At 47.4% G+C, this 71,186-nt stretch overlaps 1 protein-coding gene across 5 annotated transcripts; it reads left to right on the top strand.

Annotated features, from left to right (window-relative positions):
• The first annotated feature begins 11,889 nt into the window (after nucleotides 1–11,889).
• Nucleotides 11,890–64,269, top strand: SPATA19 (spermatogenesis associated 19). Of its 5 annotated transcripts, none has more exons than XM_079930039.1 (9): nucleotides 11,890–15,316; nucleotides 28,222–28,312; nucleotides 29,416–29,739; nucleotides 29,908–29,964; nucleotides 30,456–30,548; nucleotides 30,726–30,817; nucleotides 33,789–33,866; nucleotides 34,143–34,218; nucleotides 35,394–35,568. In XM_079930039.1, exons 3-8 carry the CDS (start codon nucleotides 29,662–29,664, stop codon nucleotides 34,207–34,209), a joined length of 465 nt encoding a protein of 154 aa, XP_079786165.1. In that variant the 5' UTR covers nucleotides 11,890–15,316; nucleotides 28,222–28,312; nucleotides 29,416–29,661; the 3' UTR covers nucleotides 34,210–34,218; nucleotides 35,394–35,568. The 5 variants fall into 5 exon arrangements, with proteins under 5 accessions (XP_079786165.1, XP_079786166.1, XP_079786167.1 ...); XM_079930038.1 differs by lacking the exons at nucleotides 11,890–15,316; nucleotides 28,222–28,312; nucleotides 35,394–35,568 and adding exons at nucleotides 17,908–20,135; nucleotides 28,355–28,464; nucleotides 64,125–64,269; XM_079930037.1 differs by lacking the exons at nucleotides 11,890–15,316; nucleotides 28,222–28,312 and adding exons at nucleotides 17,908–20,135; nucleotides 28,355–28,464.
• The last annotated feature ends 6,917 nt before the right edge of the window (nucleotides 64,270–71,186 follow it).

Here is a 71,186-nt window from a genome sequence, read left to right as displayed (position 1 = left end):
ATAGGAGCCTGTGGTGAGGTCTTGGTAAGACATGTTCATAATTTAAAGGAAGAAGAATTTCTGGTAATGACCAGGTCCATAGTGTGACTGTGGGAGTGGATGGCTCAGGCAGGGTGAGAGAAAAGTTCACTGAAGATGAGGAGCTCCAAGAGCTAGGAGGCCAGGCTGGTGGCTAGATCACCTAGGTAAGCCATCACTGAGAGGGATGGCGGAGCTGGAGGGAGAGGAAGACTGAGGCAGGGGCTGAAGCCATCAATGAATGAAAGGGAGTCTTGAGGATGGGAGACGTCAGCAATGAGGAGAGGGGAAAGGCGGTAGATTTGAAAGGCTCACACCTCGGAGGAACAGGCTGAAGGGGAGGAGAATGACCTGGAACCAGCAGATAGAGTCTCTGCTTTCCCACAGCCTAGGGAGCTGTGGTAGGGAGCCAGCCAATCAATCGGTCAATCAACCCATCCATATTACATTGTAATGGGCATTACACAGAGGGAGCAACTGGTTGGCTGCTTTAAACTGGGTGGTTAGGGAAGACTTCTCCAAAGTAACATTTAAGCCTTGTCTCATTGGTGATACCAATAGACCAGCCAGGTAAAGTTCTACAGAGATCATCCAGGTAGAGGGTGCAGTTAATGCAGAGACCCTAGAGCAGGACTGAGTTCGGTACGTCTGAAGAACAGAAAAAGCAGTGGGATGCTGGGTGTGTAGGGAAAGAGAAGAAGATAAGGCTGGAGTGGTAAGCCAGGGCTTTGTAAAGCAGCACAAGGAGTCAGACTTTATTTTAGTGTGATGCAAATTCATTGGAGACTTTTAGACTGGGAAAAGGCATGATCCCTCTAACTGCCAGTGGTAAGAGCAGGAGAGTAACAGCAGAAGCAGGAAGCTGGTGAGAGACCACTAATGTAGTCAACACTGAGAAGACGGCATGTTAGACCTGGGTGGTCCTGGTCCAGATGGAGAGAAGTAAGTTTGGGACGTGTTTGTAAGAAGAGTTGACAGGCTTGCTGAAAGAGGCGATGTGAGTGGTGAGGGAGGTAGAGGAATCAAGAATGACTCCTACATTTTTACCTGGGTGACTGAGAATGAGAAGACTGAAGGAAGAGGAGATATGAAAGGGGATGCAAGTCAAGAGTTTGTAACATCTGAAATGATTATTAGACAACGTTTTTGAGATGCCAAGTAGGTAACTGGATATATGAGTCTGGAATTCCAGAGGGAGACTGGGGCTGGAGATACGGATTGGGGGAGAGGTGGCATGTGAATCCTAGGAAGAGGGTCGAAAGAGAAGAGAAGGGGTGTGCAAGAGAGGTACTAAAAGCCACTGAGTGAAGAAAATTCAGATAAGTACAGAGAAGTGACTTTAGGTTTGGGCAGCATAGAGGTAGGTGGCTGATGATGTTGATGAGGGTAGCCTCAGTGGAATGGTGGGGACAGAGTGGCTGAGAAAGTTGGACAGTGACCACTGATGAATCCTGGCCTAGGAGGCAGGAAATTTCTGACAGCATGGCAGAATTTGATGACTGCTGAGTGGAAGTCTCCCAGGACACCAATTAAAGGTTTGGGAGCACAGTAGGTGGTGCTTTAGTGTCCCACCCAGATCCCCTACACTGGACAAGTGCATCCATCCCCAGCTTCTTAGAGTGTTCGTAGCTAATGGCTCACAGGTTCCCCATCGCCGGAGAAGTGCTATTGATTGACATGAGCCTCCTTGCCAAGAGGATGTGGCCTTTCAGGGGTCCTGGATTTACATACATGTCAGGGCAACACTCTGCCTTATGCAGGCATACAACTCATAGCTTGCCACTCAGTGTTAAAACCTCAGCTCTTTACTTACAGGTCTGGACCCTCCCCCCAACCCCCTCCCTCCACAGGCACCCCCATTTAGGTCAACTATGGCATCAGCCCAAGCTTAGGACTCTGGTTTCCAATTCCCTTTTTGGTTACTGACAATAACCCATGCTTTCTTATAAACTCGGCTATGCATTCAAGAGTATGCTTGTTTTATTTTATCCAGCATTCTAGGACCTTGAGGCAGGAAGCTTTTAGGTTATCTGGTTGGCCTTCTTACCAACACTGGAAGTCTCCAACCTTTATCTTTTACCTTTATCTTTGTTTAAAGTATGCTGTCTTTTTTTTTCCTAAATAGCATATTTATAAATATGTTTCTTTTTTTAAAAATAAATTTATTTATTTATTTTTGGCTGCTTTTGGTTCTTCGTTGCTGTGCGTGGCTTTCTCTAGTTGCAGTGAGCAGGGGCTACTCTTCGTTGTGGTGTGCAGGCTTCTCATTGCAGTCGCTTCTCTTGTAGAGCATGGGCTCTAGGCGCACGGGCTCAGTAGTTGTGGCTCGTGGGCTCTAGAGCGCAGGTTCAGTAGTTGTGGTACACAGGCTTAGCTGCTCCGCAGGATGTGGGATCTTCCCGGACCAGGGCTCGAACCCCTGTCCTCTGCATTGGCAGGTGGATTCTTAACCACTGCGCCAGCAGGGAAGCCCTATAAATATGTTTCTTAACTCAGTCTAACAGGGTCTGTTTTTCCAAGGAACATTCAGTTCATTCACATTGAGTAACAACTGTTACACTATATAGCATTCTAATTTATTTAATATTTTTTATTCTTTTTACTTTGTGGTTTCCTGATTTTCCTTTTCCTTATTTTTGCAGGTTTGCTATTTATTTTTCAGTTGCTATTTATTGCTATTTTACCCCTTTATTAAATTAACTATTGTTTCCCATTCCATTAATGATTATATTCCTTTTCCTAATTATTAAGTCTATATGTCCTTCCCCACCTGTTATCTGACTGCTTCCCACACCCCGCACATGATAAGGCTTGAGAACATTTTCACATCCCTACTTTCCTGTTTCCTGATCTGAAATGACATCTTTGAACATTTCTACCTCCCCACCTAACATCTAGGTTTTGCTGAGATAGCTTAGTACATTTATTCTAAGCTATTATTAGAACTTATCTTGCAATAGATAAATTTTAAGAATTTTTATTTCTTAAATTACACATTCTCAATGTTCATTTTCAATATATTTGACTACATACGTATATAAAATGATATCTATGAATGTATCTATGTACATATATAAGAATTTGTATGTGTTTAGTACCTACCATTGTTTCTTTTCCATCATCTTCTATCTTAAAGTCTTTGACTTGAAAACATTTTTTGAGAGTAAAGTCTTTCCTCAAGTTCTCTTCTCAGATAGATTCATAGGTGATACAGTCTCTGGACCATGACTATCTGCAAATATCATTTTTTGGCTCCTTGTGAAAGCAATATTGGAGCAGGGAGTTTCCAACCCTCTTTCAAGGCACCAAGATGAACCTCTCGGCTTCCTGATCATCTCTTATCTTTCTAGGCTTGGAACAAGAGAAGACGCAGCTCACGTGTTCAGCTCTCCCTCTGCTCCTTGGAGGACAGAGAGACTAGGCATAGTCCCATGGCTGTTATTACCCACCCCCTGGGGCTCAGAATCTCTGCATACCAAGCTCTCCCTGGGATCCACCAGGTTCCTCGCCCGACCCTGGCTTTTCCAACACGCCCCTAAGTCAATGTGTTGCAGAAGAAGAACAAATGGAGCCTCATGTTAAATCATGGAAGTGGCTGAGATTCCTTATGCAAACATGGCGAGAGGGGTGAGCAGGGGGCCAAAGACAGAATCCTGGGAAACATCAATGTTTAAGGGGCAGGCAGAGAAAAGGGGGCCTAAGAAGCAGACCTAGCAGGATAGGTCAGAAAGGGAAGGAGAACCAGGGGGTGGAGAGTCTCAATAAGGAGGAAGTGGTCAGTACAGTCAAGGATAACAGAAAGGTCATGTAAATATCACCTGCATGTCTTCATGAGCTGGGGTGAAAGTCATGTTAGCTCTTCACTGAAAGTGTACATTTCAATGACTCCATATCTTATTTGCCAAGTAGGCTGGAAGGATGCACGTTAGTGCTGAGCTCCACAGCCTGGAGAGAGCCACACACTGCATTCGGGAAGTGCCAGCTCCTTCTATTTTATGTGCTTGTCTTTGTTTCCTGTGAGGACACCTCAGTTCCTAGAATCTCAAAGGGACCAGGAACTGCCTCCATTTCCTCCCTCTCTGCCTCAGTGTAAATTACTGGGTGTGATTAGGTGAGGAGGTGCACCACCCAAGCCCAAATGTAAATGGATATGGCGAGACGGAGAGGGGCGTGATGAATGATGCCACGCTGCGTCAGTCAGAGTTCCACCAGGAAACAGGTGATGAGAGGAGAGCTTATTTATACAGGCACTATCTCACAGGTGTGGGAGGGCGTAGGAAGAGACGTGGGGCAGTGCAGGCGCCGAGGGCAATTAGTGGCTGACTGACACCATCCTAGGCCTGGAGGCAAGAGGAGAAGGCGAGGTCACCATAACTGGGAAGGAGAAGGAGTCACAGAGCAGGCCACCTTGAGAGGAGCAGTAACAAAGGACATAGCCAGCCCCAGATAACCACAGGTATGGGACCAAGGGAACAAATACATTGACCTTATTCTCCTTTCTCCCTCCAATCTCCTGACAAGGATTCCACATACTGAAGCCAACTAGTACAGGAGTACACTGATGTAACCCACAGTGGAAGACAGCAGGGAGAACAGAGTGGAGAATGGTCCTGAGGGGCAGTTGGAAGAGTCTGGCACAGACATCTGCCTGCAGAATCAGGACTTAGATTAATGCTCAACTAACATGTTCTGTCCCATAAAATGGGACCAAAAATGCATGTTGGATTTGGCAATTTAGAGCCCATTGGCAACCATGTTGAAAAGAGTTCTAGAGGAAAGGTGAAGAGATGAAGCCAAAATACAGCAGAAGGGGAGATGAGGAAATAGAGACAGTGAGCAATGAAGACTTTCAAGAAGCCTGAGATGATAAGGAGAGATCTAGGATGAACTAGATCTAGGAGACCGCAGGATGTAGTGGATGCCCTCAATTCTTTACCCCTTCTTGTATTCAAATCCTTTGCTGTGTAGCTTTTTAGCCTTCCCTCTTTGACTTTGGACCTGATCAGGTATCTTACTTTGTTTTTTTTTTTTTTTTTTTTTTTTTGCGGTACGCAGGCCTCTCACTGTTGTGGCCTCTCCCGTTGTGGAGCACAGGCTCCGGACACGCAGGTTCAGCGGCCACGGCTCACGGGCCCAGCCGCTCCGCGGCATGTGGGATCTTCCCAGACCAGGGCACGAACCCGTGTCCCCTGCTTCGGCAGGCAGACTCTCAACCACTGCGCCACCAGGGAAGCCCAGTTTTCTTACTTTGGCCACTGGGATTTCAGCAGCTGTTACACAGGCAAAAGTCTGAATGAGCCTGTGCTTTAAGGCTTGCTCTACTGTGCTTCTGCCATTTCTTTGAGAACACGTCCGTGGTAGCTGCTGGAAGACTACTGGGACACGGAGCAGGGCCACGTTGCTCTTACTGCTCCAGTGTGAGGCAGCCGATATAGGAAGCCAGGGTAGACCAGCTGATCCCCAGATGTGTGGGTGAGCCTAGCCAAGGTCAGGAGAAATACCTAGCTGACATCTAACTGATTCCAGAAGGATAGGGAATAAACACTCACTGTTATATGCCACAACATTTTATAGTTGATTTTTTAATGTAGCATTATTGAGCAATCAATAACTGATGCACAGGGAAAACTGATCTTCTTAATAAACTCCCCCCAAATTGGAGACATAAATGTAAAAACATGTACTCTCACAAGCACTAGATGAAAACATGGATGAATTCCTATATAATTCACTATGACTCAAAATCCAGATGCAATTAAAAAATTAATAAATTTGACCATGTGAAAGCTAGGAAAATTTTTACATGGCAAAAAGGCCATGCAAAGCATGGCCAAAATGAAAATGATAAACTGGGAGGAAATATTCGCAACATATAGCATAAACAGAGGACTAACATACCTAATGTATAAAGAACTTTTAAGAATAAAAGTAAAAACTAAGTGTTCAATAGATAAATGGGTAAAACACGTGAAGACTTCACAAAGAATGTAAATGGCTCTTGAACAAATGAATGCACGCTCAATTTTCCTCATAATTACAGAAAGGCAAATCAGACTACACAGAGATGCCATTTCTCATCTATCAGGTTGGCAAAAGTTCAAAAACTTGGTAAAGCACTCTGTTGGTGAGGCACTGGTGAAGTAGGTATGCTCACATCCTGCCAGTGGGAGTAAAAACGGTACAACCCCATGGAGGGAAATCTAGCAACATCTGACAAAACTACACGTACATCACACAGGGAAGCAGCAAGCCTACCTCTACAGATTTACCCCGAAGCCCCACCTCCAACAACAATGACGACAACAAACGTGCACAGGGTTATTAATGCGTTATCTCACTAGCAAAATATTGGAAGGCACGTTCACAAGAGGCAGATTCAATCAGGCACACAATGTAGTATTATAAACTACAAAAGGAATGAGAAAGATCTTTATGAAATCACATGGAATAACTTCTAGGCTATATTATTAAATTGAAAAAAGGTGCAAAAAATGCATATATATACATTTAGTATTATTTATCTGTTGCTTCATAACAAATTACTCCTAAACTTAATGGTTTTAAGCAACAGTAAATATTTATTATCTCAGTTCTTTTTTTTAATAACCTTACTGAGGTATAATTGATGTACAAAAAAGTGCACATACTTGTAATAGCAGCGGGGCGGCGCACAGCCGTTACCAGGCAACCATGACGAGGGACCACAGTGCTGGGTTTAGAGGCCCCCTGGGCCAGTGGCTGGCGGGATTGTGGTCCTGGCTGCGAGAGTGAGGTAAGAGGCGGGTCGTGGCCTTCTCCCTGGGGCCGGCGTGTGAGCTGGAGCCCGGGGAGAAGGCTGGGGCCTGTGCCCCGCAGAGCTCCGGAGCCCTTGCCATGGCCGCCCACAGGCTGGACCCAGGCCTTGAGGCAGCGGCGAACCTCTCCCCCATCCCCGCCTCCGCGACCTAGTGGCAGTGGAAGTCTGCATGGGTTGCAGTCCGCAGGACCTGCCCCCCACCCCCAACCCCCGTTTGGACGGCCTGCAGAACCTGAGGGCCAGTTGGGTCCTGGGTGCCTGGCTCCCTCAGTGATGACGTCTGGGCAGGGTCTGGGGACCTGGCCCTGAGTGCACCATCAGCTAGGATCTGCCTCTTCAGCCGGGCCTGGGCACTGGTGGGAGGACCCAGACTGAGTGCTGGACGAATGCTCCCGGACAGGGTAACTGGCTCGAGCAGGGACACCCGTCTCTTAGCCAGGACCTGGACCTCGGAGGGTGAAAGCTGTGTCTTGGGACCTTGCCCTTGCTTGTCAGAACCAAGAATAACATTTTGTTTTGGTGGAGATTTACGGAACGTCATTACTTGACCATGACCTGACCTCAGGAACAAAGGATCTCACACCAAGAAGCTTGCAACAACAAACCACGCCCGTCCCTCACGTTTCGTATAAAAGGGCTTTGCTGAAAGCTTTCTGGGAGTTCAGGGTTTTTAAGGCATGAGCCATCCATCTCCTTGCATGGCCCTGTAATAAACATTTTTCTACTCCAAACTCTGACGGTTTGGTATTGTTTGGCCTCACTGTGTGTCAGGCACATGGACTTGTGTTCAGTAATATACTTAATGTATACAATTTGAGAGTTTGGACATATGTATACACCTGTGACTCCATCACCTCCAAAAGTTTCCTTGTGTCCCTTTTTTGGGTGGTAAGAACACTTAACATGAAATCTACCCTATAACACACTGTTGGGCACACAACACAGCACTGCAACTCTGCCATCCAGCAGATCTCATCTTGCAGAACTGAAACTCCACACCAACCGAACAACGACTTCCCTTCCCCTGCCCTGGTGACCACCGTTCTGTTCTCTGCGCCTATGTGGATCAGGAATCTGGGAGCAGCTTCCCTGGGTGGTTCTGGGTTAGGGTCTCTCATGGAGTGGCTGCCGAACTCCACTGTAGCCTGGGGCTACAGGCATGAAGCCTTTCCTGGGGCTGGAATATCTGCTTTCAACGTGACTGGTAAGTTGATTCTGGCTGCTGGTGGAGGCCAGTGACTCTCCACGTGAAGTCCTCCAACGTCCCCCAAATCAAGCAGTTGGAAAGACCAAAGCAGAGGCTGCAATGTCTTTTTTTTTGTTTTGTTTTGTTTTTTTGTTTTTTGTGCAATGTCTTTTAAACTCACCTTGTGTACACAGAGTCCAGCCATGTTCAAAGTGGGAGGTGACTGGACGAGGGAATGAATACCAGCAGACAATGATTGGGGGGGGGTGCGTATCCTCAAGGTTGGTGTGTGTGCATGCGCTTTTCTTAGTAAGAAGGCAGAGAAAATAAGAGTAGGTTTTCTTCTGGGTTGGATGACAGCAGCCCAACTTTAAAAAGCCAGATATATTACAAAAGTGTATTTTAAAAGACTTTGGAGATCATGTAAGCAAAAATGAAGGAGAGAATTGAAATTCCGGAGAGAATGGAGCCCTTCTGAGGAAAGCTGACCATTGCCAGTGATTTTCTTCTCTGGAGGCATTTATTGATTCCAGGCCCAGCCTTACATTTAGTCTTGGCCCCCTCAGAGGAACTGTACTGGGAGAACAGAAATCAGGAAGCTTTAGGGATCACACAGAGCTGGTGTGACAGATTGGAAACTCAAGGGACTCCAAATGTATGGTAAATTCTTCCCAATGGATGTTTTCCTGAGACTGGGGCTGTGCATAGCTGGAGAGCTAGGCCACGGACTTGGAAAAGACAGAATAAACTATCCTCTAATTTCGTGGCACTAAGGAGACCAAGTCCTGCTAGAGAGAGGAGCGTCTTCAAATACTCAACCTGCCTTTTCCTCAAGATATTTGCCTGATTTTGAAACTGCATGGGGAGGTAGCCTAAAAAGCTAAACTTAAAATCTTAAAAGGGAACAACTAAATGTTTAGCAGAAAAATATATTTAAGAGCAGACTACACATGGCAGAAGACAGGGTTGGGGGACTGGAAGCTAGGATAATAATAAATATCCAAACCAAAGTGCAGAGACAAAAAAGAAAAGAAAAGAAAAAAAAAAGGAATGGAGCAAAAGAGACATGTGGGACACAAACTAGAAGGTCTAATATACATGTAAGTGGAGTCCCTGACAGAGAAGAAAGAAAAAGTGGGCAGAAGCGTGGAAGAGATCTTGTCTGAGAAATTTCCTAAACTGGTGAAAGCTATCCCACAGATTCGAGATGCTCAATGAATCACAAGGAAGATAAATACAAAGCAAAACACACCAGGCACATCATAGCCTGTTGAAAACCAAAGATAAAGAGAAAAATCTTAAAATGTTCAGAAAAAAAAATCATTAAATTCAAAGAAGCAACAATAAGATTTATGACAACCTTTTCCACACAGACAATGGAAGACAGAAGACAGTGGAGATATCTTTAAAGTGCTGAAAGGAACAGCCAACCTCTAAGTAAACAATGAAATAATTTAAATATGTGATCTAAAATAAAATAAGGAAAAGGATAGGAAAGAACAGATTATATAAATAGAAAAACATAAGATATTAATCTTAAAACTATCTAAAATGTATTAGTAATTACATTGACTTAAAAAGAACTAAATGATCCAATTAACAGATAAACACTGTCAGACTGGATAAAAACCCAGAACTGTATACCCTTTGTAGAAGCATATTATATAAGTAAACAAAAAGATGGGAAATAATAAAATTTAAAAATATAAAGAGTCCTAACAAAAAGAGAGCTGCTATAGCTACATTAAAGTCAACTTTAAGGTAAGAAATATTATTTTTGATCAATAGGGCTATTTAATGATGATAAAGTAGCAGTTTAACAGCAAGCCACATCAATGCTAAATTCGTATGTTCTTAATAGCATACTTTCGAAATTTATGAAATTGAAATTGACAGAATTAAAAGAAAAAATAGACAAATGCACAATCACAGTTCGAGATTTTAGCATATTTTTCTCAGTAACTTATAAAACAAGTAAAGAAAAAATTACTAAAGATATAGAAGGGAACAACATGATCAATTAACTTGAAGTGACTGACATATGTAGACCTTCAACATCTTCAATGTACTTGTTCTTTTATGTGCTACCAAAATAGACTATACATTGGGCCAGAACACCAACCTCAGTTCATTTCAAAAGACCAAAGTCAGAGTAGTTTTCTGAATACAGTGGAATTAAATTATAAATTAATAACTAGAATATCACCAAAAGCTTTTCAGTTAAGGAACACAATTCTACATAACGTAAAGGTCAAAGAAGAAACCTCAATGTAAGTCAGAAAATATTTTGGGTTGATTGTTATTGAAAATATCATTATTGTCAACTAAAGCAATGTTCTGAGGATAATTTTTAGTTCTAAATGCATATATTAGAAAACAAAAATAGCTGACAATCAGTGATAATACCATCTCAAAAAACTAAAACAATAACAATAAACTAAATCCAAAGAACACAGAAGGAAAAAAGTAATAAGGGTAGACATTATTGAGATTGAACACACACACACACACACACACACACGACAATCAACAAAGGATAGTTATCTGAAAAGATTAATAACATTGACAAACCTCTAGCAAAACTAATGAAGATAAAAACACAGAAATCATAAATTAGCATTCTTAGGAATAAACAAGTAGAATCACATCAAATTCTACAAATATTAGAAAGATATCAAAAGGGTATTGTGAACAACTTTATGCCAATAATTTTAACTACTTTGATAAAATGGATACATTCCTTGATAAACACAATATTAAAACTTACACAGCAGAAAAGCAAATCTGAATACTCCTATATATATATATTAAAGAAGTTAATTCTGTAATTTAAAACTATCCGATAAAGAAAACTCCAGGTCCAGATAGATGGATTCACAGATGAATTCCTCCACACACATAAGGAAGAAATAATATAAATCATACATTTATTCTTTCAGAGAAGAGAAATAGTGAACACTTCTAAATTTATTTTATGAGTTCAGCATAATACTGATACCAATAACTGACAAGGAAATACAAAAAAAAATCACAGGCTAATTATCTCTTATTATCATAGATGCAAAAGATCTAATGAGACTATATATACATATATATAAAATATGTATGTGTATATATTTATATAAGCACTAAACAAGTATCACAGAATTTCAAACTTGGTTTAACATCTGAAAATCAGTCAATGTAATTCACCATAATAACAGAATAAAAGAAAGCCCTTAAAATCATCTCAACAGATGCAGAAGAAAAGTGGTAAAATTCAACACCATTTCTGGATAAAAACTCTCAGCAAACTAGGAATAGAAGAAACTATACTTAAGGGAATCTGCTCAAAACCTAGTACCCATTCAGTGGTGAAATAGTGAACACCCCTCCCTCTAAGTTTAGAAACAAGGCAAAGATTGTTTATACCATTTCTATTCAACATTTCACTGAAGCTACTATCTACGGCACAAGGGCAAGAAAAAGAAACACTATAATAATTGGAAAGGAAGAAAAATGATCATTATTCACCTATGACCCATTCATAGGTGAATCATAGGTGAATTCACCCATGATTCACCTATGATTGCATATGTAGAAAATCCAAAAGAATCTATAAATAACCATTATTAATAAGTGAATTTCACAAGGTTACTGGATACATGGACAATATAAAAAATCTGTTTATTATTGACTAAGCAGCTGAAATAGAATGGAACTGAAATAAGAAAATAAGTTGAAAGTAGCACTAAAATATCAACTATCTAGGCATAAATCTAGTGAGATATGCAAACTCTCTACACTGAAAACTATAAAACATTGGTAGAATGAAAAAAATGGAAAGATATAGCATGTTGAAGAATGGGAATCTCTTCAAAAATATATCATTTCTCTCCAAGTTGAGCTACAGAATCAATAAAATACTAATCAGAATTCCAGAAGTTTTTTTTTATGGTAATTGCCAATTTCATTCTAAATATATACATGGAAATGCAAAAGACCTAGAATAGCCACGATGATCATGAAAAAGAATAAAAATACAGGAGGAGGGCTTCCCTGGTGGCGCAGTGGTTGAGAGTCCGCCTGCCGATTCAGGGGACACGGGTTCGTGCCCCGCTCCGGGAGGATCCCACATGCCGCAGAGCAGCTGGGCCCGGGAGCCATGGCCGCTGGGCCTGCGCGTCTGGAGCCTGTGCTCCACAATGGGAGAGGCCACAACAGTGAGAGGCCCACGTAACGCAAAAAAAAAAAAAAAAAAAAAAAAAAATGCAGAAGGATTCACATAACTAGATACCAAGACCAAAGATAAAATAAAAATTAAGGAATTGTGCTATTGGTGCCAAAAAAAAAGAGACAGATTAAAAGAATAGAAAGGGGAACACAGAAATAGCTCTACAATGCACTGCCATCTGTTTATGACAAAGGCATTACTCCAATTCAGTGGATAAGGATTATATGAATGGAAAAGATAAATGAACCTTTTTTTTCAAAGTTAAGAACTTTTGTTTATTAGAATATAACAAACACCCAAAGTGTGAGAAGACATTTGTAATATATACATACAACCAACAAAAGACTCACATCCGCAATACATAAAGAATTCCTAGAAATCACTACGGGAAACAGAAAATTCAGTAGTACACTGGGCAGAAGACTTGAAAAGGCAATTGAAAAAATGTATGCAAACGGAAAATATGCACATGAAAGGAGCTCAACTTGATTGGAGGAATGCAAATGAAAAACACAATGAACCATAACACCACCAGAATGGCTAAAATTTATAAAAAGATTAAAATGCTAAGTATTATAGAGTTCATATGAATGAACTGGAAATACTGCTGGAAAACTCTTTGCCCGCGCCTACTAAAATTGAACATACCCATACTCGTATACAGTAATCTCACTCTTAGATTACACTTAATAAATATGTACCCAAACATACATGCACCATGAGACAGACCAGCATGTTTCTAGCAGCACTATTCCTCATATCCATAAAATGTCAACTACTCAAGTGCCCTTCAACAGAAGACTGGATAATCATGGTATAGTTAACATAACAGAATAATATTCAGAATGTGAATGAATGGTCTACAACATCACACAGCAGTGAGAGAAACATCCAAACATAAAGTTTAGCAAAATAAGTCACACAAAAGAAAACGCAGAGTAAATACATAATTTACATAAAGTACACAAAAAAAGAAAAAACCCGCAAAACTAACCTATACTATTAGAAGTCAAGATAAAGGTTACCCTTAAAGGGTAGAAACAGCTGAAGGGAAATGTGAGCAGATTTTTGAGGTTTGGGTAACGTTATTTTCCTTGAGCTGGATGCTATTTACACAGATGTGTCAAGATTGTGAAAGTTCTTTGAAAGGCATACTTCTAGGATATTTGCTCTTCTATGTATATTATACTGCAAAATAAAATGTTTTACAAATAGGATGGGATGTCTCCAATTGCAGTTAGTTTCCAAGTTCAAAATTAAAATAAAATAAAATGATGTTAAAAGACATCACAAGTCATTGCAACCAAAAAACAAAACAAAAAAAAAGCCAGAGTTACTACTTGAATATCAGACAAAGTTTTATTTAGGGACGGAAAAAGAAAATGAGAGAGACAGAAATGAATACTCCTACAATGATGAAGTTTGAAATACACAATGACTATTGAACAATTTTGCACATATTTGCAAAAACGAACACAAACTGGCCATCCATGAGGATGGGAGTATAATGACCTCTGAAAATTTGCACCTTCAAAAAAGCAACAAAAAAATGGCAAAAATTTTCATAATCAACACTTTCAGAACTCTGGTAATTAATCAAAGGCTGGCTACAGTAATAAAAAATGATATGGTATTGCCGTAAGAATAGATACTCTAGTCCTATGAAATAGAATTGAGATTTCAAAAATAAACCCATACATCCATGGCCAATTGATTCTTGACAAGTATGGCAATACCAGTCAACGGGTATGAACAGTCTCTTTGAGAGACAGTGTTGGGATAACTGGATATCCACATGCAAAAGAATGACAGTGGGCCCCCTACATCAACCACATACAAAAATCATCTTAAAATGGATCAATAACCTAAATATAAAAGCTAAAACTACTGAACTTTTGGAAGAAACTCAGGAGTAAATCATCAAGACTTTAGGTTTGGCAATGAATTCCTAGATATGACACCCAAAGCATGAGTAACAAAAGAAAAAAATAGGAATTTGGACTTTAAAATTGAAAACCTCTGTGCTTTAAAGGACATGATCAAAAAAGTGAAAAGACAATCACAGAATGTGAGAATATTTTTTGCAAATAGCATATGTAAAAGGGGTTTGTACTCTGAATATTATAAAGACCTCTTACACTTCAACAACAAAGAGAGATGACCCAATTAAAACTTTAACTATAATAAGCACTTACCCAAAGATATACAAATGGCCAATAAATATATGAAAAGATGCTCAATATGGTTAGTCATTAGAGAAATGCAATTCAAAGCCACAATGACACACCACGTCAGTAAGACAGCTATAACAACAAAAATAAATAAAAATCTAAGGAAATAAGTATAGAATAAGGTGTCCGTGAGGATGTGGAGAAACTGGACCCTTCATGCAATGCGTGGGGGAATATAAAACACTGCAGCCACTGCAGAAAGCAGCCCCTCAAAACGTATAACGCAGAATCAGAAAACGACCTAGCAGTTCACTGCTCTGTGTACACCCCAAATAATTGTCAGCAGAGACGCAAACAGACGGACGAATTAGCGGGAAACGATTGATACTTCAGGAACTAGGGCTGTACAGCCACCTAGAAAAACCTAAATTTGGATAATTCATATGTTTAACCAAACTAATTCTGAGTCTAGGAACAACCTATGAGGTAAATAAAATCATAAAAGAACTAGCAGAAAGTGTGCTGTAATCTCAGATTTAAAAACATCCTCCTAAACATATTTCATAATTCAGCGTAAGAGAAAAGCTAAATGACACACACACAGAAAATCTTCAGCACCAAAAAAACCAAACCCCCGAAACCAGAGACACCGTGAAATGGTCACGGGGCTTCCGGCCCAGCGGACCAGACCCCGGAGCTGCCCGGACCCTGCGAGGCCTCCCAGGCACCTGGCCGAGTGGCCCGGGTCGGGAGGGAGGGCGGCGGTCTCGCCATCAACACCCCCCGCCCCGCCCCCGTCGGGAGGGACCGCACCCGAGGAGCGAGGGCTCCAACCGCAGACCCCACCTGAGGGCGGTGCACACTTCCCATCAGGCGGCCGTCCTGTCACGGAGTCGCATGATGGCCGGGCGTCCTGTCAGAGGCTCCTCAGGGTAATGGAGTAGCCTGAGGGGCCGGCAATGGGTCTGATCCAGGGGTCGCTAGGCGCTCAAGATCTGACGGCGCGGTCCCCTCACGAGAAAGGAGCGCAGCTCCAGGGGCGGGGTGGGGGGTTTGGCTGGTGTCCGGCTTCTGAGTTAAGTGGGGGTGGGGAGGTTACGCCTGGGCCCCAGGTTTACGTCTGGGCCCCAATTACGACTGGGGCGGTTTACGTCTGGGCCCCAGGTTTACGGCAGGGCCGGGTTTACGACTCAGGTGAGTTGCCTCTGGGCCCCAGGTTTACGTCTGGGCCTGGCTTACGACTGGGTCGGTTTACGTCTGGGCCCCAGGTTTACGGCAAGGCCGGGTTTACGACTCAGGTGGGTTGCCTCTGGGCTCCAGGTTTACGTCTGGGCCCAGCTTGCGACTGGGGAAGGTTTACGTCTGGGCCCCAGATTTACCTCAGGGTCGGGTTTACCACTCAGGGCGGTTGCATCTGGGCCCCAGGTTTATGTCTGGGCTCGGCTTGCGACTGGGGACAGTTTACGTCTGGGCCTCAGGTTTAGGGCAGGGACCCAGGTTTGCCTCTGGGCCGGGTTTACAACTCAGGAGTTTGCCTCTGCACCCCAGGTTTACGTCTGGGCCCAGCTTACGACTGGGGGCCGTTTACGTCTGGGCCCCAGGTTTAAGGCAGGGCCCCAGGTTTGTCTCTGGGCCGGGTTTACGACTCAGGTGGGTTGCTTCTGGGCCCCAGGTTTACGTCTGGTCCCGGCTTGCGACTGGGGAAGGTTTACGTCTGGGCACCAGGTTTACCGCAGGGCCGGGTTTACGACTCAGGGGTTTGCCTCTGCGCCCCAGGTTTATGTCTGGGCCCAGCTTACGACTAGGGGCGGTTTATGTCTGGGCGCCAGGTTTACGACAGGACCGGGTTTACGACTCATGGGGCGGTGGCCTCTGGGCCCCAGGTTTACGTCTGGGCCTGGCTTGCTACTGGGGACAGTTTACGTCTGGGCCTCAGGTTTAGGGCAGGGACCTAGGTTTGCCGCTGGGCTGGGTTTACGACTCAGGGGTTTGCCTCAGGGCCCCAGGTTTACATCTAGGCTCGGCTTACGACTGGGGGTGGTGTACGTCTGGGCCCCAGGTGTAGGGCAGGGCCCCAGGTTTGCTGCTGGGCCAGGTTTACAACTCAGGGGGGTTGTCTCTGGGCTCCAGTTTTACGTCTTGGCCCAGCTTATGACTGGGGGCGGTTTATGTCTGGGCCCCAGGTTTACGGCAGGGCCGTAGGGTTACTGCTGGACCAGATTTACGATTCGGGTGTGTTGCCTCTGGACCCCAGGTTTACGTCTGGGCCCGGCTTGCGACTGGGGACGGTTTATGTCTGGGCCCCAGGTTTAGGGCAGGGGCCCAGGTTTACTGCTGGGCCGGGTTTATGACTGGGGGGGGGTGCATCTGGGCCCCAGGTTTACGTCTTAGCCCGGCTTATGACTGAGGGTGGTTTACGTCTGGGCCCCAGGTTTACCGCAGGGCCGGGTTTACGACTCAGGGAGGTTGTATCTGGGCCCCAGGTTTACATCTGAGCCCGGCTTGCGACTGGGGACAGTTTATGTCTGGGCCCCAGGTTTAGGGCAGGGCCCCAAGTTTACTGCTAGGACAGGTTTCTGACTGAGGGATGGGGTGCATCTGGGCCCCAGGTTTATGTCTGGGCCCGGCTTATGGCTTGGGGCGATTTACGTTTGGGCCCCAGGTTTACAGCAGGGCCCCGGGTTTACGACTGGGGGGTTGGTGCATTTGGGCCCCAGGTTTATGTCTGGGCCTGGCTTACGACTGGGGGCGGTTTACATCTGGGCCCTAGGTTTACGGCAGGGCCCCAGGTTTACGACTGAGGGGTTGGTGCATTTGGGCCCCAGGTTTATGTCTGGGCCTGGCTTATGACTGGGGGCGGTTTACGTCTGGGCCCCAGGTTTACGACTGGGGGATTGGTGCATTTGGGCCCCAGGTTTATGTCTGGGCCTGCTTCATGACTTGGTGGGTTCATGTCTGGGCCTGGTTTACGACTGAGGGTGTTTACGTGTGGACCCCAGGTTTACGACATCAGTGGTGTTACGACTGGGCCGTTTAGTCTGCCCCTGGTTTCATGACTGCTACCAGCGGCCACCTCTCTACCACCTGGGTCTGGTGGCCCCACTCTTACGCCCAGGAAGGTACCCAGTGGAGAAAGAGTCTTTCAGCGACCACCAGCTCTAGGGTGCAGGAGCCTGGTCTTCCTGGCTGAGAGGGCTCCCTGCATCTGGTCACAGCTGTCCCTGAGGGCGAGGGAACCGGAAGCTGAAGGTAACCCTTTGCGGGGCCGTGGGCGGGCAGGCACCATGCTCGCCCCCTGCCCGGCTCCTTGGCACTGCTGTGTGTACGTGCAATTGACCCTGAGCGGCTTGGGTGCAAAGTGTACGGGTCCACTAATGTCACGGGTTTTCGTTAGACATGTTCTGTGGTAGCACTGCGTGATTCTAAGTCATCACGTCACACAAGACGATTTTGACATGGAACATAGGTATCAGTATGAAAGCTTCTAGGAAAAGACATGAGGTTGTCTTCACGACCTTGGGGTAGGGTTTATTTTCTTAAGCGTGAAACGGAAGCGTAATATGAAGGACAACGTTGGTAAATTAATAACAGGGTCTGGGCCATTAACAGTTTCTGCCTGAACTGGGCTGTTGCAGTTTTCCATGACCTTAGTCACAGGCCATGACGGTGCTCAGAGACACTCTGGTGGCTCTGCTGTGCTCCATCATCTCTTCCTCACCCTAGGCAGTAGGATAACTCCTTGCTTGGTCTCTTGATTCAGATGCACATGAGGAGCCCAAGGTGGCCGGGCAATAGAATTAGGTACCATTTCCATGGAGTCCTTCTGTTTCCTGGTGAAAGCTGCCCTCTCTTTGGAACTAAGGTCTCTGGACCAGAAGGGCATAAGATCATGGGGACAGGAAGAAAAAACTTTGCTGGTGGGTCACTAGGGGTAATAGTGAATGGTGCCACTGCCGTTTCCACCCCTTGATTCCTAGACCCCTGAACCCTGATTATGGGAGGAGTAACAATACACTGGATATTGGTGTAGCACGTGTACCGTTTCTTGGAGAACATTGTCCCAGCTCTGCAAGGTGTTGCCACATTGATGGTGCTGTAGTTGAGTCTCCAAAAGGCCGTTCCGCTGTTCTAGCAAGTCAGCTGCTACAGGATGGAAGGGAGTGTGGTGAGATGAGTGCTAGAATAGGCCATGGCTGCACTGCAACTGCCGTAAGGTCCCTCGATCAGAAGCAGTGCTGTGTAGAGCACCGTGAGAATAGATAAGGCATCCTGTAAGTTCACTGATGGTACTTTGGCAGAAGCATTGTGTGGAGGGACGGCAAATCCACGACCAGAGTGAGTGTCTATTCCAGTAAGAACGAAATATTGTTCCTTACATAATGGATGTAGGTCAGTGTAATCAACCTGCTGTCTGGTAGCTGGCTGGTCACCCCAGGGAATGGCACAATGGCAGGGACTCAGTATTGGTTTCTGCTGCTGGTAGACTGGGCACTCAGCAGTGGCTGTAGCCAGGTTGGCCTTGACGAGTTAAGTCCATGTTGCTGAGCCCATGTATCACCTCCATCCCTGCCACCACAGCCCCTTTGTTCATGAGTCCATTGGGCGATGACAGGGGTGGCTGAGAAAAGAGGCTGCCTGGGAGCCACAGGGTCATCTTGTCCTCTTGATTAATAAAATCCTCCTCCACTGAGGTCACCCTTTGGTGAGCAGTCACATAGGACACAAATGTCTTCATGTGTTTTGCCCATTCCGAGAGGTCTATCCGTATACCTCTTCCCCAGACCTCCTTGTCACCAGTTTTCCAATTATGTTCCTTCCAGGTCCCTGACCAGCCAAACCATTACCCCCAGCCCATGAATTAGGATACAACTGCAGGTCTGGCCACTTGTCCTTCCAAGCAAAGTGCACGACCAGGTGCACTGCTCCAAGTTCTCCTGCTGGGAGGATCTCCCTTTAGCGTGTTCTCCTGGAGAGGGCTGCAGTGCTGCAGCTGCCCACTTTCAGGTGGTGCCTGTGTATCCTGCAGAATCATCTGTGAATCAGACTCGTCTTCTCTCCCTCTGTTGACTGATCATAGGGAGCTCCCCAGGAGGCCATGGGTGCAGACTGGGAGAGAAGGCAACGTGGCAGGAGTGGGGACCACGGACATTTGGGCCACATACTCTTTTGTGCCTTCAGGGCCTGCCTGGGCCTAAGTTCAGTGATATCACCTCCATTTACTGACGGGGTGCTGCTGTGCATGCCCAACTTTATGGCCTGGTGGGTCAGACAACACCCAATTCCTGAGGAGCTCAGGTCACGTGGTAACTTGGTGGTCCATGGTTAAGCATTCAGTCTCTACTGGGGCCCAAGAGCAAATCAAAAGCTGTATATCAAAAGGAGAGTAGCTGTCCATAGACGATGGCAGAGCTTTGCTGCCAAATCCTAATGGTTCCCACTGTGACTTACCTGTAGGGGCTGCCAGAGGTTCCGGATAGCCTCCCTATGTGCCACTGGTAGTTCAAGCACCCTTGAACTACTGGGTCACAGGCCTAGTGGCAGAGCTACTTCTGTTTTTCACTAACAGGCATTGGGAAAAAAGTGCTTGCCAGATCGATTTCTACATATCTGGTACAGGGGAATGTGTTAATTTGCTCAAGCAGTGAAACTACATCTGGAACAGCAACTGAGTTGGAGTCCCCACCTGGTTAAGTTTACAGTAATCCACTGCCAATCTCCAAGGTCCATCTGTCTTCTGCACAGACCGAATAGGCAAGTTGAATGGGGATGTGGTGGGAATCACTGCTCCTGCACCTTTCAGGTCTTTCGGGGTGGCATTGATCTCTGCAGTTCCTCCAGGAATGTGACATTGCTTTTGGTTTACTGTTTTCCTAGGTAGAGGCAGTTCTAATGGCTTCCGCTTGGCCTTTCCTACCATAATAGCATTCACTCTGCAGGTTAGGGAAGCAGTGTGGGGATTGTTACAGTTGCTCATTATGTCTATTGTAATTTTGCATTGTGGAAGTAGAGAAATAACCACAGAATGGGTTCAGAGACTCACTGGACCCACTGTGAAATCGACATGAGCTAAAACTCCACTGACCACCTGACCTGCATAAGCCCTGACTCTGACTCAGGGACCACAGTAACTTTTTGGGTCTCCTAGAATTAGTATTAGTTCAGAGTCAGTGTCCAGTAATCCCTGAAAAGTTTAACTTCTTTCCATCCAGGCACAGCCACCCTGGTAAAAGGCTGTAAGTCCCTTCGAGGTGGGGGCAGGAGAAAGGTTAATAGTAGGCGTGTTTCGTAGTGTAGCAGGGTCCTTCCTTAAGGGGATCTGGCCTCTCCCTTATTCAAGGAGTTCTGGGTCTGTACACTGGCTCAAATCACAATTGGTCAAGGGACCATGGCTCTGTTTTTATGCTTCAAGTTGACTTCTGTTCACTTGACCTAAAATTCTCCCACTTAAATAGATCAAGCAAGAATTTAGTGGACCGCCCATCTATTTTACATCTGAGGATACCATGAGCAACTAGCCAATACCATAGGTCTCTGTTAGTCAGGCTTTTTATTACTGCTTTCACTCAGCTGCCCATTACAGTAATCATGCCCACCTTGCCTCTGATGATTAAGTGTTGCCACTTGGCCCCTGCTACTCAGGATCCAAGCACCCCATTGCATGTATATCCCCCCAATTCGGTGGCAGCAGTTGCCACTGTAATTTCTGACCTACAGAGAAGTGTGACCTCTGAGCTCTTTGAGGATGCTGGAGCTCCCCTCAGATTTATTCCTCACAGTCATGGTGAAAGGTGTGTCCTCTGGATACCCGAGGGTGGGTGAGCATGCCTTACGTGATAAGTACACTCGAGCATTCCAACCTCCCTAAACCTTTGGATACCTTTCTCTAAAGCACACCAAAGCAATTCTGGCATTTCAAATTCATTGAGTGTAGGTCACCTGCTGGTCCATGTTTCAACCAAACAAACTGTTAGAACGCTTTCTAACTCCTCAAGCTGTAATATTAAATGAGAATCTGCTCAGTGGACCCGCATCAATAAATTGGTCCAGATCTGACTTTAGGTTCCTTCCACCATTATCTTAGACCCTTAATATTCACCCACACACTTTCCCCAGATTTATTTATGTAGAAGTTGGAAAAAATCACTTTTTTTTTTTTTTTTTTTTTTGCGGTACACGGGCCTCTCACTGTTGTGGCCTCTCCTGTTGCTGAGCACAGGCTCTGGACACGCAGGCCCAGCAGCCATGACTCACGGGCCCAGCCGCTCCGCAGCATGTGGGACCTTCCCGGACTGGGGCGCAAACCTGCGTCTCCTGCATCGGCAGGCGGACTCTCAACCACTGCGCCACCAGGGAAGCCCCACATTGTTCCTTTGGAGTGTAGTGCAGCTCCTTGTGGGACACACTTTGTCCCTCACCTGTTAAGGACTGCTGAGTGCAATTACAAATGTAAAAGCCAATAGGGGTAGTGGGGATGGGTCCTGTGGAGAATCAACAGTGTCTTGCAAGGCAAGTATCTTGGGTTAGGCCATTACAGTTTCCTGAGGCAAAGCAGGATTAATCTCTTCAAACTGCTTCTGCTGGAAAAGAAGACTCAGCAGAATGTCAGGGTTCAGTATCCCCAGCTTCATCAGGATCTGCCCATATGTCCCTATTCCAGTCTTCAGGATCCCATTACTTCTCAGTCAACACCTTCACGGCACCAGCAGACACCTTGTGAGGCTGGAAACTCAACTTGGGTTGTAATTTTGCCACTTGCAGGGTGAGACTGCGGGTTTGGTTTAAGGTAATCTCAGCACTGTGACAGGAGATAAAGGTTTCCTTCAGGGAAGCTATTGAAACTTTCAGGTCATTTATGCAGTACTTAAACTGGGAATCTGAATCCCTAAGTTCATCCTTTTCTTTCCCCACTTTGTCTACTGTAATTAGGAGCAGCCAGTCAAACTCCTTATACTTGTTACACAGAAATGTTCTAAAGTATCGAATTCAGTCACCTAGAACCTTACCTCTTATAAGTATTGATTAGGAGGATCCAATAGTTATATTATGAATATCTCTATTACCACATCTTGTCATGGAAAATGCTCTCTGGAGAACCAATTCCAGAAACCCCAGAGCCAATTCAGAAAACATCCTTAGAATTCTGTTCTTCCAGAGCTATTCTTGATACTAAAGTTCATATTACTCTGGCTTCTCTAGTGAAACAGTCAATAGGCTACCTATGTCATCTTTGTACCTGTATCATCTATTTACCTGTCTCTCTACCTATGGGATTTATTTTAAGGAATTGACTCATGTGATTGTGGAGGCTGGCAAGTCCAGGGCAGGGCAGGCCCACAGATTGGAAACTCAGGCAGAATTTCTCCATTGCATTCTTGAAGCAGAATTTATTCCCAAAGCAAGCACAAGGGGGAAATAATGAAGATTGCATTAGACATCAGGGAAATAGAAAACCAAAAAATAACAGAGGAAAAAAAATAGGGAAAGACAATGTAAGCAAAAGGTGGTCTTCAAGAAGATTAACAACAATAGTAAACACAAATATTTAGCTAAGATGAGCAGGAAAAAAAGAGAAGACACAAATTGCCAAAATCAGAATTGAAAGAGGGAACATCGCCATTGACCCCACGGTATTAAAGAGGTTCTGTGGGAATACTATGAACAGCTTTGTGCCAACAAAGTAGACAGCTTAGAAAAAATGGATTTATAGCTTCAAAACAATGCCTATTGAAATTCCAACAGTATTTTAAAAAGAAGTAATTGGCAAGCTAATTTTAAATTCTACATGGAAATTCAAAGGACCTAGGATAGCCAGAAAAAAAGAAAGAGAACTTATACTACTTTGTCTGAAAATTTACTATAAAGCTATAATTATCTAGTCAGTGTGGTACTGGTGTAAGGCTAGGCATGTAGGTCAATGGAACAAAATTGAGTTACAGAAATAAACTCTTATGGTCAATTGGATTTCCAGCAAAGCTGCCAAGGCAGTTGAGTGGGAGGAAAGGATAGTCTTCAACAAATGATGCTGGTATAATTATATACTTATATGCAAAACGATATATTCAGATCCTTCCTCATGCTATACACACAAAAAATAGCTCAAAGTGGATCATAGGCCTAAATATAAGAGTTAAAATTATAAAACTTCTGGAAGAAAACATAGGGAAAAAGTCCTCATGACCTTGTAGTTCTTAGATATGACACCAGAAGCATACTCCGTCAAAAACGTAGAATTTGATGTTATCAAAAGTAAAAGCTTTTTCCTTTCAAAAAAAGAGAGAAACTATTAAGAAAATGAAAAGAATAGCTACAGATTGGGAGAAAACATTTGTAAATCATATATTTGATAAAAGACTTGCATTCAGAATATATAAAGAACTTAAAACTCAACAAAAAGAAGACAAACCTGATATAAAAAATGGAATAGATATTACACCAACTAAAGTATATGTAGGGACTTCCCTGGTCATCCAGTGGTTAAGACTCTGCACCCCCAGTGCAGGGGACACAGGTTCAATCCCTGGTCGGGGAACTAATATCCCACACGCCGTGTGGTGCGGCCAAAAGATTTAAAAAAAAAAAGTATGCAAATAATAAACACATGAAAAGATTATTGACATTATAAATGATTAGGAAAATACAAATTAAAACCAAATGATATACCTCTTTCCACAACAACTAGAATGGCTATGACTTAAAAAGACAGACAGGGATTTCCCTGGTGGTGCAGTGGGTTAAGAATCTGCCTGCCAATGTAGGGGACACGGGTTTGAGCCCTGGTCTGGGAAGATCCCACATGCCGCAGAGCAACGAAGCCTGTGCACTACAGCTACTGAGCCCAAGTGCCACAACTACTGAAGCCCGTGCTCCTAGAGCCCGTGCTCCGCAACAAGAGAAGCCACTGCAATGAGAAGCCCACGCACTGCAACGAAGAGTAGCCCCCACTCGCTGCAACTAGAGAAAGCCCGCACGCAGCTACAAAGACCAAATGCAGCCAAAGAATAAATAAATTTATAAAATAAAAAGACAATATGAGTGTTATAAAGATACAGAGAAATGCAAACCTTCATACATTGCTGGTGGGAATGTAAAATGTCACAGCCTCTTTTGAAGAAAGCTTGATGTTTCTTAAAAAGTTAAATATATACCAAATATTTAGATGTTTAATATTATCCATCTTTTGCAATCTCTTTCCAAAAATATAAGAGAAGGGAACATATTCCAATTCATTCTATGAGGCCAGTATTACCTTGATACCAAACTAGACAAGACCATTACAAGAAAATAAAACTGTAGGCCAATAGCTCTTATAAATCTAGATCTAAAATCCTCAACAAAATACTAGCAAACTGAATCCTGCAACATATAAAAAGAATTATATACAAGTGGAATTATTCCAAGAGTACAAGACTCATTTAACATCTGAAAATCAAAAATTAATATATGATATTAATAGAGTGAAAGACAAAAACCACATGATCATCTCAAATGCAGAAAAAGCATTTGGCAAGATCCAATGCTTTTTGATGAGAAAAACACTCAAAAGCTAGGAATAGGAAGGAAAAGTCTTCAACTTGATAAAAGGCATCTACAAAGACCCCTCATTTAATGCCATACTTAATGATAAAAGACAATGCTTTTCTCTTAAAATCAGGAGCGAGAAGAGAATATCTACTCTCTCCAGTTTTACTTAACAATGCATAGCTGGGGCAGTTGTGCAAGAAAAAGAAAAGGCATCCAGATTGGAAAGGAAGGAAAAGTATCTCTATTCATAGAAGACATGATCTTGTATGTAGAAAATTCTAAGAAAACCACTAAAGACTGTTACAAACAATGATTTAGGCAAAGTTATAAAGTACAAGGTTAATACTTAAAAATCCACTATATTTCTATATAGAAGAAATGCCAAATTCAAAAATGAAATTAAGAAAATTCCATTTACAATAGCATCAAAAAAATAAAATGCTTAGGGATAAACCTAATAAATGAAATACAAGACTTGTACATTGAAAACTACAAAACTTCGATGAAAGAAATTAAAGAATATATAAATAAATAGAAAAACACTCCATGTTCTTGGAGTGGAAGATTGTTGTGAAGATGACAGTACTCTCCAATCAATCCACAGATTCAATGCAATCCCTATCAAGATGCGAAGGCTTTTTTTTTCTTTTTGCAAAACTTGACAGTTCTGATCCTAAAATTCATGTGGAAATGCAAGGAACTCACAATAGCCAAAATAATCTTAAAAAAGAGAACAAAGTTGGAGACTCACACTTCTCAATGTCATAACATACTAGAAAGCTATAGTAATCAAGACAGTGTGGCATTGGCATAAGGATAGATACATATATCAATGGAAAGGAGTTGACCGTTCAGAAACAAACCCTTACATTTATAGTTAATTAATTTTTGACAAGGGTACCAACACAGTTCAATGGAGAAAGTACTTCTTTTTTTAACGAATGGTGCTAGGACAACTGGATTCCACATGCAAAAGAATGAGGTTGGACCCCCCCACCTCACATCGTATATAACTGAAAATAGACCATAGACATAAATGTAAAAGCTACAGGTGTTAAACTATTAGAAGAAACAAAGGAATAAATCTTCATTACCATGGGCTAGGCAACAGTTCCTTAGATATGGCACCAAAAGCACAAGCAACAAAAGTAAAAATAGATAAATTGGACTTCATCGTTTTGTGTGATAAATGATGACTTTATTGATCACTTTGTTCTTCAAATGATATCATCAAGAAAGTGAAAAGACAGCCCATAGAATAGGAGAAAATATTTGCTAAGCATGTATCTGATAAGACACTTGTACACAGAATACATAAGGAACTCTTACAACTCAACAATAAAAGACAAATAAGTCAATTGTAAAATGGCAAAGGATTTGAATATACATTTCTCCAAAGAAGATATACAAATGGCCAATAAACCCATGAAAAGATGCGTGGCATCATTAATCATTAGGGAAATACAAATCAAAACCACAATGGGATACTACTTCATAGTCACTAGAATGTCTCATATCAGAGTGACAGATGCTAACAATGTTGGCAAAGATGTGGAGAAATTGGAACTCTCATGTATTAATGGAGGGAATGTGAAATGATACTGCCATTTAGGAAAGATTTTGACAGTTCCTCAAAAATAGAGTTACCGGGGGCTTCCCTGGTGGCGCAAGTGGTTGGGAGCCCGCCTGCCGATTCAGGGGACACGGGTTCGTGCCCCGGTCCGGGAAGATCCCACATGCCATGGGGAGGCTGGGCCCGTGGGCCATGGCCGCTGAGCCTGCGCGTCCGGAGCCTGTGCTCCGCAGCGGGAGAGGCCACAACAGTGAGAGGCCCGCGTACCGCAAAAAAAAAAAAATAGAGTTACCATGTAGCTCCGATGCATAATGCCATTAATCACTTAAGTGAAAAGTAAACTATTCCTGATTAGCATTATAACTCCAATCATCTGTCTAAACTTTAAAATAGTGACAATAACAAGTGTTGGCAGAAACATGAAGTAACTATTACAGGCAGTAGTTTGTACAACTGCCTTGCAGTACTCTTTTGTTTTTTTAACATTTTGTGAGAATTTGTTTTTATTTTTATTCTTTTTTTTTTTTTGCGGTACGCAGGCCTCTCACTGTTGCGGCCTCTCCCGTTGCGGAGCACAGGCTCTGGATGCACAGGCTCAGCGGCCATGGCTCACGGGCCCAGCCGCTCCGTGGCATGTGGGATCCTCCCGGACTGGGGCACAAACCCATGTCCCCTACATCGGCAGGTGGACCACCAGGGAAGCCCCTATTTTTATTCTTTAAATATTTTGTTTATTTACTTATTTGGTTGCACCAGGTCTTAGTTGCAGCAGGTCGGCTCCTTAGTTGCAGCTCACTGGCTCCTTAGTTGCGGCAGATGGGCTCCTTAGTTGTGGCATGTGAACTCATAGTTGCGGCATGCATGTGGGATCTAGTTCCCTGACCAGGGATCGAACCTGGACCCTCTGTATTGGGAGTGCAGAGTCTTATCCATTGCGCCAGCAGGGAAGTCCCCAGTACTCTGTTATAGACTAGTACTAAATATATGTAAACCTATGACCTAGCAACTCTGCTCTTTGTTATGTATATGTACAGAAGATTTAGTGATTATGTCAAGGAAAAGATAGGTAAAAGAATGTTCGTAGCAGCAGTACTTTAAAAAGCGTCAAACTTCTAGATATAACACAGATGTCCATCAGTTGTAAATTTGATAGATAATTTGTGTTATGGTAATACAGTGGGATACTAGGCAAAAGACTTATGGTGATAGATGTCAAAATGTTGGTTCCCTTGTGGGTCTGGGGGCCTGTTGGGGTGCTGGAAATGTTCTATGTCTTGATCTGGGTGGTGGTTAAACATGTGTATGTATGTGCGTGTGTGTATATAAACACACGTATGTGTGTGTGCGCGTGTGTGCACACATGCTTAAAATTTTTTTCTGAGCTGTGAATGTATTTATATATTTTACTGTATGCATTTCATAACATAGTAATAAAATGTGAGAATAGATTTATGTATGTGTTTCATTTTGGAAACATAAACACAGATGCACAGCCTAGAAACTTATGAAAATCCTTCTGAAGAACAAAGTTGAAGAGACAGAGAAGGAGATGGAACTTCCCTAGACAGAGAAGGAGATGGAACTTCCCTGAGTTTGTCTTTTCATGTAGTTTTAATTTTTGAATAACATTGATGTTTTAAGTATTCAAACAATGAAATTACATCAGTAAGGATGGAAAGAGTTTTTAGGAGATAGTAGCAGAAACAGAGGTGTTGATGAGTAATTTCATCTTTTGGTTTGCAGCTTCCAGTCTCCCTTGGCATTGGTTTGGGGTCATATGACTAATACTGGCCAAAAAGCTTTAAGAAGAAGCCTTTGGGCTGGAACAGAAGAGGTGATTTTATTCCTCCATGTGTTCTCTTCCTTTGTTTGGCAGTCATAGAGGTCACATGCTGACAGCATGGAGCCAGAGGACGGATTCATCCCTGTATCTCTAAGTCACCAAGTGGAGCACAGCTACCCTGAACTTGTGTTTTGAGAGTGAGAGTGAGTCTCGGCTTTCATCTGGGGACTTGTTTGTTGCCTTGGCATAGCCTAGAGAAGATGTAAAGTTGAGATGATTTGTTGAGAGTGAGGAGATATAGTGGCTATTTTAGGGACGTTGGGGAGAGTGAGATAAAGGTTTTCTATACTCTTCAGAAGAATCGGAATAGAACATTTATAGACTGTTAGAGCTGGAAGAAAACTAGAAACATTATCCTTTTCTTTTCATTTTGAAGACAAAGAAACTAGGACTAGAGGGACTAATGATTTTGTCAACATCGCATAACCGGTTACTGGTGGAGACAGGATTACAACCCTCATTTCTGAGACCTTGAGAATAGTCTCAGGGTTAGGCTACAACTACTTTAGAGAGCAGCTAAACATTTGCTTTAGGATATTGTGAATTTCACTTCCCTGGTGAAGGTTCTAGATGGGAATAGCAGTTTTCTGAGCCCCTGTCAATTGTTTGCCCCCAACTATGAAGTCACAACAGAGCCCCTCTTCCATTTCCACTTAACTATCCTTCCACCTAGGCAGTCCACTGTGGGTGGCTTGGGAAAATCAGGAAATATCTTCACAAGAAATGGCACTTGCACTTTTTACCCTTTACCTCTTATTGTTTGGATTATTTTTTGTGATTTGAATCACTTGTGTCAACAAAATAGACACAAAAGTAAAGCGTCCTTGTTGAGAGTTGTGCTCCTCCATCTTTGATGTTTTCTGGGCGGACAGGCCCTTTCTCCCCATTTGTAAGAGGAAGAATGAGAAATGCTGTGGCGTGGTTTGAACGAATGTCTAGAGGGCCCAGGTTATTTTGTTACAAATGTATTCTTTTGACTATAAAATCTCTTTCTGCTTCAGCAGTGCTCAAGAGTGGTGACCAGCCATAAGCCTCCCTTACCCTCCATAATTTCTATCTTTGATTCAGTAACTTCCCTCTTGTATCTTTCTCAGGCTCATATCCTGACTGCCCACCTCCCACCTCCATTTCTGAGCTGTGGCCATCACTAATGTGGACACTTCCTCACCTTTCTTTTCTACACTCTGACCCTGGGGATTAAAGGAGGTCATTGTCACATCATCATTGGCCAGCCAATCAGGTGGGCACCTCCCTCCAAGGACCTCCTTGTGCCAGAGGAGTTCTCAGCCTGCTTCAGTGGAAGGAGGGAGCCACGAAGGAGGCCTGGTGTAAGTCCAAAGATGATAATTACAACATGGATTGTGTACATTCTCGCCCGGAAAGGTGCCGGGTTCCCCTTCCCACCGAAAGTCAGTTCGGTAAGTGGGGCTGGTGGTAGCCACGTGGAAAGTGTGTCAGGTATCGTTTCCCCTCTGAGCCCCTGCTGCACTTCTGGAGAGAAGATCTCACAGTGCTAACTGTGGATAATGGAGGGGGGGCTGGGTCTCTCTGTATTCTGAGGGCATCGACTTACCACTTTGTTGCAGGACGTGGAAGTTGTGGAGAGCGAGGCTGTGTCTGTAGTACAGCATTGGTTGAAAAAGGTGAGTGAGATTCCTCTGGGACTCAGGGTACCACAGATTGTAGAGAGCTGACCTCAGTGGGTGCAGGGAGCTGGACTCCCTCCCCCTACAACCAGGAAACCCAAGCTCATTGCCCACCAGCCTGCCTAGAGCCGTGTCTGATTCACCACATGTCCAGAAGGACCCGGGCTGTCCCCTCGCCAGAGATGGGCTGGCGTCACCACCAGCCCCGCCCTGCTTCTCAGGCACACAGGAGGGGAGGGGGTTTCAGATGCGTGGCCCCACTGCAGGGTGTCTCAGGAGGACCTTGGGCCCATGACTTACTGAGTCCCTGGAATTCCACAGGAAGGTAGCAGTAGATGAGCTAATAGCAGGAACTGTGCGATACGGCGTGTTTGTGTGGGCACACATGTGTGTGTTGTGATGGGGAAGAAGAAACAGGAAAAGGAAGAGGAGGGAGAATTGGGGCCAGATAGAGTGACACTTTCTGAGGGAAATTGCTTGTCTTTCAGACTGAAGAAGAGGCTTCCCAGGACATAAAGGAGAAGATGTCCACCAACTGCCCTCCCACGCATGGCCAAGATGTACATGTGACCAGAGACGAGGTAATGGAACCTTTGAGCCGCCCATCCTGGGGAGGGGGCAAGGGGAGGGAAAGGGGGAGGTGGGTCCTACCGCAAAGGGTCCTGGGCAAGTGGGCAGAGCTTGTCCAGGCTGGGCTCCACCCTGGCCGTGGGGTCCTTGCTGGGCAGTAACCACTGGACTCCACCCGGATTTCCTAGGTGAAGCACCACCTCTCAAAGTCTGGTTTGTTAACAAACCAGAGTCAGGAGGTCCTGGAGGAAAGAACAAGAATCCAGTTCATAAGATGGAGGTAAAGCATCTCATCTGCCCCAAGCTCGGCACGCTGTGGGGAGGGGGAAGCAGAGAAAGCACAAGCCCCCCTCTTTGGGATTACTGGCCAACACAAACCCTCGGCCCTCTTTCTCTAGAGACGTTGACTCCTTTGAGTTTTTCAGCCTTACTTTGGGGTCTCTTCTTTTTTTGTCTGCGTTGAATCTTCGTTGCGGTGCGCGGGCTTCTCATTTCTTATTGCGGTGGCTTCTCTTGTTGCGGAGCACGGGCTCTAGGCATGGAGGCTTCAGTAGTTGTGGCACCCAGGCTCAGTAGTTACGGCTCGCGGGCTCTAGAGCGCAGGCTCAGTAGTTGTGGCACATGGGTTCAGTTGCTCCGCGGCATGTGGGATCTTCCCAGACCAGGGCTCGAACCCGCGCTGCCAGGGAAGCCCTTACTTTGGGGTCTTAAGGGAATATTTTTGCTATCTTGAAAGCCCAGCTCATTGCTAAATTTTAAAATGACTAGAGGGGTTGGAAAACTGGGCTTGCTTACCATTTCTTAAATGCTTCTGAATAAATTTCAGATTTCTGTTGTTTTTGCACTTGATTTGTCCAGAAGTGGCTGCACTTTAAAGAGACCTACTAGAGAATGGACTTGAGGATGTGGGGAGGGGGAAGGGTAGGCTGTGACAAAGTGAGAGAGTAGCATGGACATATATACACTACCAAATGTAGAATAGATAGCTAGTGGGAAGCAGCCGCATAGCACAGGGAGATCAGCTTGGTGCTTTGTGACCACCTAGAAGGGTGGGATAGGGAGGGTGGGAGGGAGGGAGACGCAAGAGGGAAGAGATATGGGAACATATGTATATGTATAACTGATTCACTTTGTTATAAAGCAGAAACTAACACACCATTGTAAAGCAATTATACTCCAATAAAGATGTTAAAAAAAAAATAGGCTCATAAAGTGCAAAAGCCAAAGCCCTCGTTTGGGAGGAGGTGAGAGGAGGTTTCTCAGCCCTGAGGCTAGAATTCTGTGCTCCACAGTAGCTGCTTTGTCAGCCCCAGCCTGCACAGACCATCTACACCGCCACCACCTTTCCTGGCTCTGAAGAGCAAGACTCCAGGCAGGGGAGCTGGGCCTGGAACCTGGCTCACTGCCTCGGTACACGCTTCCCTGCCTCCTTCTGGGATGGTCTCTTTTCCCAGTAGAGTCATTGTGGGATTCCACTGGGCTTCCCCCCGCTGTGAAGGAGCCCTCTCTCATCTCTGGACTTGACTTCCTTTCTGTGCCCCCATCGCCAGCTTTGCTGTCTCCTATGAAGGAAGATATGTTTCTCAAGAAATTTGTTTTTGCTTCAGGATGTACAGTTTTCCCGTGTTTACCCCTTCCAGTGGCATTAGCATTTTAAAAGAGGATTCAAATGCTCAAGAATTGCATAAGAGGAATGGTCTAATTTGAGGCCTCCCTGGGAAAGGGTTTTTTTGGATGGAAGCCGGCCAAGGTCGCCCAAATCATGAACATTGGTGACTGTCCCCCGTCCACCACCCTGCATGTGGGAGGCTTGTCCTCCCCTGACCTGGCCACGCTACCTGCTCTAGCTGTTGCAGTTCCTTGGTTTGGACAATCTGAACATCATCCTCTGGTATTTTTTAGAGCTTGGCTGTGTAGCGTAAGTAGGTTACAGCTTTGGAGACACGGGACAGAAATCAGTCAATTTTCTGCATACAAGTTCTCCACTCTGGATATTCTGTGGAGATTTTAAACCAATAAACTCAGCCTGCTTCTCCCTCCGATCCACTGATTTTGGCATCCTCCTATTAGTTTCGTTAAGTACGTAGTCAGGGTTGCATACCCCTTTATTAAGCACCACTGAATGCTCATTTATATGGTAGATGTGTACTGGCCACCTGATGTTTGCTAGGGCCTCTGGAAGAGAGAACAACATAAACCAAGTTCCCCATTTGAAAGGATACAAGTGACCTGCGTGGAGAAGCATGTGAGCACTGAAGGACATGTTGGGGACACCAGTAGGAGGGCACAGTAGGGGGCCGGGCTGCACAGGTTCTCGGCTTTGCTGCCTAGGCTTCAGAAGTGTTCCTAGCAGGACGTTCACCTGGGCTGACCCGTGTCTGGGCAGGGACTGGACACACAGAAGCCCGAGCCAGGTAGGGCCTTCCACACGGGCAGGAGCCTGGCACCTTGGCCCACCCCGTCCAGCCTCTGTGTCCCCTTCTTCTCGGAGGCATCCCCCTGTCCCCTCAGGCCCTCTGTCCTTTCTTCTCTCTCTCTTTGGGCACTGACCAGCTCCATTTTATATGAGCCATATTCCGGAGCACGTTTGGGCTGCGGGTCCTCATAGGCGGTATCAAAGCTGAATTCACAGGGAAAACCCCAAAGCACCTAGAGCAAGGCATTACCCAGAAGGCACTGTCAAGCATGGGGTGGTCCGGTGGGCACAAGAATGGTGGTCCAGTGGGCAGGCTGCTTTTCCTGGAGTGGAGGGTTTGTGAGGGTTTGTTGGGGTGTGGAGTTGGGAAGGGCATGAAGTGGACTGTGGTGAGGAAGGCAAGTCCAGAACAGTGAAATGAAACAAAAACAGCAGCAAAGAGGAGCCTGCAGCTTCTTTGTGACAGAATGTTCTAGAAGGATCTCTAAATCATAGTGACTGTGGCACAATGCTGATGATAGAGAGCTGGTGACGAAGCTGGAGAGGAATTCAGACTCACTCTGTAACTCTAGCAAAGGCGCATAACCTCTCTGTCTCCTTGACTCTCCTTAGGACCATTTGCTACCTGCCCAGGATCATTGGGGGTCTCAGGGGTACTTGGTAGTAAAAAGAACGCTTTGTGTTACTGATACAAGGAGGGTGAAGGTGCAGCTCAAAAGCTCATGGTGACAGGGTCAGAGCTATGGTCCCCCGTGGTTCCAACCCTGGAGGTTCCACGGTGACTGGTTAGAAGAGAAGGAACCCGGGAACCCCAACGTCTGATGGTGTTTTGCAGCCGTACCCGTATCTTTCAAGTGCCAAGCGAGGTGAGAAATGATGCCATGCGAGAACGGATAGAGCAGGTGAGACGAAGGTAAGTGTTTGAGAGGAGTTGATTTGTGTCCTAACTGGGGGCAGGTGGGTGGAGCGCTGCTGGCCTCTCCGTGGGTCTCCCTTAGCTCCAGCCCTGGGCCCGGCCAAGCCAGGGGCCCTTCTGGGCTGAGCGCCTCTTCCCGGGACTCAGCTCCTGGGCCAAGGCTCGGGCTGCCGGCCCACCCGGCCCTGTGCGACGGTCTGGGTGTGTGCGTTCGGGGGGGCTCTGCCACCCTGTGGTCTCCCCACTGCCTCTCCTCTCCTCTGTCCCCTGCAGCATATGCCATCTTACGGATGAGGCATCTCAGGAGCTTCACAAGACAAATTCCTACTCAGACTGCTGAGAGCAGCAGGTGAGAGGGCTGACAGGTGAGGGGCCGGGCCGAGAGGACGGCCTCCCTGGGCAGGGAGCCGGCGCACTGGGTGGCGCTTGAGAATACCAGCAAGGGGCCTGCACCTGGGCCACTGGGGGTTGGGGAGCAGGCAGCTGCCTGAGGCTCCTGCCACGCCTCTTAGATTTCCAGAAGGACTTGGAGTCAAGGTCAGGTTTGCGTCTCTGAGTCTTCACTGTGGGGTCGCAGACCAGTGCTTCTCAGTTGTCCACGGGCCCCGGGGTCTCAGGGGCTGGGCGGTCGAGGCTGTGGTGGGACGTGCAGCTCTGGTCTGGGTGTAGCTGCTGCTGGTCTGCTGACCCCTCTCTGAGTCACAGGGTCACACAGCACTGGGGTGGGAGCGAGGGCGCACAGGTTTTGGCCCAGCCCCCGATCAGGGCTGTGACCTTGGCTCGTGTGGCCTCTCGGCCTGCACACGGCACCAGCGGTCATGGCAGCGGCTGTTCGTGCTGCTCTGGAAGGTGGCGTGGTGGCGTGCCAAGGCCAGGAGTTGCCTCTCCAGGAGGTACCTGTCCGGGAAAGGTTGCTGCACCCCTGCCACGCAGTAGAGACCATGCTGATCATCGTGGCGGCTGATGGGGGGGCCACCAGCATGCTTAGAGGAGGGCCGTGGAGGTGTATGCTAGCAGTTATTGAGCGCTTACTGTATGCCAGCTCTGCACAAGACACTTTGCCCAGGTTTCTCATCTGACCCAAATGACTGTAAGAGGAGGGTGTGGTGGTGCAGCTGTACTCACAGTACAGGTTAGGCCACCCTGGGGAGCAGGTGATGGCTTTCTTCCAGCTCCAGCGTGGGCGATTGCTTCATGCCCTGGTGCCTGTTTCCTGACTTCAGGACGTTGCCTTGTGGACCATGGGGTCCAGCACGTGGCAAGCGCCGTGTCAGTGGTTTGCTAACGTCAGCAGGGACGAGGAGTCGGGGGTGCCTGCGGGCACCTCTGTGTTTGAAGGTGCAGAGCCAGGCTCCCGCACCAGCTCTGCCTGACACACCACCCCTCCTCCTCGTGGGTCTTCCCACTCCTGCATCCTGCTCTGTGAATGTCGAGAGCAGCGGGCTTAAGGAGGCATTGCCAGCCCTGCCTGTCAGGCTTCGCACATTTCCGTGATGCGCCCCTGGGCATTTCCCTGCCTCCCAGGTTGATGCCCTTCAGGGTCAAGGAGCTGCCTGTGTCGGAAGGATGTCCAACCCCCCTTGACCTGAGGAGCGACCACACCTGGGCAGAGAGAATCCAGTGGGTGAGCCCTTCCTTGTGACAGTGGCAGCACTGGAGTCTTCTTGCTGAACTGCTGATAAAGAGATGCTCTATTTAACCACCATCCCAGCCTCTGGTGTGAGTGCTTTGCCATCATTCATTCATTGGACCCTGAGCACGTCACGGGCTTGCCTCTGGGGACACAGGCTCTCAGCCTTGCGGGGAGACAGCTGACAGGCCCCTACCATTGTGTGAAGCAGGCTAGCTGGGGCTCCTGGGGTGTTAGGGGCAGGGCTGTGCTGGGGAAGGAGGACTTCCTGGGGAAGGTGTGGCATGTCTATTTCACTCAAGTATTTTATGTTCATTTACTCCTCCTCTAGAGCACTTCCTTTCCTTATGTAGACCCATGTTTCTGACCTACATCCTTTTTCCTCCTGAAGAACTGTTAACATTTCTTGCAAGGCAGGTCTGCTGGCAACAGTTTCCTTTGTCTGAGAAAGTATTTCCATTTCATTCTGAAGGCCAGCTTTGAAGAATACAGAAGTCTAGGGTTTTTTTTTTCCCCCCCAACACTTTGAATATTTTGCTCCACTCTCTTCTTGCTGGCATGGTTTCTGAAGGGAAGTTGGATGTGTTTTTATCCTGCTCCTCTCTGGGTAAGGTCCCCCCACCCCAGCTTTCAAGATTTTTTGTGTGTGTGTTTGATTTTCTACAGTTTGAATATACGTTCAGGTGTAGATGTTTTGGTGTTTATCATGCTTGGTGTTCTGAGCTTCCTGGATTTGTTGTTTGGGGTCTGTCATTAATTTTGGAAAATTCTCAACTATTATTACCTCATATATTTTTTCTGTTCTTTTTGTTTCTTTCCTGGTGTTCCCATTACTCAAATGTTACACCTTCTGTAATTGTCCGCCAGTTCTTGCATATTCTCTTCCACTTCTTTTCATTTTTTTTTTTCTCTTTGCTTTTCCATTTGGAAAATTACTACTGACGTTTCTTAAACCTCACTGACTCTTTCCTTGTCCATGTCTAGTCTGCAGATCAGCCCATCAAAGGCATTCTTCATTTCTATTTCAGTGTTTCTTATTTCTGGCATTTCCTTCCGATTCTTTCTTGGGGTTCCCATCTCTCCACTTATGTTACCCATGTGTTCTTGCATGGTGTCCACCTTTTCCACTAGAGCCCTTAGCCTATTTATCAAGGTTGTTTTACATTCCCAGTCTGGTAATTCCAACCTCTCTGCCATGTCTGAGTCTGGTTCTGATGCTTGCTCTGTCTCTTCAGAATGTATATTTCACCTTTCATCATACCTTGTAGTTTTTTGCTGAAAGCCAGGTAAGATGAATGAGATAGAGGAACTGAGGTAGACAGGCCTTCAGTGTGAGGTTTTATACTTGTCTGGTTAGGGGTCAGGCTGTGTTTACTCCTTCCAGCAGCTGTGGTGTCAGAGGCTAAAATTTCCTTTCATGTCCTTGCTTTTTGTCTTTGGGTTTCCCTAGAGATTCTTCCTTAAATAGGGCCTGAAGCTTGCAGTTCTTTGAGGTGTAATCCCCTCTTACTTTACAGGAGCTCTATTGATGTGGTGAGGTGTGAGGGGCAGGGAGGGGAGCATCCTGTAATCCTCTAACTTGGTCTTGGTCTCAGTTAACCTGTGCGCCTGGCCTGTGACCTTCACATGTGTTTCTCCTCCAACTCCTACCTCAGGAGGGACGGGAAAGCGGGAGGGGGCTACAGTTGAATATTTTCCTTCCCTCGGCCAGGTAGGCTCTGGCAAAATAGTTTTCCTTGAGAGCAGGCCTTTGTTAAGGAAAACAGAATGCTTAAGACATATTTCAAAATGGCTATTTTCCCCTCCTCTTGCTGGGAGATGGGGGTGGGGGAGGTTTCTCTGATCTTCACTGTGAGAACCTGGTGGGGTTCCTTAGGTCCTTCCTAAGACTGGCCTCCTGGACTTGTTAACTCTCCAGCCTGTCCACACTGAGTTACCAGTAGTCCATCAGCTATAGTTTAAGCCTTGCTCCCTGGCCCTGGTTCCTGGAGGTTCTGCTCTGGTACATTGTGAGTCTCTGTATCCACCTGTCTGTCTCTCCTAGTTTCAGGTCAGCGGTTTGCCCCGTGACCTTAGTTCTCTGATGGATCTGGGAAGAGTTGTTGCTCTTTGGTTTATTCAGCTTTTTCTCTTATTGCGAGGACGGGTGAGGACTTCCAAGCTCTTTACACACAGACCAGAGACTGGAGGTACCGTCTCACATTTACTGAGTGTCTAGTAGAATAACAACCAGTGTTTGGTGACCTCTTAGCACGTACCAGAGACTATAAGCACTTAACCCAAGCAGCCCTCTGGTGTAGGTACTTTTATTATTAGCGAGGAGACCACGTGAGACCACGTAAGACCGCGAGGTGGTTACCTTGACCAGAGTCACTTTGCGATAGAGGAGTGATGGAGCCCAGCCTAGCCTTCTGGCTCCAGGCCCCCCTTCCCAGCCACTTTGTGTGTGGGCCCTGGGCTGGGCTGGGCTGGGGAGCATGCAGTGAACAAAACCCCTGTCCCTGTCCTGGTGGAACTTTTGGGTTGACAGGGGAGACAAGTTTTAGACTACATTAGTCACAATTTTCTCAACTACCATAAAGGAGTACTATGTATAATGGGAACTTGCCCTGATCAGAGAAGAGAACTGAGATTTACTTTTGCTTATTTTAAAATCATCACCTCATTTTGCAGGTGAAGAACTGGAAGTTCAGAGAGGTTAAGTGGCTTTCCTGATGCCACACAACCATTAGATGCATGGCCAGGATTGGAATGCAGGCCGTCTCAGGCCATACCACTGTGCAGTACGTACTGTGCAGTATGCTGGGGTGAGGGGTCGTTCCGGTGGACAGTAGTGGTGGTGGTGGTGACCTTCGCCAGCCCGACACTGTGGAGGGGACCGGGTAGAGGTAGGATGGTTCCTTAGCCCCTGCCCCGCTATATCTAGAGGTCAGGAATGCCTGCACTTCCTTCCCATCACTTCCTGTCCCCTCCCAGCTTCCCTCTGCCTGTTCATGTAGCAGAGGAGGGGAGTGAGAAGAGCGGCAGTAGAACTGGCCAGGCAGGAGCTCCAGGACAGGAGGAAAAGCAGCAAGGCTGCTCTGGCTGGACAGGAGCGGAGGGAGAGGGGCACAGAGGAGGGAGCTGAGAGGGGCCCGGGCCAGGCCACGCGGGTGGGGCCTTGCCCCAGCAGAGATGGGAAGCCCAGGAGTGTTACCTGTGGAACCGGGCTGAGGTGCAGGTTGGGGGCGAGGAGCCCGGGAGGGGTCCCCAGGGAGCGAGGGGATGGGCTTGAGACAGGACGGAGGTGACCTGGTGATGGTGGCACCTGCAGAGTAGGGAAGGAGGGATGTGGGGACAGCTGGCGACAGGGGTGCACTGTCCAGGAAGGGTCTCATGGGGTAGGCTCAGTTTGGGTCCTGATGTGGCCTTGCATGTGATGTCCAGGAGGTGGATGGACAGACAGGGCTGGGCTGGAGGGGTGGCCCCTGAGAGTGCCTGGGGCAGGACCAGGCTGACCTTTGCGGGCAGGGCTGCAGTCCAGACCTCGGCAGGAGGATGGAGGGAGGGAAGAGGTCCACGGGCCACTCTCTGCAGTCCCAGAAGCTCTGCCTTCCCGACCTCTCCTCACGCTCCTGGGGAGGCGCCAAGAGACGCTCAGCGGGCCAGGCCTCTCAGCCTCAGGCTCCTGGGTCACAGTTCAGTGAAGGGACAACACCTGCTCCACAGTCCAAACTGAGCGCCAGTTTTGCCGGAAACCACCAGATGGTGCCATTTCCATGCAAAAACAGGTTTCCGAAAGGTGAAGCCTGTGTGCGACTCAGGGTTTAGATCTTATTGCCACTTGGGAAGCATGAGCAGATGGGAGGCCTTTGAGCATCTTAGTTTAATGATGACTACAGTGCACGTCCACATCCATGAACTACGGTAGGGCTACTGACTCGAAGCGTCCTGAGCGTTTACGTGCAGCCGTGAGCGGCTCCCCAGGCGAACATTCTGTGGCGTCCTCAGGGGCTCAGGGTGGTGGAAGGCCGACAGGCACAGACATAACTCAGGGTTGTGTGAGCATAGACGGGAGAGCAGAGGAGGGAGTGGTCTCTGCTTGAGAGAAAGTGTGGACTTCCCTGAGAGGGGACATTTAGCAGAGGCTTCTCCAGGCTTCGGCAACGAGGAGGGGTCTTCTAGGCAGGGGACACCCCTGCGGGAAGGTGTGGAGGACAGTTAGGGACGTAGGCCTGGCCCTGAATGTTTGGAAGGCAGGGTGTGGTGGAGATCACAGCAGGAGAGGAGGCGGGTAGCCTACAGGTGTGTGCAAGAGAACCCCGTGGAACCTGCCAGGGTACCCGAGGAAAGGAGCCAGACGTGCATGCTGGCCGGGGGCGGGCGGCGGGCGGTGTGCCCTCGGCTCCAGCTTCAGGCACCTGGAGGAGCAGGGGCGCTGTAGCCCTCGGGAAGGAAGGGAGACCGCAGTCCTGGGCCCGGCTGGCCCGCCCTCTCGCTCAAGCACGTGGAGTGTGCGGAGCGAGGGACCTGCATTGGTGGTGTAGCCGCAGCTCCTCCAGACCCTGGGTGGAAATGAAATCATTAAGTGGCTCAGATGGAGTTTTGTTCTGTGCATGATTAACCCCAGGAGGGGAGTTTGGGAACAAATATGCCTCCTCTACCTGTATTACAGGGGGACTGAGCCACGGTAAATTAAAAGAAAATCACTGGCAAATTTGGGACCAGTCAGCTGTGACCAAGCCATTAGTGTAGTTAAATGAAGCTGAAAGAGCTAATAAAGGCTTTGTGGGTCATGGATCCTTCCGGGAGGGGAGGGTGGGGTGAGGGGGGGCAGGTGGGCGGGGAGTTGGTCCCCATGCTGCACATGGCGGCCTTCCCTGGGACTTGGCGGAGGTGCTGCTGGCGGTGGGATGTATGTCGTTTCCTAACGCTGAACTTAATTCTAGGAAGAGACAGGACCAAGACCCAGCCTTGGCCTCTGGTGTCTCAGAAGACAGACTGGGTCTCAGCAAAGTGGAGCCTTGGGACACGGACGTGGGAGCAGCACCTCCTGAGTCTGTCGCCCAGAGTGAGGTGCGAGGGGCCCAGCGTCATGGGGACCCCCAGGACGGAGGCCTATTCTGTGCCCTGGATGTCCACCGAGAGCTGGGGTGGCTCTGGTCCATGCCCAGAGGAGGGTGTTGGATGCCCAGGCAAACCAGGACCTGAATGTGGGGCGCCAGACAGGGAGGGGATGGACTCCCGCCTGTGCAGGCGAGTTCTGCAAGCTCCTAGACCACCCCAGGGTGCAGGCGCCCGTGGCTGGAGGGCAAAGCGGGAGCTGGGCTCAGTTCTGTCAAGGAGGGCGGGCCCCAGGCCTGCAGGTGCAGGGTCCCTAGTCAGTGGGCTTGGCTGGGGTGGGGAAGCCTGGGGGGTTCGAGGGGAAGATGGCAAAGGCTGTCTGTGCGGCTGAGCCGCCCTCCCTCTGCTTCGCGGTAGCACTGGGAGGGCAGCCGGCTCAGGTGCTCCCCCCGCCTGTGGAAGGGATGCCCTGCTGGGCCTCAGGCGAGAGTGTGGGCCTCCAGGTTTGCAGTGCCTTTTCCTAGTGCTCCCCTCGGAGCCTCCACCCTTGCGGGGCTGTCACTTGGGGCACCCTCCTAAGGCAGCTCTCTGTGGGTGGGCCTGGAGGCCCGCGAATGAAGGGCTTGGTCCCAGGAGGAGCTGTGTGGTGTGCGGGGGGACCCCCCCCCCCACCCCGAGCCAGGAGCTCCCGCCTTCCGGGGGCGGGGAGATGGCGACCTGTCACTCCCAGAGGGAGGCTCAGCCACTGCCCTCAGGAGTTGGTGCTGGACAGTGGCAGGCCCTGGGTGCATCTAAAGATGCTGGGGCGCCAGACAACGTCTGGTGAAAATAAAGCTGTTGGGAGCGCTTCTGGGAGCCGGTGTGTGAGGGGTGTGTTTTCAGACCCACGTATGGTCGAGTCAGGTTGGCCCCTCAGGTGGGTGAGGTTTGCTAGCTCCGCGGGCTCTGGAGACCTGCCTTGGGGACCAGCTGGACCCGGGGACGCCCCACACCCTGGGGAGGGACCTTCTCTGGGCCAGTGTGCCAACTGAGGAAAGGTACTTCCTCTGGCCTTGAGCTCCCTTGGGGTCTGGGGAGAGGCGCCAGGCTTGGCCTGCTCCAGGCGGGAGGGTGATGTGGTATCCTGTGTCCAGCAGAGGGTGCTGTTGCCCTGGTGTTGCCAGCTGCCGGTGCCTCTGATCACACTGTCCCCCACGGAGGGCACACCAGCTTCCAGCACCTCCGTCAGCACCTGCATTCAGCTCCTCCGCCCACTCGGGGCCCCTGGTTTGGGGAGCAGGTAGAGGACCTCAGTCCTTAGTTTTATGGGGGAGGAGGCCCCTTGCTCTGTTTGGCTGCACAGGCAGAGGCTGGAGGAGGGCGGTCACCTTCCTAGTCCACAAAGCCCAGTCCCTGCCTGCACGCCACTCGGGGCTTCCAGGGCCCCCTTCACGAGGGGAGGGATGGGGGCTACGCAGGGCATAGCAGCCAAGGAAGGAGCGTCACTGTGAACAGTGCTGGGCCTTTGGAGTCCCTTTTCAGGACCTAAGTCCTGTGTCCACTTTGTGCAAAGCTGGTGGGCGTCAGAATCCCACCAGAGTGCCAGGGCACTTGTTAACAGTGGACATTGCTGAGCACCACCCGACTCATTTTACTGGGTGGCCTGGGGACGGAGCCCAGGAACCTGCATTTTTATGAGGCCCATGCAGGTTGTTCTGAGACAGCTGTCCTCAGGCCCTTTGTTGGCAGAAGAGAATCTGGGGACTCCTGGGTCAGCCTGGGAGGGAACGTGCTTCTCTCGTTGCTGCCTCCTCTACCCGGTCTTCGGAAGCATCTTTGGCCAATTAGCTGGTGACCACCCAAGGGCATCCTGCTCTGCTTTGGTCCCAGAATTAACAAAAGGGAGAGAAACAGAGAGACAAGTCATGCAGAGCGTGGTTCCCCCGGGGCCCTCTTCAGCTCTAGTCCCTTCCACACCCTCACTTTCCTGCCTCTCTCACCTTTCATCCCCCGCCTCCATCCAGGGCCCCTTAGGTTTCTAGCACTTTCTGAGTACTTCCTGGAGGGGGTTGTCTCTACTTCCTGCAGGGGAGACGCTCAAGTGTCAGCCTGGGGTGTGTGCGTTTCTCTACGCGGCTCTCCTGCCATCAGGACCAGTGAGGCCTTGGGAAGCAAAGGGTGCACCCAGGTGCTTTCCTTGGGGCTGGCACTGTTTCGGCTGCCTTTTATGGGGCCATTGCCAGCTCTTGGGGAGGGGGGCGGGCAACAGCACTGAGTCCCTGCTCTGCCTTTGCTGGCTGTGTGGCCATGGCTGAGTCCCTTAGCTCCTCCAGTGGTGGGCTGTCCCCTCTGTCAGGTGTGAGTGTCCCTCTCAGGGTGGCGGTATCAGAGGTGGCAGAGCCAGCACACAGTCTGTGCTGTGTGCCCTCCCGCCCCTCCCTGACCTCCACTGCTCCAGCATGTGCAGGAGTCCTCGGGCAAATCAGCCCAGGTGTCTACACCCCCTTCCCTGCACTGCCCTGGGGGTGGGACTGTCGAAGCCCTGCCCAGAACCGATGGTGGTCGTGTTGTTGGAGCGGGGAAAGCAACTGTGATTTGATCGGTACTTTCTCTCCCTCCTGCTCTCTGTGCCTGGCCAGGATTCTGGGGTCCAGCTGGTCTTGGGTCTTGGCTCTGAGGCCTGGGTCCGGTCGCCTGGCCTTGGGAGCCACGTAGGAGTCCCTCAACAAGGTGCGTTGAGGGACTCGAAGACTGGGCTGACTGTGGCCTTGGGCTCATGGGTAAAATGGGAGTCAAAGTAACTGAGCAGGGCCGGAGCAAGGCACCTGCAGCTTCTGATGGTGTCCTGCACGCCGCTGAGATCCCAGTGATGTGGGTACAGTCAGTGCAGCACAGAAAGAATGGTAGCTTTCCCTTGCCTCCAACTCTCAGGGGTCTTTTTCATCAGAAAAGCTGTGTTTCCATCTAGGCATCCACCACCCTGGGCTTTGAAGGAGTGGGGAGAAGCCTGGGGGATGTTGTCAGTGACCAAGCGTAATTTCGCGACAGGCAGAAAGGCCCACGAGAGGAGAGGAGGAAGCTGCACTGTGGGTCGAGGCGGCCTCCCTGCCAGACCCCCAGATCTGAGACCCTCCCAGCTTCAACCCCAGGACCCTCCAGGTTTTGCATCGGGAAGTTCGGTTTGGACAAACGTTCCTCAGTGAGCAGGTGGTAGGCAGGATTATATGTATGTCATTCCCGTCTTCGGTCCGTGCATTTCTTTACTTCCCAGAGTTATTGTGAATGACGAGATGGGGCCTCCAGTTTCTCCTAATCCACACCCCATGCCCATTAGGTCAGACCCAACCCTCCCAGATGGTGAGGGCCCTGCTTGTCCACACGCCAGTGGGCTGTCCTGCAGGCTTCATCCTCTCCTACGACTCGGTGTGGACCTTGGGTCTTCAGGCTGGAATGCCCCCCACCCCAGTCCCTGTCCTGGACATTCCACTCGCCCTTTGAGGCCCAGCTCAAATGCCACATCCCCTGGAAATGTTTCCTCTTTCTCCTTGCTCCTAACTTGCTAATAGGATCATGTTTAGTTCCATATCTCACTGTCTCTCTCTTTAGCATAATTTCTTTTCATACTGTATTTAAATTTTTTTTTTTTTCATTTGTGGTCCTGTCAGACTTGCTAGATGGTAAGATTCTTTAGGGCAAGATTGGTGTTTTGTTCATCTTCAGTAGGTGCCCAGTAGGGGCTGAGCTGATGCAGTGCAGCCTAGCCGACCCCCTGGAGGTACAGACCCTGGCTGGCCCACACCCTGTCTGTGGTACTGACCCCTGCGTCTCTCCACAGTGCCCCTACCCACCACCGCCCCCGGGCGTGGAAGGTCTGACGTACAGACTGTGGGCCTCCTCTCCGAATGGAATCTCTCATGGGTGTGTGAGGCCCGAATGAACCCCAGTGGAGGAAGCATCTCCCCAAGGTCACTGGGGTGAGGGTCCCTGTAGCGATGAACAGCCTTGGGGGCCGTCCTCTGGGATTGCTGTTTACATTTGTCACTGAACACGAAAGGCCGTCTAAGGAACACAGAGGCTGACAGAGCAGACGGGCATGAACAGCTCTCGCAGACTTCCTCCTCTCAGGGGCCTCTCTCGTTCTCTCTTCCTGTCACCTTCAGCATCACAGGCCCCATCAGGGCTCCTGCTCTGTTGCCAGGAGTAAGCCCTCTCCTGCTCTTCATGGACTGGGTACAATGACAACAAATATGGGCAAAGAGGCAGAAGAGTTCCCCAGAGAAGGATCCTCGGTGTGGGGTCTTGCGAGTTTTGGTTACTTGGACATGATCCCCTGAGTACGGGCCCAGTTCCCTCCCATCCCCCCACCCTCGGTCACCGCAGGTGCTGCTGGACGTGAGCGGGTGGCTGTGTGAGTGGCCTCCTCCATCACTGTGGGACGTCTCTGACCCTAGGAGTCCTCTTTGAATTGTATTTCTTAGAATTTAAGTTTTCCTGTGGTAGAAAGAACACCAAACTTGAAGTCCCAGCTCTGTTACTTTCTAAATGTGTCTAATCAAGGGCAAGTGGCTTAATTTCTCTGAGACTCATTTAAAACATTTAAAGAAACACACACACACACACACACACACACACTCTCTCTCTCTCTCTCTCTCTCTCTCTCTCTCTGATTTCTGCTCTGCCTGTCCCGTAGGGTGGTTGGGAGGCAGTTTGAAGACTGAAGCAGGGCTCTGAGCTGCTGAGAGCAGTGTAGCCACCTTCCCAAGGACAGGGATGGCCGCCCTGTCACAGCTGCCTGTCCAGCAGCAGCCGGGTGCTGGGCACGGGCAGGTGTTGATGAATGAACGAACGAAGGCCCCGGAGAAGGGTCCAAGCTGGACGCGAGGCTGTGAACGTGGTGGGTGATGACAGAGAGGGTGGAAGCTTGGAGTCCTTTTTTCAGGAGATGTGAGGACAGCTGGCTGAGGGACAGTGTGTCTGGAGCGGACAGTGGGTGGGGTCCTGTAAATTCCCCCAAGGCTTCAGCTGCATCCCTTTACGTCTCACTGGCCAGGAATGGCACAGGGGAATTCAGGTTCTGTGATTGTGTCAGGGCAGTGGGTGGCTCATCCCTGGGCCTGGCTGCATGGCTGTCCCCCCAAATGAGGTTCTGTTACGGGAAAGAAGAGTGGATGTGGCGGCTGGACGGGCGGCATGCAGCGTCTGTTTCAGGACGGGGAGAAGAGAGTGTGTGTGTCTGTGGCTACGGCCGCTCTCTGCAGGGTGGGGTGGCACCGGGGCAGGAGTCTGCCCGCGTGTCCAACTGTGGTGAAGGGGGCAGCAGGGGATGGCGGCAGCAACCCTGGCTGTTAGCCGGTGGGGCTCTGGTTCCTGTCCTGCTGGAGGCTCGTTTGTGACTTTGTGCTGTTAACTTCTTGGAGTCTTTATAAATTTTTAAATTTTATTTTTAAAGGATCATTTGTTGTGCTGACTCCCAGGGTTAATGCTGATGGTGACGGTAACGATCATCACAGCAGCAATAGGTAACACCTACTCAGCCTTTGATGTAAGCTCGGTCATATTGTTCACTTCTCTCAACAGCCGTACGCTGTTGTGCTGCCAGTACCCACGCTTCACAGGCGACGAGTCAGACACGGGGAGGTGAAGACACTGGTGCAAGATGGTAAAGGTCGTACACGGAGGGGCCAGGACTGTAGCTTATACTGTGTGGCTCCCAGCCTGCTCATTTAACCATTAAACACCACCTCTATGTGCGTGAGATTATTATGAGGATGAAGCATGAGAGCAGCAGTGATGACTCCTGTTGTCTGTTGAGCACATTTTGTTTGCCAGGCACTCTTACAGGATCTGACTTAAGGGTGGTGGGTAAAAGGAAGTCTTAGCTCTTCCTTCTAGTGAGGGCAGGGGGTGGACAGTAAGCAAACTGATAGATAGATGGTAGATAGTTAGATAGGTAGATGGACAGATAGATGGATGGATAGATTGTTAGATAGACAGGTAGGTAGGTAGATAGGTAAATAGATAGGCAGGTAGGTAGATAGGTAGATAGGTAGTTAAGTGGATAGATAGGTGGATAGTAGATAACTGGTCTGGTGACGCTCTATGCCTTGTAGGGAAGAAAAGAAGAAAGAGGAGAGAGGGAGTGACTGGAAATTGCTCTTCTATGTGACACAGCCCTGGGTGGCCTTGCTGCAGAGGTGAATGTTGAGGACGGACTGCATGATGTGAGGAAGTGAGCCCCGGACGTCTGGGGAAGAAGGTTTCAGGCAGAGGCCCCAAGGCACAAGTGGGCTTGGCCTGTCCACGGAACCGCTGTATGGCTGGAGCGGGGTGAGCAGAATGGCAGAGGATGTGGGAGATGGCAGCGTCCACTGGGAGATGGACAAGGCCACGCAGCTAGTTTGGAGAGTGGGGACGGATGGCGCAGGAGGAGGCCGTGAGGATGTCCCGGGTCAGGTGAGGTGGGCCTTAGCCCTGACTGCGATTCTGCTCCTCCCTCCTAAGGCAAAAGCTTAAAGCAGCGGCAGAATGACTCGATCAGCTTTGCGTCTTAGAAGATCTCTTGGTGCTTCTGTGATCCAGTTTCTCATCTACTAAGTGAAGACAGTGACAGCTGTGCTGCCAAACCTTATAAGATTTTGTCGCGATCAGATGAAATGGTGGAGAAGGGCCACTTGGAGCTGTGACGCGTGGTGCAGGTGCCCGCTGCTGCTGCAGGAGTTGGGCTCGCTGCTCATTGCCGCACGGCTTCCCTTTCTCCAGGCCAGTGGCCAGATAAGAGTCTCAGTCTCAGAACTCAAAGAGCGCTTTTCCCATGGATTGTTTCACTTACTGTTTGTACCTCGTCCAGAGCAGATGAAACGATTGTCCTTCCCATTTAACAGAAAAGGAAACTGAGGCTCGGAGAAGTCCAAGAGGTTAATACACAGCTACTAAGTGCTGGGGTGGGTTTTCACCCAGCACTGCCTGATTCTAGATTCAGTTCCCGAGAAGAGGCTGCTAGGTGCTGTGGAGGTGGGCTGTGGAGAGGTGGGTGGGAGGTCAAGGGTTAGACTTAAAATTTGGTTGTATGTGCGCAGACTGGATCTACTTGGAGTGACAACTGCTGTTACGGTCACACACACAGTCCCTGGGAAAGAACACAGCATCGTAGACAGCACAGATTAATACACAATAGAAATTGCTGAAAATAGTCCAAGCAGATGCTAGCTATATAGCACAGAAAGCTTAGCAAAATAAGGTGAAGTCCTAACATACCAGCTGATGGCAATTAAATGCAGAAGACAAAAGAACAACCTAGTTCAGCTAAGATCTGAGAGCCTAGCTCTGTGACAGTGGCCACTGAGAAAGAAAAGCGTGCACAGTGGGGAGGGGTGCAGGGGTGGTGCTTCCACCCACCAAGAGACTCCCCCCAGCCCCCTAAGCCAGAGGAGCCAGGAAGGAGCCACAGGTGTCTCCAGGAATCTCACCCCAAGCCCCACTGGTCTACACTCTTAAGGAGTTCCTGGTGTTCTTTGAAAACTGAAGTCCCTGGGGCTTTTGCTTTACTTCTGGAAGTGTCAGAGGGCTGGGGAATTCTGCGAGTGTCCGGCCCATGATGGGCAACCTAGCAAAGAACATCTCCACAGATGTCACTTAAGGCAGCCCTCGCCTCTGGGCAAGACTTTCCTCCACTTGAGGCAGTGTGCATCTGGCCACTCTCAGAGATTGCAGAGAAGGGCCTTCTGTAGCCTTGATGTTTCCTGCTGACACAGAGACTCACTTATTCCTCTTGTTCATTCTTCGTCTACTGTCCTGCCTCTAGTCCTTCTCAGGAGAGCACATGGATGCTGAGTTTGCATGCTTGTGGGGAACAGAGTGCGGCCGGAGTTGGGGTGAAGAGCAGAAGGGAAGGGAGCGGGGACGAGCGCGGGGCCGCGCTCACTGCAGTTCAGGGCCACAGACGTGGGGGCCTCCCTGGTAAGCCTTTATCAGCATTACCACGCAGTATTCCCCGCCGGCTTTGTCTTTGCTTTGCATTTTATCAATACCTCCAGCGGACCCTGCTGTCCCTTTCTGTGGGTTTATTAATATTGCCCTATGATCTATGGGTAGCTGCCATGCTTTATATTCCAGCCCCATCCCGGCTTCTCCAAACTCAGACACCATATTTAATTAGATTTTCTCCTTGGCTCAGGCAAACAGAAATTGAACTCCCAGTATATCTCTATTGCTCTGGAGCCCGGGCCTGACAGAAGCAGACAGCTCTCTTTCCCTCCCCGGCTTCTTCCACCTCATCCCCTCCAGTCCTCCTCTGACACTTATATTCCAACACAAGCCCATTTCTAGGTTCATTCTTTGGCCCCAAACTCTGAAATTCATCCTCACATCACCCCCTGCCATTAAAAAATGACCCATGTGCTGAGGCTTCGCTGCTCTGTTTGATCTCCCTCCAGACTTTGGGCAAATCTGAGAGCTGATGGGTGGGCAGAGAGTGGAGGAGATGGAGGGGTAGAGGGCTGTCTCACTCTGGATGCCAAGCTGACGGGTGGTTCTGCCTGAAATTGAGGAGACATGTGAGATGTCCTTTCAAGATGACTCCACCCTTGGAAAAGTCTTAGGGAAAAGTCACTTTACTGTGTTACAACTTTTCCATCTGGAAAATGGAGAACACAACAAGAATTGGGCTTTATTGAAGTTATGAAGAATGAAGATGTCTGATCTCACTTTCTGTCAACAAAATGTGAGGGGACGGAGAGGGCTTCAGAAGAGATGTAGAGAGGAGAGCTCCCAAGATGACCGAGTAGGAAGACCTGAGCTCACCTCCTCTCACAGACTCGCCAAAACAACAAGCAGAGATGATAAAAATGGGAACCTACCAGAAAAGATCGTCTGCAACTAAAGGTATAAAGAAGGAACCACAATGAGATGGGTGGGTTGGGAGGAGCCATGTAGTCAAGTCCCACACCCCCAGGTGGGTGACCCATAAACAGGAGAATATTGCAGAGGTTCTTCCTGAGGAATGAGGGGTCCAAGCCCAACGTCGGGCTCCCCAGCCCAGGGGTCCTGCTCAGGGAAGATGAGCCCCCAGAATGTTTGGCTTTGAAGGGCAGCAGGGCTTCTTTTGGGAGACCCAGAGGGCAGTGGGAAATAGAGACCCCACTCTTAAAGGGCACACACAAAATCCCACGTGCTCCGGGACCCAGGGCAGAAGCAGTCATTTGAAAGGAGCCTGGGTCAGACCCAACGCTGATCTTGGAGAGGCTCCCAGAGAGGCAGGAGGCCACTGCAGCTCCCCTGGGACACAGGCACTGACAGCAGCCATTTATGGGAGCTCCTCCTACCACATGGACACTGGTGCTGGCGAGTGTCATTGTGGAATCCTCCCTCTCGGTTATTAGCCCCGGACCCAGCCCCATCTCCATCCAACAGCCTGTAGCTGCCAGTGCTGGGACGCATCAGGCCAAGCAGCTAACTGAACGTGGACACAGCCCCACCCACCAGCAGACAGGCTGCCTTAAGATACTCTGAGCCCATAGCTTCCCCTGGACACAGCCCTGCCCACCAGAGGGCAGGAACCAGCCCCAGAATATGTGGCCCTGCCCACCAATGAGCCTGCTCTAGTCTCAGGACCAGCCTCACCCACCAGCAGGCTGACACCAACCCCAGGAAAACTGCAGCCCCACAGCCACCAGCAGGCCAGCACCAGCTCTGGGAACAGCTTGGCCCTGGCTCCATCCAAAAGCAAGCCAACAGAAGTTTCAGGACCCCACAGCAGTCAGCTTGCCCCAACAGAAGGGTCCATGCAGCCCACACAGGGGCAGCCTTAGAGCATATGGCTTTGGAGACCAGAGGGGAGTGGGCCGCTGGGACCCATAGGATGTCTCCTACAGAAGGCCACTTCTCCAAAGTCAGGAAACAGAACCAACCTACAGATACATAGAAATAAAAACAGCAAGTTAGGCAAAGTGAGACAACAAAGGAACATGTTTCACAAGGAGGAACAAGATAAAACCTCAAAAGAAGAACTAAGTGATGTGGAGCGAGGCAGTCTCCCTAAGAGTTCAAGGTAATGATTATAAAGATGATCAAAGAGCTTTGGGAACAGAATGGATGAACACAGTGAGAAGTTAGAAGTCTTTAACAAAGAGTTAGAAAATATAAAGAACAACCAGAGATGAAGAATACAATAACTGAAATGCAAAATGCACTAGAAGGAATCAACAGTAAACTAAATGATACAGAGGAACGGATCAGTGAACTGGAAGACAGAGTAATAGAAATCACTGACGCTGAACAGAAAAAAAAAGAATAAAAAGAAATGAAGACAGTATGGAAGACTTCCAGGACAACATCAAGTGCACTAATATTCACATTATAGGGGTCCCAGAAGGAGAACAGGGAGAGAAAGGGGCTGATAACATATTTGAAGAGATAATAACTGAAAACTTCCCTAACCTGGGAAAGGAAACAGTCACCCAAGTCCAGGAAGTGCAGAGTCCCATACAAGATCAACACAATGCCAGGACACATTGTAATCAAAGTGACAAAAGTTAAAGGTAAAGAGAGACTATTAAAAGAGTCAAGGGAAAAGCAACAAGTTATATACGAGGGAACTCCCGTAAGGCTATCAGCTAACTTTTCATCAGAAACTCTACAGGCCAGAAGGCGGTGACAAGATAAATTTAAAGTGATGAAAGGGAAGAACCTACAACCAGGTATTCTGTACCCAGCAAGTCTTTTTTTTCTAATTTTTAAAAAATTTTAAAAATTTAATTTATTTTTTTATACAGCAGGTTCTTATTAGTCATCAATTTTATACACATCAGTGTATACATGTCAATCCCAATTGCCCAATTCATCACACCACCACCACCCTCACCCCCCACCGCTTTCTCCCCTTGGTGTCCATACGTTTGTTCTCTACATCTGTGTCTCAATTTCTGCCCTGAAAACCAGTTCATCTGTACCATTTTTCTAGGTTCCACATATATGCGTTAATATACGATATTTGTTTCTCTCTTTCTGACTTACTTCACTCTGTATGACAGTCTCTAGATCCATCCACGGCTCAACAAATGACCCAATTTTGTTCCTTTTTATGACTGAGTAATATTCCATTGTATATACATACCACATCTTCTTTATCCATTCATCTGTTGATGGGCATTTAGGTTGCTTCCGTGGCCTGGCTATTGTAAATAGTGCTGCAGTGAACATTGGGGTGCATGTGTCTTTTTGAATTGTGGTTTTCTCTGGGTATATGCCCAGTAGTGGGATTGCTGGATCATATGGTAATTCTATTTTTAGTTTTTTAAGGAACCTCCATACTGTTCTCCATAGTGGCTATATCAATTTGCATTCCCACCAACAGTGCAAGAGGGTTCCCTTTTCTCCACACCCTCTCCAGCATTTGTTGTTTGTAGATTTTCTGATGATGCCCATTCTAACTGGTGTGAGGTGATACCTCACTGTAGTTTTGATTTGCATTTCTTTAATGATTAGTGATGTTGAGCTCCTTTCATGTGTTTGTTGGCAATCTGTATATCTTCTTTGGAGAAATGTCTATTTAGGTCTTCTGCCCATTTTTGGATTGGGTTGTTTGTTTTTTTAATATTGAGCTGCATGAGCTGTTTATATATTTTGGAGATTAATCCTTTGTCCGTTGATTCGTTTGCAAATATTTTCTCCATTTTGAGAGTTGTCTTTTTGTCTTGTTTATGGTTTCCTTTGCTGTGCAAAAGCTTTTAAGTTTCATTAGGTCCCATTTGTTTATTTTTGTTTTTATTTCCATTACTCTAGGAGGTGGATCAAAAGAGATCTTGCTGTGATTTATGTCAAAGAGTGTTCTTCCTATGTTTTACTCTAAGAGTTTTATAGTGTCCGGGCTTACGTTTAGGTCTCTAATCCATTTTGAGTTTATTTTTGCGTATGGTGTTAGGAAGTGTTCTAATTTCATTCTTTTACATGTAACTGTCCAATTTTCCCAGCATCACTTATTGAAGAGACTGTCTTTTCTCCATTGTATATCTTTGCCTCCTTTGTCATAGATTAGTTGACCATAGGTGTGTGGGTTTATCTCTGGGCTTTGTATCTTGTTCCATTGATCTGTGTTTCTGTTTTTGTGCCAGTACCATATTGTCTTGATTACTGTAGCTTTGTAGTACAGTCTGAAGTCAGGGAGGCTGATTCCTCCAGCTCCTTCTTTTCCCCTCAAGACTGCTTTGGCTATTTGGGGTCTTTTGTGTCCCCATACAAATTTTAAGATTTTTTGTTCTAGTTCCGTAAAATTGCCATTGGTAATTTGATAGGGGTTGCATTGAATCTGTCGATTGCTTTGGGTAGTATAGTCATTTTCACAATATTGATTCTTCCAGTCCAAGAACATGGTATATCTCTCCATCTGTTGGTATCATCTTTAATTTCTTCATCAGTGTCTTACAGTTTTCTGCATACAGGTCTTTTATCTCCCTAGGTAGGTTTATTCCTAGTTATTTTATTCTTTTTCTTTCAGTGGTAAATGGGACTGTTTCCTTAGTTTCTCTTTCAGATTTTTCATCATTAGTGTATAGGAATGCAAGAGATTTCTGTGCATTAATTTTGTAGCCTGCAACTTTACCATATTCATTGATTAGCTCTAGTAGTTTTCTGGTGGCATCTTTAGGATTCTCTATGTATAGTATCATGTCATCTGCAAACAGTGACAGTTTTACTTCTTCTTTTCTGATATGTATTTTATTTCTTTTTCTTCTCTGATTGCTGTGGCTAGGACTTCCAAAACTATATTGAATAATAATGGTGAGCGTGGACATCCTTGTCTTGTTCCTGATCTTAGAGGAAATGCTTTCAGTTTTTCACCATTGAGAATGATGTTTGCTGTGGGTTTGTCATATATGGCCTTTATTATGTTGAGGTAGGTTCTCTCTATGTCCACTTTCTGGAGAGTTTTTAATATAAATGAATGTTGAATTTTGTCTAAAGCTTTTTCTGCATCTATTGAGATGATCATGTGGTTTTCATTCTTTAATTTGTTAATATGGTGTATCACATTGATTTGCATATACTGAAGAATCCTTGCATCCCTGGGATAAATCCCACTTGATCATGGTGCATGATCCTTTTAATGTGTTGTTGGATTCTGTTTGCTAGTATTTCCTTGAGGATTTTTACATCTATATTCATCAGTGATATTGGTCTGTAATTTTCTTTTTTTGTAGTATCTTTGTCTGGTTTTGGTATCAGGGTGATGGTGGCCTCATAGAATGAGTTTGGGAGTGTTCCTTCCTCCGCAATTTTTTGGAAAGATTTGAGAAGAATGGATGTTAGCTCTCCTCTAACTGTTTGATAGAATTCACGTGTGAAGCCATCTGGTCCTGGACTTTTGTTTGTTGGAAAATTTTTAATCACAGCTTTAATTTCATTGCTTGTGATTGGTCTGTTCATATGTTCTATTTCTTCCTGGTTCAGTCTTGGAAGGTTATATACCTTTCTAAGAATTTGTCCATTTCTTCCAGTTTGTTCATTTTATTGGCATAGAGTTGCTTGTAGTAGTCTCTTAGGATGCTTTGTATTTCTGCGGTGTCTGTTGTAACTTTTCCTTTTTCATTTCTAATTTTATTGATTTGAGTCCTCTCCCTCTTTTTCTTGATGAGTCTGGCTAATAGTTTATCAATTTTGTTTAACTTCTCAAAGAACCAGCTTTTAGTTTTATTGATCTTTGCTATTGTTTTGTTTCTATTTCATTTATTTCTGCTCTGATCTTTATGATTTCTTTCCTTCTACTAAGTTTGGGTTTTGTTTGTTCTTCTTTCTCTAGTTCCTTTAGGTGTAAGGTTAGATTGTTTATTTGAGATTTTTCTTGTTTCTTGAGGTAGGCTTGTATAGCTATAAACTTCCCTCTTGGAACTGCTTTTGCTGCGTCCCATAGGTTTTGGAGCATTGTGTTTTCATTGTCATTTGTCTCTAGGTCTTTTTTGATTTCCTCTTTGATTTCTTCAGTGATCTCTTGGTTATTTAGTAATGTATTGTTTAGCCTCCATGTGTTTGTGTTTTTTACGTTTCTTCCCCTGTAATTCATTTCTAATCTCATAGCATTGTGGTCAGAAAAGATGCTAAATATGATTTCAATTTTCTTAAATTTACTGAGGCTTGATTTGTGACCCAAGGTGTGATCTATCCTGGAGAATGTTCCGTGCACACTTGAGAAGAAAGTGTAATCTGCTGTTCTGGGATGGAATGTCCTATAAACGTTAATTAAATCTATCTGGTCTATTGTGTCATTTGAAGCTTCTGTTTCCTTATTTATTTTCATTTTGGATGATCTGTCCATTGGTGTAAGTGAGGTGTTAAAGTCCCCCGCTATTATTGTGTTACTGTCGATTTCCTGTTTTATAGCTGTTAGCAGTTGCCTATGTATTGAGGTGCTCCTATGTTGGGTGCATAAATATTTATTATTGTTATATCTTCTTCTTGGATTGATCCCTTGATCATTATGTAGTGTCTTTCCTTGTCTCTTGTGACATTCTTTATTTTAAAGTCTATTTTATCTGATATGAGTATTGCTACTCCAGCTTTCTTTTGATTTCCATTTGCATGGAATATCTTTTTCCATCCCCTCACTTTCAGTCTGTATGTGTCCCTAGGTCTGAAGTGGGTCTCTTGTAGACAGCATATATATGGGTCTTGTTTTTGTATCGATTCAGCAAGCCTGTGTCTTTTGGTTGGAGCATTTAATCCATTCACATTTAAGGTAATTATTGACATGTATGTTCCTATGACCATTTTCTTAATTGTTTTGGGTTTGGTTTTGTAGGTCCTTTTTTTCTCTTGTGTTTCCCAGTTAGAGAAGTTCCTTTAGCATTTGTTGTACAGCTGGTTTGGTGGTGCTGAATTCTCTTAGCTTTTGCTTGTCTGTAAAGCTTTTGTTTTCTCCATCGAATCTGAATGAGATCCTTGCCAGGTAGAGTAATCTTGGTTGTAGGTTCTTCCCTTTCATCACTTTAAGTATATCATGCCACTCCCTTCTGGCTTGTAGAGTTTCTGCTGAGAAATCAGCTGTTAACCTTATGGGAGTTCCCTTGTATGTTATTTGTCATTTTTCCCTTGCTGCTTTCAATAATTTTTCTTTGCCTTTAATTTTTGCCAATTTGATTACTATGTGTCTCGGCATGTTTCTCATTGGGTTTATCCTGCATGGGACTCTCTGCGCTTCCTGGACTTGGGTGGCTATTTCCTTTCCCATGTTAGGGAAGTTTTCGACTATAATCTCTTCAAATATTTTCTCTGGTCCTTTCTCTCTCTCTTCTCCTTCTGGGACCACTATAATGCGAATATTGTTGTGTTTAGTGTTGTCCCAGAAGTCTCTTAGGCTGTCTTCCTTTCTTTTCATTCTTTTTCCTTTATTCTGTTCCATAGCAGTGAATTCCACCATTCTGTCTTCCAGGTCACTTATCCGTTCTTTTGCATCAGTTATTCTTCTATTGATTCCTTCTAGTGTAGTTTTCATTTCAGTTATTGTATTGTTCATCTCTGTTTATTTGTTCTTTAATTCTTCTAGGTCTTTGTTAAACATTTCTTGCATATTCTCGATCTTTGCCTCCATTCTTTTTCGGAGGTCCAGGATCATCTTCACTATCATTATTCTGAATTCTTTTTCTGGAAGGTTGCCTATCTCCACTTCATTTAGTTTTTTTTTCTGGGGTTTTATCTTGTTCCTTCATCTGGTACAGAGCCCTCTGCCTTTTCATCTTGTCTATCTTTCTGTGAATGTGGTTTTTGTTCCACAGGCTGCAGGATTGTAGTTCTTGCTTCTGCTGTCTGCTCTCTGGTGGATGAGGCTATCTAAGAGGCTTGTGCAAGTTTCCTGATGGGAGGGACTGGTGGTGGGCAGAGCTGGGCTCAAGCCAAAGGGTACTTCCCAAAACTTCTGCTGCCAGTGTCCTTGTCCCCATGGTGAGCCACAGCCACCCTCCGCCTCTGCAGGAGTACCTCCAACACTAGGAGGTAAGTCTGGTTCAGTCTCCCCTGGGGTCACTGCTCATTCCCCTGGGTCCCGATGCGCACAGTACTTTGTGTGTGCCCTCCAAGAGTGGAGTCTCTGTTTCCCCGAGTCCTGTCAAAGTCCTGCAATCAAATCCCACTAGCCTTCAAAGTCTGATTCTCTATGAATTCCCCCTCCCGTTGCTGGACCCCCAGGTTGGGAAGCCTGACGTGTGGCTCAGAACCTTCACTCCAGTGGATGAACTTCTGTGGTATAAGTGTTCTCCAGTCTGTGAGTCACCCACCCAGCAGTTATGGGATTTGATTTTACTGTGATTGTGCCCCTCCTACTGTCTCATTGTGGCTTCTCCTTTGGCTTTGGATGTGGGGTATCTTTTTTGGTGAGTTCCAGTGTCTTCCTGTCGATGATTGTCCAGCAGCTCCTTGTGATTCTGGTGTTCTCACAGGAGGGAGTGAGAGCATGTCCTTCTACTCTGTCATCTTGGTTCCACCCAGCAAGTCTTTCAATTAGATTTGATGGAGAGATCAAAAGTTTAAAGACAAGCAAAAGCCAAAAGAGTTCAGGACCACCAAAACAGCTTTATAAGAAATATTAAAGGGACTTCTCTAGGTGGAAAAGAAAAGGCTACAACTAGAAACATGAAAATTGTGAAAGGATAAAGCTCATTGGTAAAGGCAAATATACAGTAAAGGTAGTAAATCAATCATGTACAAAGCTAGTAGGGAGGTTAAAAGACAAAAAGCAGCAAAATCAACTATATCCAGAATAAGCAGTTAAGGGATACACAAAACAATTCGATGTAAAATATGATGTCAAAAACAGTAATTGTGAGGCAAGGAAAGTAAAAATGCAGGGTTGTTAAAATAAGTTTGAACTTAAGAGATGAGCGACTTAAAATAATTACACACATACACACACACACACATATATATATATATTGCTATATATAAAACTCATGGTAACTAGAAACCAAAAGTCTGTAATAGACATGCAAAAAAGACAGAGGACTCCAAACATAGCACTAAAGACAGTCAACAAATTGCAAAAGAAGAGAACAAAAGAAGAAAGGGAAAAAAAAACCCCTACCAAAACAGCCCCCAGACAATTAACAAAATGGCAATAATAACATCCATATCAATAATTACTTTAAATGTAAATAGACAAAATCCTCCAACCAAAAGACAGAATAGCTGCTACTAACTACTACTAGAGCCTATCAATGAATCCAGTAAAATTCCAGGATACAAAATTAATATACAAAAATCTGTTGCATTTCTATTCACTGACAATGAAATAGCAGAAAGAGAAATTAAGGAAACAATCCCATTTATTATCACATCAAAAAGATTAAGATACCTGGGAATAAACCTGCCTAAGGAGGTAAAAGACCTGTACTTGAAAAACTATAAGACGCTGATGAAAGAAATTGAAGACAACATAAACAGATGGAAAGCTATACCATGCTTATGGATTGGAAGAATCAATATTATTAAAATGACCGTAATACCCAGTGCAATCTACAGATTCAGTGCAGTCCTCATCAAAATACCAATGGCATTTTTCACAGAACTAGAACAAAAATTTTTGAAATTTGTATGGAAACACAAAAGACCCCAAATGAAGAACAGAGCTGGAGAAATCAGGCTCCCTGACTTCAGACTATACTATAAATTGACAGTAATAAAAACTGTATGGAATTGGCACAGAAAGAGTCATATAGATCAATGAAACAGCATAGAGAGCCCAGATATAAACCCACACACTTATGGTCAAATCTATGACAAAGGAGGCAAGAATATGCAACAGAGAAAAGACAGCCTCTTCAATAAGTGTTGCTGGGAAAAGTGGACAGCTGCACGTAAAAGAATGAAATTAGAACATTTTCTCACACCACATAAAAAATAAAATCAAAATGTATTAAAGACCTAAATGTAAGACTGGAAACCATAAAACTCCTAGACGAAAACATAGGCAGAACACTTTGACAGAAGTAGTAGAATTTTTTTTTTGTTTTGTATATGTCTCTTAAGTCAAAGGAAGCAAAACCAAAAATAAACAAATGGGACCTAATTAAACTTATTATTTTTTTTTTTTTGCACAGCAAAAGAAACCTTTGACAAAACAAAAAGACCTACTGAATGGGAGAAAATATTTGCAAATGATATGACCAATAAGGGCTTAATATCCAAAATATATAAACATCTAATATAACTCAATATTAAAAAGAAAACCCCTAAACAACCTGATAAAAAAATGGGCAGAAGACCTGAATAGACATTTTTTCCAAAGAAGACATACAGATGGCCAACGGGCACATGAAAAAATGCTCAACATCACTAATCATTAGGGAAATGCAAATCAAAACCACAGTGAATATCACCTCACACGTGTAAGAATGGCTATTATCAAAAAGAACACAAATAACAAATGTTGGTGAAGATGTGGAGAAAAGGGAACCCTAGTACACTGTTGGTGGGAATGTAAATTGGTGATAAGTCAGATAAAGACAAATACTGCATGTTATCACTTATATGTGGAATCTAAAAATTAAAACAAACTAATGAATATAACAGAAAAGAAACAGACTCACAGATACAGAGAGCAAACTAGTGGTAACCAGTTGGTGGGGGAGGGGGGGAATATAGGGGTGAGGGATTAAAAGGTATAAACTGTTATGTATAAAATAAATAAGCTACAATGGTACATTGTACAGCCAATATTTCATAATAACTATAGAATATAATCTATAAAGTTTCAAATCACTATGTTGTATACCTGAAACTAATATAATTTTGTAAATCATCTACACTTGACTAAAAAAAGAAGACGAGATGTAGTGAACACAGCAAGGAGTTGCTCCTGGGCCAGCTTCCGGTGTCAAGGAAAGTCCTGCTGGCAGGAGCTGGACAGCCAGGGTCCCTGGCAGCCTGTGACCCTAGACGCCTAGACCGTGGAGCCTGGGACACAGCAGAGCTCACCCCCCAGCCCCACCCCGGTCACTCTTGAGAAATTAATATGTTTGAGAGTCAGGCTCCTCGTCAGTTAAATGTGGATAACGGCAGCTGCCCTGTGTGCATCTCACAGCTGTCACACTCAGGTAAAATTGCGCATGTGAATGTGTCTCATAAGCTGTGAGGCCCTCCACAAGAACAGACATTCCCCTTCTTGGCTGAGTCTTGATTTGTACTTGCTGTTGGAAGAGAACAGGGCATGGGTGATGTAAAATAGATCACAGGATATTTTTTACTTGGCTTTGAAATGTTTTTTATTTTCTTTAGCAGGGAAATTTGATAATTAGCTTTCCTTGCCTGAGCACTTAGACTGATGTCAGGAGGAATTTAAGCTGTCAGAAAAAAAAAAAAAAAGAAGGAGGGGAAGAAGGGAGTAAGGAAGGAAGAAAGAGGAAGAATGAAAAAGAGAGAGAAAAAAGGAAGAAGGCAAGCAAGCAAACGGCAGAGAGGGTGGTTTACCTGACTTCCTTGGGTATGTTTGAAGTGGCGTTATACCAAGATGTGAAAATACGCACATTTACTTTACATCATGGTGAATATTTACTTATTTATTTTTAGTGGGGTATAATTGTTTCACAGTGCTGTGTTAGTTTCTACTGTACAGCGAAGTGGAGTTCCCTGTGCTATACAGCAGATTCTCATTAGTTATCTATTTTATACATATTAATGTATATATGCCAGTCCCAATCTCCCAATTCATCCCACCCCACCCCCTTTCCCCCCTTGGTATACATACGTTTGTTCTCTACATCTGTGTCTCTATTTCTCCCTTGCAGACAGGTTCATCTGTACCATTTTTCTAGATTCCACATATAAGTGATATTATACAATATTTGCTTTTCTCTTTCTGACTTACTTCACTCTGTATGACAGTCTCTAGGTCCATCCACGTCTCTACAAAGGACACAGTTTCGTTCCTTTTTATGGCTGAGTAATATTCCGTTGTATATATGTACATCATGGTGAATACTTAAGAAACTTAAGTGTGAGAGCTGCAGAGCATTCCACAGAGGGTAGGAAGGGCTGGGGCTGGGAGGGTCTGCATGCCGCCCTGAGGACTGCAGAGGGAGAAAGGAGCTCTGGAGGGTGACCTGCCCGCACTCAGGGGTCATCCTGGTCCCCACCTGGCACTGCATCCCTGGCATCCTCGGAGGAACTCCTGGGTAATTATGGGGAAGGAGAGCTCCTCCGTGCCTTGGCCACGGAGAGGGCGGTGAAGGGCACGTGAGGGGCCTCACCAGCTGACCAGATGGGGGCATGGTGGATGTGGTGCTGGGCTGAAGGAGAAGGCTTTGGAGTCTGGTGGGCATGGGCTGGATTCTGGCTGTGTCACTTACTAGCAGCGTGGCCTCTGGCCAGTTGTAAATCTCTCTGAGCATCAGTTTTGTCAGCGGCTTCAAAGGGAAATAACGCCTGCTTCATGGGGTTGCTGTGAGGATAGAGGACATTCTGTGCAGAGCACCCTGGGCGGACGTCCGTCCTGAGTGTGCCCGGCCCCTCCACTTGATCCGTGTTCTCTCCTGCCCAAGTATCCAGGGCCCCCTGTGGCAGGGCTCAGGAGGCTAGGTTGGTACATGCTCCAGTCAGATTTTCAGAGAAGCCACCTTTGCGTTCTGACTCTGAGATCAGACAGTTGGGGAGCTTGGTGGGAGGGGGTCAGGAGAGGGTCAAGCATTTGAGTGCCCAGGGCAAAAATAAAGATGCTCAGATGCTCGGGTGGAGCAGGGCGTCTGGCTTTATTCTTATCAGCACACCCCTTGGGATCTCGTTTCTTCAGACAAAAGTCCTACCTGGAAGCCCACAGGCACTCACCAGGTAAAGGTGAGACAGTTCTGTGGTGGAGCCCCTCCCAGAGCAGACCCGCCCTCCCTTCCCAGGGGGAGTCCCGAGACTTCTGGGGCACAGAGCTGGTTAATTCAGAGCCACTTCTAGAACTAAATCTTAATCCAGGGATTATCTCCAGACACCATGATGTCTCTTGGCAGAGGGGTTCTTGCTATTCCCTCCTTGACTGGGTTGCTGCATATTTTAGGTAAGATGAACTAGCTACTCCCAGACATCAGTGCAGTAGAAGTTTGCTTCTTGCTCACATGACGGTCCGCTACAGAATTTCTGATCAGCAGGTGGCGTTCCATCCCGTGATGGTGGAGGAACTCAAGGTCCTTCATCAGTGGTTCTATTTCAGAAGGCCTTGCTCCCTCTTTATCTAGAGGCGGGGGCGGGGGGGGGGGAGAACCACGGCGGGGGCACAGATACTTCCTAGAGGCCAGGAAAAGGCACCCTGTGTTCGCTCGTGTTCCATTGGTGAGAGCTTTGCACGTGGCCACGTTTAATGGCGAGAGAGGCTGGGAAGTTGAGTCTGGCCGTGGGCCCAGAGAGGAGGGCACAGCAGAAACCTCAGTGTTGCTGGACAGCCGGCCAGCTCTCCCACAGGTGGCCCTCTGGTCCCCGAATACCTTTTGGGGCTGTCCTTCCCACGCAGAGACCCTCGCACGCCCTAGCCTCTGAGGACACACGGTCTTCCCTGCCAGGATCCCCTGTGGTTTCTGAAGGTCTGTGAACTAAAAGGCAAGCTCTCCACCCCTCACACTTGCCCCCAGTACCACCGGGGTCCCCCCGCCCATTCGGATGGTGCCCAATGGCAGGCACTCAGCATCCACAGGAGTGGTGACGTCTTGCTGGGCGGGCAGAGTGAAGACGCTCTACGCCTGGTTGGACCCTGCTTCTGCTCTGGGAGAAAAGTCCTTGTCTGCTGCTCTCAAAGTGCCTGCTCTGCCCTTTGTCCACGCCTGCTGTGGTCATGTCTGAGGCGGGCGCTGGGGAGACTGACCTCTTGGGAGCGGCACCACTTGCCCAGCCTGCCCCCGTCTGGGGCGGGTTTTCCACTCTCAGGCTCCTTTGGTATTCAGTTCCCTTAAAAACTTTGGTGGGTTTCTGAGCTATTTGCTTCCAGTCAGTGCCAAATGCTGGTAACAGCACCTGAAGTTCTTTCCGAGGTACAGTTCTCAGTGGGTTTCATTTTTTCTTCTTTACCCCTACCTCGCGGGCTTCCCTGGTGGCGCAGTGGTTGAGAGTCCGCCTGCCGATGCAGGGGACGCGGGTTCGTGCCCCGGTCTGGGAGGATCCCACATGCCGCGGAGCGGCTGGGCCCGTGAGCCATGGCTGCTGAGCCTGCGCGTCCGGAGCCTGTGCTCCGCAACGGGAGAGGCCACAACAGTGAGAGGCCTGCGTACCGAAGTAAAAAAAAAAAAAAGGTCACCCCTACCTCGCACCTAGGGCTCCTCCCACCTCCCCAATTTAATAGCAGCCACCGTGAGCAGTCGGAAACAATAGACTTGGAAGGTGATTGGTTTGCCAGGGCTGCCGTCACAAAGTACCGCAGGCTGAATGGCTTATAAAAAGGCACTCATTGTCTCACGGTTTTGGAGGCTGGAAGTCCGAGATCAAGGTGTCAGCAGGGCTGTTCCTCCCGAGGGCTGTGAGAGCCTGTTCTCTGCCGCACCCCAGCTCCTGGCGGTCTGCCGCCAGTCTCTGACGTCCCTTGGCTTCTGCTACATCACCCTGGCCTCTTCTTTCATCTTCACATGGCATTCTTCCCGCGAGGGTATCTCTGTGTCCAAATTCTCCCTTTTCATAAGGACGCCAGTCATATTGGATCGGCCCCCCTACTCACCTATGGCCTCATCTTCGCTGATCTTATCTGCAGTGACCCTATTTCCAAATAAGAGGTCCTGGGGCTAGGACTTCAGCGTCTGAATTTTTTGGGGACGCAGTTAACCCACGGCAGAAGGCAGACAGCCTCTTAAATCTGATCTCTGTTACAGGGCTGAGTCCCTCTGCTTCACTGAGGATTCTTAACGAGACTTTGCTACTAAAAGCCCTTTCAGTTTCATCCCTGTCCCAGCTGTTTGTTGCCCCAATTTCTGAACTCTCTTCAAACATTCTTCCTAGAAAGAAAACTAATCCAGAGGAAAGGAGATTATCATACACTGAAGACCTACTAAGTGCATTATATGAGTTTCGGGTGTACGATATAATGATTCAATATTTGTATATATTGTGAAAGGATCACCGCAGTAAGTCTAGGGAACATCCATCACTATATACATAGTTACAGATTTTTTTTCTTGTGATGAGGGCTTTGAATCATGTACCCTCCTAGCAGCTTTCAAAGACACAGTGCAGTATTTTAACTATAGTTACCATGCTGCACATCACACCCCCAGGACTTACGTTTTTGACCCTCTTCACCTATTTCACCCAGCTTGGTTTTTGCTCTTTGTTTTTTATTTTAGATTCCACACAAAAGTGAGATTATACGGTACTTGTCTTTCTCTGTCTGACTTATTTCACTCAGCATAATGCCCTCGAGGTCCATCCACGATGTCACAGTCCACAAACAAACTCTGAAAAACATGTCCCCTCCCTAACCTCAATTCTTTGTCCAGATGTCAGCTCCTGGGGGAGCGTTCCCTGAACACTCCATTTAGAATTTTGCTGCTCCAGTATTTCTGATCTCAGACCCTTTCTTGCTCTTTTTCCTTGTAACACTTGTCCTGATCACCTTCTGATGAAGTGTGTCATTTTCTAATCTTGTTTATTGTCTGTCTTTCTAGGTGTTTACTCCTTGAAGACAGCAGAGATTTTTGCTACTTCGTTCAGTGAAGTACTCTCAGTGCCTGGAACAGTGCCGGGCACCTCGTTGAATGAATGGATTGAAGATGTCTCGTGGAACCTGGGAGACTGGGGCCGAGGGCAAGTTCCCAGGGGCTGAGCCAGTGTTACAGGTAAGCAGATGGGCGAGTCCCAGCCCAGTGGTTTCCCAGGTGTGGACCTGAGTTGAGGAAAGTTACTTCATCTTTCTGTCCTTTAGTTGCCTCGTTGGAAAATGGGGGCAATCACCGTCCTTTCCCTACCGGACTGTTGGAGAATTAACTAACAGAACACACAGCGTGCGCAGGGGTGTGGCATGCTGGTGGTGCTGACAAATGTTGGGTCTTACTCATCCCGTGTTGGTGACACTGATGCTCACAAAAGAAAATCGCCCTGCCTTTTCTCCTGTCGCTTCACTGTTGATGTATTTTTTGTTTGACCCCTTATGTTGGAGAATGCGAAATGATGCCCCTGTAGGTAAGAAGGCAGAAGGTGGCTTTTGCTATAAGATACTCAGTGTTATTCCACTTGGTTTCTTCCTGGCCCCGTGGACAGTCACCCAGTTGTGTGCACAGCTGTGAGACCACTGGGCTTGCCAACAGCCTGCCTGGTCCCGGGTGTTGCCCTGCCCCAGCCCCACCCGGCCGGACACCTCGGTCCTGGAGTCTCATCACGCCCCTTGCCTCGTTTCTTTATTTGTGAAATAAAGGGGTTTCTTTCTTGGTAGGTAATTTGAAGAGAGTTCTGGCATGGGGCATTGAAGGGTTGTGATAGAGATGAAACTGGAAGGGACTTGAGTAATAACAGCCCATTAATAGTTTTCATTAAACAAAGTGTGTAAAGTTCCTTCAGTTCCGACTTTTCCTGATACTGCCCTCTATGGTTTAGCCAGAACTATTTCTCCCCCGTTACTGTCCAGCCGCTAAAGTCTCTAGGTTCTATAGGCTGTCATGCTTGCCAGACTCCCGTGTCTCTCCTGGTGCCACCTGGGCAGATTCTCCTTTGGCCTCGGGACCGTCTTTCCATGAACCGTCCTGGACCAATGGGATCAGCCTTGGTTCTCCAGCTTCAGAGTGCAGGAGATCTGGCACTCGGCAGGCTCCTCTCCACCCAGGAGGGCTGGGATGTGCGGGCGCAGAGAGGGTGCAGGGAGATGGGAGGTCAGGGACGACAAGGCACTGACACCCCAGCCCGCAACCCCCACCCTGTCCCTTCTGCACATGGGAGCTAATTCAGGGCCAGTGAGGACAGGACCGGACAGCTGTACTCTGACTGACTGTGCGCTCATTAACGAAGGGAGCAGACAGCGCTGGAGTGTAATGACATCACAGTGTGTCGGGTCTGATTATGCTAATGGATTCCTTTGGCTTATCACAGGGTCTCCTGGTTGGGTTCGTGTCAGGGATTCCCAGAGTATTTGGAGAGGCTGTCGGGGTGGAGTGGGAGCTGCTCCTGCGGTCCCCATTGCCTGTCCAGGGCAGCGGCTGCGGTGTTGCCCTGGGATTCGGGCTGAGCCCATCCTGGAGAGCATCCTGGAGCTCGTGGTCCCCCAGGAGAGGCAGAGCTCGCACCTCCGCACCCTCACCATGGTGGCTGCAGGCCAGGGGCCTGACCCCAGCATTGGTCCAGCCACCCCTGCCTCCACCCACAACCTGTGAAGCACCTCTTGACCCCCAGAGGGTTCATCGCTCATACTTTGGCCAGAACATTATCCCGTTCTGTGCCTGTGTCTTCAATTTGTATCTCTTTCCAGCTCTCTTTCTCCATCTCTTCCTCCAGTTGTGGGTGTATTTTCATGATGGGGCTAGACTTCACGTTTGGCTGGGCAGGTAGCATATTGCCTATTTAAGGCATCTTGAGAAAACTCAGAAACCCAAATAATCGTACTCTCACCTCACCAGCTGCCTAAAATTTTGGGGGGCTTAAATCATAGATATGTGTTAAAGGGGCCCATCTCCCATGGGTAAATGTGCAGTGCTTTAAGCTCTTATCCATCATACCCATTGGGGGATAATCTTCAGGTCCTCTCTTTAGGGGAGTTATCAAAGGTGGTGGAGCGAAGGGACATTGAGAGCCTTGCAGAGAGGGTGGGGTCTCTACAAGAGACAAGGGGAAAGAATAGTGAGACCAGGGGTCGGGACGCTACATGGTCATACTTTCTCCAGAGCTGCTAGGGCTACATCTCCAGCGGTCACTTGTAGGACACACCAGTGTATCCCTCTGTCCTACTCCGGAGGGTCCCGCTCGAAGCTGTGTCTCTGGACGGACCCTGGCAGATCCCGAATTCCAGGAGGCAGGGCCGCGTCTCACAGCGTGTGGACAGAATGGTGTTCAGAACCAGCGTTTAGGGCAGGCCACCTGAGTCTCAGAGGACTGAAGAGGATGCGGGTGGAGCCATGGGGCGTGGACAAGTCGCGTCTACGTTCTGGCAGAGATTCAGGACCATGGAGCGCATTTCTCTGGGAGCTCTGGACATGATGCAATATTGCAATAGGAGACTCAGAGTTTGGAGCTGACGGCATTAGTTTTCTACTGCTGCTATGCAAATGGCCACCAGCAGTGGCCTGAAACACACATCGGACAGTTCTGTGGGTCAGAAGTCCAGCACGGGTCTCAGAGGCTAAAGTCACAGCGCCGGCAGGGCCGTGCTCCTTCCTGGACTTTCCTCCTGTGCCTCTTGCCTCTTCCAGCCTCTCGAGTCCCATGGCTCACAGCTCCCTCCTCTGTCTCCAGGGCCAGCAACGTTGCATCTCTCTGACCTTCTTCTGTGGTCACACACTGTCCCCCCATCCCCACCCCTTGTGACCAAGGCAGGGGAAGGTTTCTCTGCTTTTAAGGACTCGTGTCATTAGGTTGCACTCGGCTGGATGATCCTCATGAAGGTCCTTAACTTTACTGACCTGGGCACAGTCCCTGTTGCCATGTAAGGTCACATACTCACTGAGTAGGGGGATGGGACACAAACATCTTCGGACCGTTATCCTGCCGCCACTTGGCAGTACTTAGACAAACCTCGAGCAGGTGCCTAAGGACAAGCTGCTGGGAGGGTCTGGTCCTCAGAGCAGAGCCTCGGGGGAGGGGTCCGTCAGGGCCCAGTGCTGACCTTTCTCTCTGACTCTGGGCAGACGGGAGAGGACTGGCGGGATGCTCGTTTCTTCTTCCTGGGGGCATAGCCGAGCCAGGCTACGCTTTCCTCATAGTTATGTGGGGACAGTGGTCTGTGGGGAGGAGTGAAGCTGGCAACGCCCAGGCCTGGTGCATGCTCTCCATGCTGGCGGGATGCAGACGACATGGGAGGAGGGCTGCCGGGCACTGCCGGAGGGGAGTCTACTGGCCCGGCAGGAGCCTGAGTTGGAGCAGGGGCCCTTCCCCTGCCCACACGCGTCAGGCTGTGATGTGAGTTCAAAGCAGACTTTAAAAAAAAAAAAATCTATCTGTCTATCTATCTATCTGTGCTGGGTCTTAGTTGTGGCACGCGGGATTTTTTTTTAGTTGCGGCATGCAGACTCTTAGTTGTGGCATGCATGTGGGATCTAGTTCCCTGACCAGGGCTCGAACCCAGGCCCCCCGCATTGGGGGTGCGGAGTCTTATCCACTGGGCCACCAGGGAAGTCCTGAAAAGCAGACTTTGAAGAGTTAAGCTGCTGAATTGTGGACTCTCTGTTACAGGGTTAGGTCACCCTGAGTGACACAGAAAGTGATCCCAGGAGTGATGCTTCCAGAACAAAAGGTCTAAAACATGGGACGTTGACTTACTAGTCAGGTGGCAGGTGGTGAGGGCTCGGAGGTGGGAGAGCCTGTGAGTGGGGATAAAGCGCTTGGTAGGGCTTCATGGCGATGACTTGGAAGGGAGGAGACCTTGTGCCTCCTGAGGGGTCAGATCCAGGAGGGTTGTTGGGAAAGGATTAACTAACTTTGAAGAAAAATAAAAGGGAGTGGAGAAAATGTGGAATTCGGGGCATCAAACGTGTTCCAGCTGTTACTGCTGTGTAAGAAATCACTCCAAAATATAGCACATAACCCTAGGTTCATCCGAAGCGCAAAGATTTCTTTTCCTCCCAGAGATTCTGGGCTTCTGGAATTCAGGCAGGACATCGCAGGGGCGTCTCGTGTCTGCTCCACAGTGTTTGGGTCTCAGCTGGGAGGCTGGAGGGCAGGGAACTGGGATCTTGGGATGCTCACTCACTCAGAGGTGTGGGGCTGGATGGGGGCCTCTGCATGAGGCAGTGAGCGCGTCCTTACAGCCTAGACAAGCCAGCCGCCGGGCATGAGCGTCCCGTCCTCCTCCTGTTGGCACTGTCACCAAGTCACTAAGGCTGCCCGTGCTTAGAGGGAGGGGAGCGAGGCCCTCGCGCACGGTGGGCTGGGTGTCAGGCTCGGCAGAACAGAGAGCCTGGCTGGCAAAATGGCCAGGCGAGACGCGCCCACTTCCAGTTCCCCTCTGACCTTCCCTTCGTCCTGCCAGCTGGGCTCAGAAGGGCCGGGGCAGACTCCGAGTGATCCAGCAGCAGTGCCCCTCCTGGCCTCACCCCCGACATCCCTGCCACCCACAGTCGACCGGGATGTGAGCAAGAAATAAGCCTTCGGGGTTTTGTAAATAGCAGTTAGTCTGCCCTGACTAGTGCGGACTGTTTTCCTGACATACCCTTTGAAGAGACAGTGAATGATATTTGTAGGTAAGTCCATTTCTTTAATGCACTGGCACGTCAATTCTCTGCCTCCCCCGGTCCCGCCAGCCATGGCTGACTGCTTCGAGGGCGTACAGATGACCTAAAGTGAGTCGGCCACCTCACCAGGCTGGGGCATTTGGGCTAGGAGTTTAGTAGGCTGCTGTTGTGTGTTGTGGATGAGAGGGGCCCAGGAAGGCAGCCGTTGGTCGCTGCTGGGCACAGAAACAGGAGACTGGGCAGCGGGAGAGGACGGTGCAGAGAGAGCACGGTCAGGTGCCATGCACCGTGGAGAGTGAGGAACTGGTGCTGGGCCTTCCCGTCCCAGCTGTCCTTTCCTGGGTTCTAGCACAGATTCCTGGTTTATATAATCAATTCTCTTTGCATCTACTTTTAGTGGGTTTCATTTGTCATAAACCAGCGTTGACTAAGACAGAAGCAACATGGAAGAGTGTTCATGGAATTCCAGGTGGAGGGAGCAGGGCACACAGTAGATTGTATGTATGTTATGACCTGGAACTTGTGCTGGTCATTGTATATACATGTATAAGAAATGTAGAACGTACACCAACATATAAACAGTGGTTATCTCTGGGAGAAGGGGCAGTATAGGGAATTTTTAAACGTTCTTGTGCTTCTGGTATTTAAGTTTTGTACCACCAGCTCTGGACCCTGGATGTTCTACTCTCAGCCCCTGACTGGCTCTTCTGAAGGCTTGCTGGCGGCTGGCTTTTACCCTTTGGTGCCTGTTGAATTCTTTCTCTTTTGTTCCAGTCTTGTCCATCTGGCCTGGCCACATCTGCTTCCTAGGAGCCAGTTGGCTTGATCTGTCTCATTTCCCAGAGCAGACATGATCATCCTACTCCAGCCCCACCCACGTCCCCTCTCCTTCCTGCTTGCCCCTCAGAGGCTTGGTATTACAGAGCTCTAGCAATCACACTGCAAAGGCAGCAAACTAACAGTGCGGGGAAGACCTAGGCCTAGAGAACACAGGCCTCTCCTGGAGCTCCCAGGGGACCCAGCCAGACTCTCTCCTGGAAGGACACGGTGGTCTCCCTGCTTCCGAGATTGGGGATGTTTGCCAAAATGGAATTGCCCCAGCTCCATGTACAATGCTGTTGGTTGAAACTCATGTTTTGAAAATGCTGATGACATTTTCATTTTATTGTTTAGTTTAATTATCATCCTCTTATTGCCTTGAAACAGTGTTCTCTTTCCCCTGCAGGAGTGTTAGCCCAAACACAGCTGCATCCTTGGATTATGTGGGAGAAGGGCCCTGGAAGGAGTGAAACAGACTGCAGGCAGGAAATGAGTTTGACCCGCAGTCTGTGTGCGGGATTCCCAAATCTGCCCTGGATTTGGGAAGTGTCTCTGTCATTAGAACAGGCATCCCTGAGAGGGGGCATTGACCCTGGGGCCCAGCACAGCTGACCAGTACTCCAGGCACAGGGATATCTACTCTCAGAGATGATTGTCCTTGAGGGGAGGCAGAGATGTGTTTTCAGTCCTCTTTTTGGGAGACAGGGGGATTTATTAGGAAATTAGAAGTCGAAGCTATGTAGGAATCCATAGTTCAAAGTGCTGAAGCACAGTTCAGAAATAACTTTGCTGCTTTAAATGATATCTGTGTTTACACATGAGGCATCTTGTACGATTCATGAGGATTTTGCATCATTTACCAGGAAGGATCAGCAACTATAACTTTCACCTTCTTGTAACTTTGCAGGTCCTAGGCATGCACGGCCTCACCTGACAGGCACATTTGTACCACTGCAGGGACTTTGTGATGAGCGTGGCAGCACTCACAGGGTACAGATGTCATTGATAACAGCAATTCTTGGCTTCCAAACAAACCAGGGAAGTCAACATTATTCCCATTTCTACTCCTGTTCCTACCCCAGGAACCAAGGCTCTGAGAAGCTGCGTGTTTGAGCTAAGGTCACAGCACTGTGGGGCTGCAGTAAAACTCAAGGCCATCTGGCTCCAAGGCTCATGTCTTATTTCTCTAAACATGGCAGCGATGGAACCAAAACGCACAGCAACCCAACCCAACCCCACCCAACCTAACCCAACCCAACGCAGTGCAACACAATACAACCCAACCCAACATGACTGGACCCAACACAACCTAACTCAAACCAAGTCAACCCAAGCCAACACAACCCAAGCCAACACCACCCAATGCAATCCAACCCATCCCAACCTGGCCCAAAACAACAACACCCAATTCACAACCCAACCCAATGCGACAGTACACCCAACACGACACAACCGAACCCAACCCAACGTAAAACCCTGTTGCTTGGAGGACAGGAGAGAGCTCTCCCCCCTGCACAGAGGGAGGCATTTACATCCTTC

This window comes from Stenella coeruleoalba (assembly GCF_951394435.1).
Source record: "Stenella coeruleoalba genome assembly, chromosome: 8".
Taxonomy (NCBI): Eukaryota; Metazoa; Chordata; class Mammalia; order Artiodactyla; family Delphinidae; genus Stenella; species Stenella coeruleoalba.
This window is presented reverse-complemented; position numbering and strand designations above follow the sequence as displayed.

What these genes read in the sequence shown, in the direction of transcription:
- SPATA19 (XM_079930038.1), top strand. Translation starts at nt 29,662, where the DNA reads ATGATAATTACAACATGGATTGTGTACATTCTCGCCCGGAAAGGTGCC. An exon ending in ATCCAGTTCATAAGATGGAG is followed by an intron (nt 30,818 to 33,788) that starts GTAAAGCATCTC and finishes GGTGTTTTGCAG; the next exon opens with CCGTACCCGTATCTTTCAAG. An exon ending in ATAGAGCAGGTGAGACGAAG is followed by an intron (nt 33,867 to 34,142) that starts GTAAGTGTTTGA and finishes TGTCCCCTGCAG; the next exon opens with CATATGCCATCTTACGGATG.